The following is a 72,089-nucleotide window of genomic DNA, read 5'->3' as shown; positions in this document are numbered from 1 at the left end:
CATTCGGGATGCACATTGATACTCTGACAACCAAGACCTATGCCAAACTAGGGGTACTTTACAGGAACAAATCCTCCCTAAGTCTCCTGGTCAGAAAGCGTATCGCAAAGCAGATGCTAATGCCAATTATTGACTATGGAGACATAGTATATGGCACGGCACCTCAAACCCACCTTAGCAAACTTGACACCCTCTACAATTCAATTTGTCATTTTGTTCTCCAATGCAACTACAACACACATCACTGCGAAATGCTCAAAGAACTAGATTGGTCATCACTAGAGTCTAGTCGCAAAGTTCACCTTTCCTGTCTTGCCTTTAAATTCTTTATGGGCAAGCTACCCAGCTACCTGAACAAGCTCCTCACCCCTACCACATGCAGCACCTATCATCTGAGATCTGACTCCAAAAGACTATTCATGGTCCCAAGGCTCAACAAAGTATCCGGCCGTTCCTCCTTCTCTTACCGTGCACCCCAAAACTGGAACAACCTACCAGAGACTCTCACATCCACCACCAGTTTAAGTTCTTTCAAATCTAAGGCTGTCTCACATTTTAATCTGGTCTGTAACTGTTACATACGCCCATAACATATATTTTCTTTAACTGTGCATGCAATGTCTTGTATATAATGTATACCCTGTTCATTTATGTAACTGTATTTGTAACCATGTATTATTTGTCTTAACTCTGTGCCCAGGACATACTTGAAAACAAGAGGTAACTCTCAATGTATTACTTCCTGGTAAAATATTTTATAAATAAATATAATACTTACGTTCCTTTCCAGCGACACGGCATCCTGGTAACCTGGTGTCAAATGACGCGACGAGCAATGGGGGGGGGGGGGGCAAGGTGGGGCAGGGGTGCGCACAGGGGAAAAGAAAAGGCAGGGTTGCGCACAGGGGAAAAGTTTGCGCACCCATGCTTTACCATATTGTATGTCCCCATAGTCTATAATTGGCTGCTGTGCAATGCGTTTTCTGACTAGCTGACTTAGGGAGGATTTGTTCCAATAAAGTACACCTAGTTTGGCATAGGTTTTGGATATCAGGATATCAATGTACAACCCAAATGTTAAATGGGAATCAAGCCATATGCCCAGATATTTAAAACTAGTGACAGGGGTTAGGGTGGTGTTAGCAATGGTTCTGATCTGGAGCTCACTCGCTGGAAGCTTTAGAAATTTAGCCTTAGTCCCAAATACCATTGTTACAGTTTTGTCAGTGTTTAAAAACAGTTTGTTTTAGCAAATCCAGTTTTCAAGTCTTGAAAAATCAGATTTAAGTATGTGTCCAAGGAGAGACAGGCTATGGCTGTGTGCATATAAGATTGTCTCATCCGCATACAGATACATGTGCATTGAAGCTCCCTTACAAGTTGATAGATCATTAATCAAGATTGAAAAGAGTACGGGTCCCAGAACAGAGCCTTGCGAGATGCCGAAGGTAACATCCAAGGGGTTGGACCCCGAAAGACATATATTGGGATCTACCCGATAGGTATGAGTGACAAAAATAACAAAATGTGTTAGTAGAAAAAATGAATGTGCTGCAAGATTGGTCTGTGCTGCAAGATTGGTCTTCTGATAGCACTAAACTTTTTATTGAATGAGCAATTGCTGAAACCTTTCAGTACCAAAGTGGTAATTCAATGCACTGCTGAGCAGGTGCTACCAGTGAGGCCAGCAAAACAGTTAATGATGTGCAGAAATGACACCATGTGACCACTAGGGGGAGTAGACACAAATCAAAGAAGAAAAAAAATTACGCAATAGAGAATTAGGCAAATTGATAAGCCTGGCAGTGATCTATACAATAAGGTATACAATAAGGTATAATACTATTATTCCAGAGATAACTATAGTAGTATTGAACAAGCAATAAACAAAAATATGCAGAATGTGTGTAGCCAGGTCTCCCCAGCACTCCCGCACCCCCCTCACCTGACTGCCGATCGCTGGGGCCGCCGTGTCCAATGGCGGCTCCGTCCGGCGATGGCAGGGGAGAGGGCGGTCAGGTCCCGGCTCGGGGGTTGCCGGGGACGCGTGCGGCCGGTTGCCAAGGCCGCACGCGCGTCTCAGGGCTCCCGGCGCTCCCGGAGCCGGGCGGATAGGGCGCCGCCATTGCGCTTCAGTTCACGCATGCGCAGTAGGCCCCCGGCGGCCCGACAGAGTTGCGCATGCGCAGGGAGGCCGCGAGAGTTAGGGGGAAGTCGCGCGAGCGTGAGGAAGGCGTAGGAGAGGTTGAGGCGGCCATTAGGGGTTAGTGCAGGCACAGGAGAGGAGCGCACGCGGCCCCTATGTGTTTTTAGGCTCCATGGGACTACAACTCCCATGGGGCATAGCGAGGGAGACACCAGGTGCCTCATAGTAGCCAATAGGGCTGAAGGATTGCCCTGGAGGAAGGAGATACATTGTATGGACTGCAGCTACGCAGTTAGTTGGAGCCAGGGAGTGGTGAGGGAAGCAAGGGTGCGGGGAGTGAGTGCAGCTCCTGCATCCAGATAGGTACCCACACTCCAGGTAGGCCCCAACTCCCCACCAGGTTAGTGGGTAATTTATAAGGGACGGCCCTAGATAGGGAGGTCACCCTTAGGTGTGTAAGGTGCAGGTTTTGCAGTGCCACAGCTGGTAATGCTGTGCGCACTGGCAAATAGGACTGTGTGTGTGTTGTCACTGCATGTACTGGGCGCAATGTGTGCAGCGTATGTGGGAGTCTGCAGGCTAACTGCGAGAGCTGTGTGTCTGCTGCCGGCTGGTAGTACTAGCGAGTTAGGAGCTAGTGGTTAGTGAGGTTAATGGACTTGGGGTAGTAGGGGAGGGGGGATAGGTTATTAACCCCGCAGGCCTTAGGAGTTTCCCCCAAGTCATCTCAGGTTACGGTTTATCAGGGACAGGCCCTAGGTTAGGGTTCCTGTCACTTTAGGGTTAGTTAGGGATAGACAGGGATAGCGGCGGTTGCTGTTCCCGTGATGCGGTTGGTGTTGCCGTGATTCGGTTGTGTTCCCGTGAAGCGGTGGGACCCTCGTTGGGGTTCCTGGAGAAGTACCTGGATAGGATCAGACGGATGCATCGCACGTCTGACCCTTTGAGAAGAGTGTTGCAGGCCCGAGCATCGGAGTGCTCGGAAGGTACCTCTGTATTATATGTGCACCAACAGGCCTATTAGTTCATAGTGACTGCGCAGTCACCCACGACCTCCGTAGGAGTACGGGACATTGGGTGTGGGGGATTACCGGACACTGGGTGGGAACACCAGACATTGGGCAGAAGGTGATACGGTTATAGCATAAGGTTATGATGTTGTGTAATGTCTTATATGTGTGTGTTAGTAAAGTGTTTGTTCATTCAGTAAACCTGTTTTCCATAATACTGGTGTATGTGGTTTCTGAGTGGGTTCCTATGTTAGGGTCATTCTACATTTCCATAGAATCCTACATAGGTGGAGGCGCTGAAAGAAGAAACGTTCCAGAGGATTCACCCCAGGCTCTCACTAGCGGAGGCTCAGACTTCCTGTGAGCCTGCAGGTATACGCACCACACCGGTAACACCGCATGTTCTACTCACCCACACTATATATGCGATTGGGTGGGGTGGAATACCCGTTACATGTGTGTGCGTGTTTAAAAGTAAAACAAATTGTGTGTGTGTGTGTGTGTGTATATATCATGACTTAAGAGACTACATGTGCTGATTAACTGGTTGGTGTACAGGAGGTCTGATCCTCCACCACTAGGAACCTGGGGTGATCACGTTCGTTGGTATACAGCGCCTCCACCTGAAAGAGATCCTAATGCAGTAGGATAACCTCTTACAGGAACCCACCAGTAACAAATAAGAATACACTCACACAGTATGACTAATTTATGTTTACTGGCATATAACTTGATAACTTTGATAATAACAGGATCATACAAGGCCGCACCTATACAGTACCCCCACAAAGTAGCCCACCACCTTGTATACACCCCAATGAGGTTTCCCCAAAGTTATGAGGGTGCCTTGAGCACCTAACAACCCTGTGTCCAGGAAGACAGGCCCACCCCAAAGTGTGTGAGGAGTAGTGTTACCCCGGTGTATGGCTGTTGGTACACTTTGTGAAGATACCTGTCTGGTCTTAGTCCAGACCAGGCCGCCGTGGCTGAGGGTTCGCTGGACCACAACGTGTCCCATGCCGCACGGATCCTCGGGCGTCCGGATCACCTCTGAGGGAGCTCCCGTTGAAGTGTGTCCCTTTTAAGAGTCTCTGAAAATGTATATGTCTGGGTCTGGTCCCAGACCACAGGCCGCAGTCATCACGTGGAGTCTGTCACTTCCCTGCTCTGTCTCACTATAGCAGCTACTGGGGAAGTTTCCCTAGCTAAGGGCCTTCCCTGCATCAGCCACAACCTAATGGGAGTGAGGGTCTAGGGGGAGATCTGGCCTAGTCTCAGGGCCACTGGCACCTGAGACAAAATCTATCTCCTTGGCGTCCTGCTCCTGACTGGTGTGGTCTCGCAAGCGCGCCAAATGTAGCTATCTGGTGCTTCCGAGAATCCTAGAGCCCTTTCGGCTGTGCTGGCCCATGTGTTGTGCAACCCCTGGGGCTGCTGGGAATTGTAGTCCCTCGCAGAGCCTATTTCTATATATACACCAGCATAACATACGCAGATCTTAAAGGTTATTAATTAAATAATCATACATTTATTTTTATTTCTAACTTTAGTTTTCAATCAAAGATCTCTCTAAAGACACAATTGTCAATTTCTGGGTTGTTTTCTGACACTACACTAAGTGAATCAAACAACCTTACTCTTGATAGTGCAACATATAATTAATTGTCCAGGACTAAAAATGGGCTTAGGTAGGTAAAGGTACATTTTATCAAACATTTGGCCTTGTAACTTATTGATTGTCATTGAAAAAGCCAATTGTATGTGAAATTGTTTTTGTTTGAAACTGAATGGTAAATTTGTGCTTGAATGAGTGTGATATCCGAGTTTGCTGCACCGATCACTTTTGCTTCGATTATGTGTGTTTGTATTCTAGTAACAGTAAGTTTTGTACTATTACATAGTCCTTTCAATGGCATTAGGTTTCTAAAGGAGCATGATAACGACTCCTACTTTAAGTTTCAGTTCATGAGGAGGCATTCCAGTTGGAGTAAAACAGTTTAAGAATTCTTCTGGGAAAATAAGTTGATCAGCAGTATCATCACTCACAATAGTATCCACGCTTTGCTGTAGCGATCAGTATGATGATAATATAATATGTATTATTACTAAAAAACAAACACATAGGATTCCGTGCTCTACTTAAAGTCCCAGATATAAAATGTTGTAAGAGGGTCCAAGTGCTTTGTCCTCCAAGGCTGGGTTCCTCGGCTCTTCACGGTCTTACCAGGGGACCCCCAAAAATAAAAAAGACGAAAAAAGGACAAGCACGACCTTCTTAGTAAAATAGAAAAATATATTATGACCCACAAAAGCCCCCAATTTTCACTTACATCTAAAGTAAAATTAGTGTTGCATCAGAGAAAGACAGGAGAAGAGTCCATATTATAATCACTACTGGCCACATATGGCCACATAGGGTTGTAAATCAGATGTTCCGGGGAGTAGACACCTTGTAGAGTCCTGTTTTAGCCAATATATAGCAGGGCTCCAAGCAGTAGCATCGGTGTGTATTTCTCCGTTGACTTCTGGGTTCCCTCCGTTGGCTTCTGCCGTCACGCATGACTCACATCTCCTCACGTCTCCTCTGACAACACAGCGCCACCTAGCGACCCTACGCATTTCGCTATGCTTTGTCAGTGGAAGCTGATGAAGTTAAGCATAGCAAAAGCATATTGATTTTTCTTTCACCGCTTAGGTCCCACTGAAAAAATGGTATTGTTGGACTTGGAGAAGTATTACCATATGGACAATATATTCTTATTTGTCCATTTAGACATTTGCATATTAGGTTGGTGTACTATGTACTGTCTTTTCTTTCTGTGTGTACACACACGAGAAATAATCCACTCTACAAAGTATATGAAAGACTTGTTAATAATTAGTTCAACAAATAAAGGGTTGTTGCTATTAATAGGTACTAAACCCCATCTGCTGTCGGCAGGCAACCAGTTCCGGTATTAAGGCCCAGAACTCCAGCGGTCCATCACTGACTTAATGAGGCACTAACTGGGAAGGGAAAAGGAAAGAGGTTACACAGTAGATGGAGAAGAGAGGGGGAGGAGAAAAAATAAAAAGGAGAGAGTTCTATTTTTGTAAAGTACCAAGTGACTTATATACCTCCCCAAACCCTCCTTTATATAATACCTGCAGAGATATCCGTGAATAAAACTGAACACATCTGAGATACTTGCAAAATATGCCAACTGTGACATGAAAGGTATATTAAAATTATTTAAATGAGCATATTTCCAAAATATCTCAGTTGTGTTTATTTTTGTTCAGTTATCTCTCCATGTCTCTCTCACCCATATGTGTGTGTGCTGTGCGCACAAGCACCGCCTCCCAATCTATCTGGGTCAAGTACAAACGTCGGCACGCATTTAGCAGCCGCGCTGTACTTTAAGTTTTCTCACATACAAAAAAATTGTATGTAGAACTTGCAACGGAGGCGTGGCCACGGCCTCGCCCCCGCCGGCGGTTCAGCCAATGAGGGCGAACCAGCCGCGTGAGGTCATGGCCACGCCCCCAAAACACACACCACGCCCCTTCGCGTCGCAATCTCCCTCTCTCCCTGGAGATCGCGGTTAGCGCTGTGCACGCGTAGCCCCCCCCCCGCCGGGCGCGCGTGCCACAGTAATGACTGGGGCCGCAGCCTTAGGTAAGACATGCTTAACGCCATGTTATTTCAAGTTAACGCAATGTTGTGTCAACATAACATGGCGTTAAACCTATGCTGATGAGATATACAATGGCTGTTGTTTTGCATGTAATTAGCTTGGTGGATATGCTTTGTTCCTCAAGGAAAATAACATCCCCGTCACTGATTTTGGTAACGGGGCTGTTAACGTTGCTGTTAACAGAGCTCCATGGATCTGGGCCTAAATGGCGATTCTGAAGTATCAGTGTCACAATCAGCATTGTTAATACAGTGTCAACATATTCTGCAGTATGTTACCAGTTTAACTAAAAGGAGTTTCTGGCAGCTGCAGATCTGTGAGGCAAAAGGAGGAAGAGAACCTTACTAAAGACCGTTCACTTTAACTCATGTCAAACTCCATGTTATCATGACATTTGAGTGCAGTCACGTTTTTTAAGTCTCCATTCTCAATGGAAACACACTAACACCATTAAGTTGTTCACAAAATCTTTTTGTTTTCTACTATGTGGGCAGTTTCTTTAATATGGTCTCAACTGAGAATTGCAAATTGTTTTATGCTCCATTCTTGCTTCTAGTACAAGTAATGATGGGTCTGTGGATATTCAAACAACCTTAAAGCATCAGTCCAAGCCCCCTTTTAATATGTGCATCAATACAATTCACACAAGGATAAGTAATTAGCCAAGTTGCCAACCGATCTGTTCTCCTGTGATCAATCGGCGAAGATTTGGCTCGGGGGTTCACTAAATGGCTGTCAGTGCAGCAGGAGAGGACCAGAGATGCAAAGTTCTGTAGGGAAGATCATGTGACCAGGCAGTCACCAGATACAATTGGTGCACTGCTAGAGAGAGGGCAGGACTCAAAAATGGGTGTGCCAGAGCCTGTTACAGAAGAGGAAGAGGGTGTGAGTTTGTAAATGGTTGCTTTAGAAACAAAAGATGCTTGTTATATTATAATACATTAAAAATGTCATTAAGAGTTGTTTAAAAAAAATACAGGTATTTTGTCATACTACAGAACTGATTTTTTTTTTTTTTTTTTTTTTAAACATGCATAGGATACTGCTTGGTCTGCAGCTTTACTATCTGGCAGTAAATGAAATCACACTTGAGGAAACTCAAAGTGGTTTATAGGAGTTTCTGGGTGAGGATTTTGTGCTGGAGAAGGTGCACCTCTTGGTTTTATCATTGTGATTTCCGCTGCTGAATAAACGCACAGGCAGGTGTAGAGAATTATCAAAACCTTTTCGTTACTCATGATGCTGGAGGCATAAAAAAAAAAATAATCTCACAGCCCAATAAGATCAACATCTGCAGTGTTATTAGTGAAATAAACAACACATGACATATGCCAGATTAAGATGCATTTATTTGTAAAGGTGCTTCTTACAGTGGTAACTTTTCTACCATGGAAATACGGTGCAGTATATAAGGTGGAATATGTAGGAATGACATTATTGAACCCTGTTTGCTGCCTTCCGTAGCTCTGTCATGTTGCATAGACCTAGCTTTGCAGGGGTCAAAACAAAGTGTCTGTGAAGAGAGTTGTAGTGGAGTGAGGTAGGAGATGGGACTTTGGATGCACAATTCACAGTGAGATCAGGTCAGTCTCTTACACAGCATCTCATTAAGGTTTGTACCCCTTCACTGCCCGAGGGGACTGTTACAAGCACATAGCTCAGTGTTGCAGGTCCATCTGGCAGCAAAGAGGTTTAGCCACAATTTGGACCATAGAATAAGAACAGTAAAGCACCATTTAAATATAAAGAAGCCCCTCAACGTCTGGCATCCAATGTCCATAATCTTTCCCTAGACATAGATTTTAATAACATGGGAAGTTTTCTGAAGTAAAGGTAACCCCCCTCACTGCTGCCAAAGCAAGGAGAAGCGAGATGATTCTTGAACCTCATTAAACCCACCAGCCCTAAATACAATACAGCACACAACCTCTGGAGCTTCCACTGGGGTGTTTGGAAAACACTGGTAGCCACAACTAAAGAAACAGGCAACAGCAGCTTGAAGTGAATTCTGAAGAGCATCGGTGACCACTTGTGTTACAGGGACCACAGTTTGAGAACCCCTGTGCTACTGTAAAAACCAATACCGAGCCTGACAATATACAGTACTTACAACTGTTTTAAGCATCTTATGTTAACAAAAATGAACACAAGGACAAAAAACAGAACCCTATGTAGTGCACTGTTGAGAAGGACCGACAAAATGATTTACATGAAAATAAGAAAACTATATTATATATACACGACTTATTAAAACATTTTTTTTTAAGCAGAATAATTATAAAGCAGATATCTTCTAGATATATATTGCTGCATGTACAGTGTTTACCTGGGCTATTATGTTCAAAAACATCTAAACTCATTGTGATCCGTTTCAGACCAAACTAATTGGTAGAATTTTGGACGTCCCACTCAACAGTGCACTAAATAAGGTTCTGTCTTTTGTGGCTATGAGTTTAACTTCTCTCTCAGTTGCACCCCTTCTTCACCACAAAGAAACAAACAATTGATTAAGTGGAGCAGGACTCTTTTGTGTTGCCGTTAACAAAACGTACACATCATTGGCCTACACTTGTACCCTAAACCCATCTAATCTCCTGTAAACAGCAGAGAAGTGATGCAAAAGAATGTTCCCAATGGTTATCACATACAGAACCTCTGAACACATTCCTTATCTTCAGGTTGATGAAGTTCTGGTCTTTAACTTCTACACGCAAGCACGCAAGTGAATTGTACTCCTGTTTTGCTTGGAAATAGTCTGTGAGCTTGACCTTAGGCTAGTTAGTGCCTCCTTATCGTCTGTATGTAGCTTGTAAACACACAAGTCAAAGAGATCCTTGAAAATCTTCCTGTCCCATGACGGACACAGAACTTTGATGGTATAATTCTTGTTATGGAATAATGCATGGAACCCGTGGTCATTATAGGAGAAGGCTCTTCTGGTGAGCTGATTGCTAGTATCATTATATGCTACAGTTTGTTCATTTTAAGGGTGGGAAAATTAACTGTTCCGCAATTCTTATCCCCTCTGGCAGCAAAGGGGTTTAATGAAAAACTATGATTATATGTTCTTAAAAGTCTATGACCAAGAGCAAATCCTCCTCTAAGGCCTTTAAATTAATCAAGGAGCCCCAGGAGATGTTAAATAGTAGTATAAAAAAGTTGCATGAATTAAAAAAAAAAGTAACCACATCTATTTTTCTTCAAACCTCAGGTGATATGTATCATGCTTCAAGAACAGATGTAAATTGCCTTGCACCATTGGGTATTTTAAGTTGGTATTATAGAAGGAGATATTTGTACAAATAGCATAATAGGCTGTACGAAAATGTGCCCCTTGAGCTGGCAGTTTTCCTTTCTCTTTGTGCCAGGACCTCCAGATCTGAGGTGTCATTAATCTCGGTTTCTAAATTATATGCGCTAAAATGTAAGAAGTAAGATTTATAGATACGCATTTGACACAAATTGACATGACGAAAATATTGCTCTGTGTGGTGGAGCACGATGCACCATCCTGATACGTGTTTCCCCCTGATGTTATCTGCATAGAAAAAGGTAAAAACACTGTTTCCCTACTATATGCAGCCTGAGAGTTTAAAGTCTGTTTACTGATTGTCCCACAGCATGTCCCTGAGCCGTTTTGGTTTTATTAACTTCCTCACTGCTGGAAGAAACAAGTCCCCAGGTCAGCAAAAATGTTACACTTATTTGCCCATTTAGTGTAATGGTAAGACAGAAGTGTTTTTTTTTTAAATTTCATTAAACATGCAAATTGTTTGCACTTGTTAAATGAATAATGGCCATGTTTTGCTGAGCGCAGACAGTGTATATTCATTACATAGGTCATTCTAACAGTCATAGGCCTGTGTTCAACAGGCTGTGAAGTGGTCTTTCTCAGGCTGGAAACTATTTCAGCTTCCTTCCAATGAGTGGGATTAAAACCTTCTCCAGCATAAGGAAGGCTTCAAGTGATAATGAATAAGGGCCGTAGGGTTGATCAGACAAATCATATGTCAGTGCTAAATGGGTCTGAACGTGCCCTCTCTTTAAAACTAGTGTTATAGAATATTGTAGTTTAAAGAAACTAAACTAAAATAACAATTTCATCTATAAAAGTGCCAGTACAGGCAGTCCTCGTTTTACAACGCTTCGCTTTACAACGAATGGCTTATCCAACGCTATGCAATGCATACCTATGTTCACTTTTACAACGCCAAAATGACTTATCCAACGCTCTTACGACGCTTTGCAACATTGTGTATGTGTGTATATATATACACATTCACATAAACAACGTTGCAAAGCTTCGTTAGAGCGTATATATATATAATATTATACTATATAATATTATATTATACTATATAATATATTATTTATTATGCTATATTATATATATAATACAGTATATACACTATATAATTTATGTGTGTGCTGCATATCTTATTGCCTGCATAAAATATTTGGTGTATTTTAGTGTTCAAAATGCCTTCAGGAATGGAACCTTTCATTTAAACAGTGTTCCTATGGGAAAACGTGTTTCGCTTTACAACGCCATTTTGAGTAACGCATTGTGTCGGATAACCGAGGACTTCCTGTACAGTAACAGTCTTGCAGGCTCATCCAGCAGTGAAGAGGTAAATGAATAGTGCCTGTAAGTGATTATAAATTAGTAGGCATCACGAAAGTGTTCTCTTTGAAAATTAACTAATATTTTGGCTCTAACAAATGATTGCAGTTTCTATCTTTGGTTTCCACCCATGCATGTGCTAATTCTGTGTGTGCATAGGATGCCTGGATACTGCTAACACTATCGCCCCATTCTGATTTGTGTGTGCAATGTTTACCCTTCTACAGGACCCAGTCTGCTCAACACAATTAAAAGGGAGCTAATAAGCTTGCACTGTAAAAAGGGTTCTGGAAAAGTGGGTTGGATCCATTCACATTTAGGACTGATACTGGACATCTGGAACACTAGTGTTTTGATTGTAGTGGGCAGTTGTGGGCATCATACTGTATTCAAAATGCCTTCTTTCTATGTACAAAAAGAAAAAACAAGAGGTCAGTGCTGTCACCAAAGACAATGTACCATATACGGGTAGTTGGCAATACTGAATAGTCGCTTTTTTTCTTTTTTACAAACGTAAACTACTTTAAGTATCTAGAAAATAAAATTTGGACGTTCCAGAGCGCTCTGGAACATCCAAATGTTCTTTTCTACAGACTTTGAGGGGGATTTGGAAATCCCTCTTGTTTGGACTTTGGCTGCAAGACTACCATTTTTGTGTATCTTAGGTTACAAGATCTAATATTTATTTATTTTCATTTATTTTTATATTAACTCAAGGGTCGTTTACAGAACACCTAATATAATATATATTCACACCTGTGGGGTGTTTAGCGCTTTCAAATCTTTGTTCCTGCTTTAAGTATCTAGTAAAAAAAAGACATTCCTATCTGTTAATATAAGATAGGTCAGTGTGTTTCAACCTTCTACTCAGGGTCCTCAACCAAGTATGAGTTTTATTAACCTTATTTCTGCAATATCTCTCATTTATCTAATCTTCCTAATTGTTCATTTAAGAAAAAAACGATAAAACTTTCAAAAAGAATTTCTACTTATTCTTAAAAAAAAAATAGAAGTGTCCTTTTCTGTTGCAAATTACCGTAATTATTGTTTACAACTCAAACAGATTGGGAACCTATAAAATGTATTGCATAACAGTGCCCATTTATTACTCATCTATATTTATGAGCAGTGCTATTTTGTGTGGGAGTTCTATCACCTTTTTTTAAAGTGATTAACAAGTGATTATGAACGAGGATGGAATAGTGACAGAGTAAATACATGATTTTTCTATCATGTTTCTTTATTTAAATCACAATTGTTTATTATATAAATTAATGGGGCTTCTTGAGATGAAGATTCTGGCACCTTTTCTTTACAAGGATATCACTGCATGTAATGGAATCCAACTGGCGAAATGAGTACTGTAGGAACAAGTCTGATTACAGTTTACATGAAGAGAAGAGGGGGAAAAGTTCCTGTGATCATAAAGTCATAACTCAATGGCACAGGCATTTGATAAATTTTAGTAATATATCTGCTCAAATGCATTCATCATCCAATTCTGCTGCTTGATTGTTGTTGGCAATAACCATGGTCCTAAACAAGTGTCTATATCTATATATCTTTTTTTTTTTGTCTTCGTTCGATACAATACATTATTGCACCACGGTGTAATACCCATATGTACATGAAAGATCATCAAAAAGATAATTTTATGGAAAAAAAGCACCAAACAAAATCTTGATTACAAAAGCTATTTTACCTTTATAAGTTGTTCCCGCACTTCCCCAGATCTATGACTTAGCTCTCTGAAAAGAAAAAGAACAATTCCTTACTGATATACGAACCACGCCTTTATTAATGCAGATCTTATCCCTATGCCTTCATTTTACATACAGATTGAGTTTCATCTCTATATTCTTATACGCAAGAACAAGAGGGTTAAATTCCTAGCTCCCAGATCGGGAAACTGCAGCAAATATAAGGAACTTGTTTATCAAATCCTATAGTATCAAAGTCAAAGGCAGAACTCACAGCATGCTCTAATTTTCTGTGGTTTTCACCGATTTGGAACCAGTCTCACTGATTTTTTCCATCTGCCGTACAGACTTCACTGGAGCCTCACTATTGTAGGCGTCAGAACTTTTTCCATTAAAAATGAAATTGTTGAGGGGGGCCCTGAACTTCCAAATCTCATTGATTTTGATACTTGGAGCATCACATCTCTGGCAGAGAGATTTTATGTCACATATATGGAAAACTTAAGATGTAAGAGGGTTATGCTGATAAGGGCGCTAATGCATGGAAACGCCCATTGACTTGAATAGGAGTTTCTTTGTGTTATTGTGTGATCGGTATTAATGCCCATTAAAATCTGGTGAAATGCAATATTTTTGCCAGGTTACCACAACATTTTGCAACGTTCTTCAGAATTTAGCAAAAATAGCAGCATTATGAAGGGAAATGTGACCTGATGCCATTTAATTTGTAATTTGCATTGACTTTTAATGTGTGGTGAACGTTTTGCGAAGGTTGCCGTTTTCTCACGAAAAAATTAAAACAGGAAATTGTGTCTGGTTCACAGACATACGCATCTCTACTTCCTCCTCCCGAGACAGCCACAGCATCAGTTATAGGGCTAAAAGCATTTGCAACTGCTTATATGTGACCGTCATTACGTGTTAAACGTTTACTGCAATGCAGACTTGCATATCAAAGGCCAAATTGTCTTGTTTACATTAAATGGTTTAACATATTAACTGGTAAACAATGCTTTGGAGAGCCCACTAGTTGCTATGAGTCCAAAAAAACAACGTGACAGCATTGTACACACCTTCTGTGGCTTGTGAAGCCATCTCAGTAGCTTCCTCTAGATCAATAGCACAGTGTTCAGACAAGTCTTCTGCAGCCGAAGCCAGCTCCTCCTGGATGCTTTCTGAACTTGCCTCCAGCACAGGAGAAGGTGAAGCATCAGAGACCTCCTCTGCAGACTCAATGTTCTGTATCCCTGCATGAATAATAGAGAATACCTGTTATGTAATAGCTCCTGCGCATAGAAATCCCGCTACAGGCAGAGATCCACTAAATCCCACTTTTAATAATACATATATAAATTTGTGTGTGTGTTTTATAGGATGCATGAAGCAGTATTCCCACCGTTGTTACCCTCTTTACTTGATGGGATCCAGGGAGAGTGGGGCCTAATCACACTAGTTTCAACTCTGTTGACCACATGGTTTACAAGATATTTACGAATGAATTTACTGGTATTACTGCTAGATTTCTCCAAGGAGATTTAAATAGCCCAATAGGAAGCCCTATGTGTCTTCCTATTGGCCAATGGCAAATGTGAGATGTGAGAACAAATGCCTGTGATCATCACTGGTATGTATCTAGGGAGGTTGGGGCGTGGGGGGGGAAGGGTCAGATCCAGAGGATCCCCTGATTCTAGCCTTGTAAACAAAAACAACAACAAAAAAAGCGAAGAGCCAGGATTGATGCTTTAATGGATATGATCAAATAGGAACACAAGAGTAGCAGTATGCATGTCTTAAAACAGCAATCCCACCTTGGATTTATTGTATTTTTCACATGGAAAATTACAGGAATATGATACTTTTATCACTTATCTCATATGTTAATCTTAGGTTGTGGGTATTGGTGTTAAATACCTCTACAAATCTGAGGAACAGATCTCTGCTGCCCTTCCATAGGACGAGCACGACGTCTATGTAACGAATCCATAAAATTATACTGTCCGTGAATTCCTGTAACTGATCACTCAGGACCGTCTGTTTTTTCCACCACCCCAGGTACAGGTTCGCATATGTGGGGGCACATGTTGTGCCCATTGCGGTCCCCTGTACCTGGAGGTAGAGTTTTTTGGTTAAATAGTAAATAATTATGTGTCAGTACATAGATTAAAAGGCCACATATAAACTGGTTGTGATTAGAGTGTAGCATACTTCTTGTACGTAAAAAGTAGGATGCCGCTTGTATACCCAGCAGGTGTTGGATACTGGTATATAAAGACTCAACGTCAAGGATGCACAGCAGGGTGCCTTTATCTGCCGTTATCCCTTGTAGCTTCCGTAGGACGTCTTGAGTATCCTAATGTAGGATGGAAGTGTTAGGACAAATGGTCGTAAGACCCTGTCTAAATATACACTTGGACCCTCAGTCTGATTCCCTATCCCAGATACGATTGGTCGTCCTGGGGGATGTAATCTGTTTTTATGGACCTTGTGGAGTATATAGAATGTTGCTACTTGTGGTGTCTGATTAAGCATAAACTGACGCTCGTTTAGTTATCAATTGGTCATCTAGATCCTTATCCAGGAGGATTTTCAACTCCCTCTGGAAGATGATAGTCGGGTCTTTGTACAGCACCCTGTAGCAACTGGCATCACCCAAAAGTCTTAGCTTTTCTGTGATGTAATTTTCAGTTTTTAATAAGACAATATTGCCCCTTTGTCTGATCTGGCTTATTATTTTGTCACTATACAGAAATATATACGGTACACTGATTATCTTACAGCTTAAGTATACTCAATACCCATCAACAAACTAGTGATAGGATACGAAGTGGCTATACAACTACATATCCATTGTGTACATGGTGATACCTGTGCAGATCATGAGCTTTAAGTTGCAATTTATACTATAAAATGTAAGCATACAAAAAATAAGCTTGATCAGCAGCACATATACGCTCACACGCCCTCCGTCATTTTTATTGATTTTATTTGTATTGTTTTGTCCGCTTATAATCCTCATTTCTAATTAACACTAATAAAGTTTATTTTTTTAAATTAGGGGTGTTTCTTTAGTGCCACACAAAGGGATTATTTCTTTCCTAGTTAACACATGGTATTATAGGAGGAGATATTTGGAGAAATAGCATAATAGGCTGTACCAACATGTGCCCCTACAGCTGGCAGTTTTCCTTTCTCTTTGCGCCAGGACCTCCAGGTCTGAGGTGTCATTAACCTCGGTTTCTAAGTTATATGCGCTAAAATGTAAGAAGCAAGATTTATAGATACGCATTTGACACAAATTGACACGACGAAAATATTGCTCTGTGTGGTGGAGCACGATGCACCATCCTGATACGTGTTTCCCCCTGATGTTATCTGCATAGAAAAAGGTAAAAACACTGTTTCCCTACTATATGCAGCCTGAGACTTTAAAGTCTGTTTACTGATTGTCCCACAGCATGTCCCTGATCCGTTTTGGTTCTATTATATTCCTCACTGCTGGAAGAAACAAGTCCCCCGGTCAGCAAAAATTTTACACTTCTGTCTTTCCATTACAGCAAATGGGCAAATAAGTGTTTTGTGGGGTTTTTTTACATTTCATTAAACATGCAAATTGTTTGCACTTGTAAAATGAATAATGGCCATGTTTTGCTGAGCGCAGACAGTGTATATTGATTACATAGGTCATTCTAACAGTCATAGGCCTGTATTCAACAGGCTGATTAGTGGTCTTCCTCAGGCTGGAAACTATTTCAGCTTCCTTCCAATGAGTGGGATTAAAACCATCTCCAGCATACGGAAGGCTTCAAGTGATAATGAATAAGGGCCATAGGGTTGATTAGACAAATCATTTGTCAGTGCTAAATGGGTCTGTACTGCTCTATATCAGTGGTGAAATGTCACCATGGCTGGCAAAAGCGTCAGGAGCCACAGAAACTTGTTTTCACTCAAATATGACATCTGATAAAATAAAGAAAATTAAGAGAAAGGGTGTGAAAGGCAAGATTAAGTATCAAGACTGTATTGTACAATAAGAGATGCAATAAAACAAACTTCACATCTAAAACCAACATCTGCTGTGTATTAATCCCAAGATGCCAACAATTTAAGATGGAGGCAGTGTCACAAACCTCCTCCAAGGTCGATAATGTGCCCACTGTAGTCTCTCGGTGTCAACTCACTTCACCGGCACCTCCCCTCAGCATGTATCCACATGTACGCAGTTCGGTAAAAAATGCAGTATAAGACGTCATACGTACGGATGTCAGTCCGACCTTAAAGCATTTTGCAACAAGCTTCGTAAAGGTCCTGAGGATAACTCCTGACCTACAATCTGATTGCTTCCCTATCCATATACACTTTCTGATTTCACTCAATGCCCTTCCTCTGAAGCCAATGGCCTCCTGTTCTTTAGCTTTTCAATTCTAAATTCTGATCCCAGTTCCGTGTTTACAGCATAACCTCCTTTCGACCTTGCTTCCATCTGGCTATGATTACAGTTGCTCCATGAACCAGATGCGTTTGATGATTTGCTTGCACAGGCATAGGACAAGGTCACTCATAGAAATATCAGAAAATAATCATTTTTAATATTGATTGCCCAGAGTAGTTGCTTTATCCCTGGTACCTTTTGCCTTTGTTTATATAGCAAATAAATGAAGTGTGTTTATATTTGGTAATTATTTATTCACCACAACAGGCAGGAAATGCAGCTAGAGGAAGCCTCCATAGTGGGGACTATGAGATTACATTCCTGTTCTCCATGTAAGAATTCTCTTTCTCTGCCTTTATTTATATCTAATCTTTTTTAACGTTCATCCTTGTACTGTACCCATCACATTCCTCAGCCTTCTGCTGCATTTTTCTTTAATGTTCCCTGTAAACCATCTTCCCAACTCAACACACTGAGACTTGGATTTAAAGATCCATCTCTTACCACGAGTATCCTTTCCGTATTTTAAAAAAAAATGTCCTCTACCTGCAACCCCACGGAGCAGTATCCTCAATGCTTTTGCTCATTAACCAATTCACCTTTTCCTACCACTATTATGCTCACCGCTTCTCTGATTACTTCATAAGGGACTCACTAAATGTACTTGTAAGAATAAGAAGTCATCTGTGTTATTTCTTTATGTAGCTACTTTAATTTAACTACTCTTTCTCCCCCCCCCCCCCTTTCTCCTTCCAGCCGTAACAAGTCAAAGTGGCTTCAATGCTACTTTCTCATGACCTGTCACTGGTCTGCTTTATGTTTCATACTGTGACACATTGCCTTCTGACACAGAACTTTCTCCATGGAAGTAATAAAACCTTTTCCTCTCCTCTAGGTTCAGTATTGTACAAAAATAATAATAATTATATATATATAAATATAAATATTACTTGTAAATAAAGCAAGAGGAGACGAGACATTTCTCGGAACAGGCAACATAAAAGTAGGAAATACTGATCTATAAGCAACTGCTTTTATGTAGACCTATAACATGCAAAACAAGTGTTAGAATTTAATAAAAGATCAACATTTCGCTCTTACTCTGAACCTTTATCAAGACAGAACGAAGTGTCCATAATGGAACAAAGATCAACACATTAGAACACACACACACACACACACACACACACACACACACACACACACACACACACACACACACACACACACACACACACACACACACACACACACACACACACACGTATACCCTTAAATGAAATAACCTCTCCTCCCGCCCTTGCTGCAGTAAAGATTGGCACCAAAAGCAACTTGCAAATAGTTGTTTAGCAACAGGGAGAAGGAGCGGCTCAGGGTTCAATTCCCGGTGCCAGCTCCTTGTGACCTTGGGCAAGTCACTTTATCTCCCTGTGCCTCAGGCACCAAAAACATAGATTGTAAGCTCCACGGGGCAGGGACCTGTGCCTGCAAAATGTCTCTGTAAAGCGCTACGTAAAACTAGCAGCGCTATACAAGAACAAACAATTAGTATTATTAATTATTAACAAGGCCAAACATCGGGCTGCATATGTGTCGTTAAAACACATGGAATAAACATACCGCAATAATAAAGTGAATGTGTATTTAAATACATTGAATAATAAATGGTGGATTACAAATTAACAGTATGTCATTGTGTTATTCTTAAAATCTACTTGGAGGTCAATATGATTTTAAGAAAGCAGTGAAAAAAGTGTCATGGGCAAGAATAGGTGTGTGTGCACACACACGTACACACACACACGTACACACACACACACACACACACACACACACACACACACACACTTTTTAGATTAGAAAAAAGAACAGAAAATTCTGTGCGTGTCAGACAGTATATACCTACAGTATATTTTCAATGGCCAGATATGGATGTACCTTAAGTCGCGCAGCTAATATGTGGTCTCTTGCTCAAGAGCAACTATACATGGCGATTTGCTATATATCGGTGATAGCTAAAAGCGTACGTTACCCCAGGCGTTTATGGTAAACTGTGTCCTGCCTGGTACAGCAAAAGTCTAAGTCCGGTTGGGAAAAAAAGGCAAAAAAAAAAGTAATATTTGGTGTAGTCCAGTCACCCCATTTATCGCTTATATATCATCACCTTATAGCGTTGGGAGTATATATAGGAAAGACTCATAATTAAGCAATTAACGGACAGCACAACTTGTAATCTGCTAAAAAGGTGCTGGCGGACAGTACCACTGGTGTCCCTAAAGTGGAACAGACAAAAACGTCATATCAGAAGGAATAATTGTGGTGAGAGATGTAAGAATCTGACATACAAGAAAGACTTATTTACAAAGATTTGTCTGCATAACAAACGTGATATAGCCATTTTAAACAGTCTGGTTAGATGTACAGGTATAACAATGTGTCTATCAGATGTTGAATACAAGAATATAATCACACTCTGTATTAATAAAATCTCACTCATCTCTCCAGATTAAATTACAACAGATATAGACATTGGTAAACGGTTCACATTCAGTGCTACAAAGTTACACAGGATAATACTTGTGGAATATATCCAGAGTGAAATATGTGATATGTTGGTCTCAATATTAAGTACTGATGAATACAGAACGGGTCTGAAATTATTTTCAATTTGGAATGTTACTGAAGTTAATTTCTCACGATCCCAAATGTGGTAGATCTGTGGAACTGCTCATAGATCACGACACTTGAATTTATGATAAACTGATGAGGTAATGAGGGGGGAGGACACCCCTCAGATCGGAACACGTATGAAGTAATCTCCTTGGGCATCCACTCTACCAACCCTCCATTGTAAACCTTCCCTTTTTAGTTTGTACGTGACCATAAGATAGCAGTGTCCTTGATACCACATAAATAAGTATCATAGACCAGAGTCCCTGAGTATGTCAAGGGACTGATTCTACTCACGACACCAGTCACATCCAAACTCTGTGGGTGTGCTTCCAACGATGAGAAGATAGAAGGTCCGGCTGGTAACTTGGCAATGCGCTTCAGGCCCCTTTGGTGGAGATGTAATGTTTAACCCCGTGCCTCATACTAAATATGCTTTCTCACAGCAGAAAAGTCAGTGTACAGTAACTTCCTGTACAAAGTAGGAGGTTATTGCAAGAAGTAGCACGGTTAATAGGTGTCCTTAATGGAACTGCTGCTACGCTCGATTTTGGTCTTTGGAGAAATAATGTCGATTTTAGAATTTTATAGCCTTTGAATTCAGTTTTGCTTTATAACGCACTTTTTTCAAAAGCGGCTTGTTAACCTTTATTACTTACCCATGGTCACATAAATGTGGTGCACAGACCCATCAAGTGAACAACATTGGCTTAAAATCCCTTGGCAAATAAGTAATGACCACTATATTCGTTCCTAAGGTTACGGAAACCAAAGAACACGGAATACATTAAGCAATTTATCCAACATCAATAAGATTGTTTTCCAACTACAGGCTTACATTTAAAGAAAAGGAAATTACATTGAAAAAATTGGGATACTGGTTCTGAAGGCTGAATATTTGAGATCTGCTCCGTCCTGAAGTAATCCTCCCTTTATTACTTTCTCTTCATCCAGGATACATTTTGAGCATACATAGTGTAAACATGACTTACTGCACAATGACAAAACTGCTGAATAAATGCTATAACTAAAGCGAAGTTGGATGAAACATACCGAGCTTCTGCAATTTTCTTAAACAGAGATAAAGCATACAGTCTGATTGTATAATGACTGTCAATTGGTATCACTGCATGTGTATAAATGCACAAGTAACGCAGAATCACACTTAGAACATGCAGGATGGCATCTGGGCAGACACCAATTCCCACGGAAAATAAGCTACGTAGAACCGTGCCCTGTTTGTCATGCAGCCAACAATATATACTCTTCTAATGCAGACTGTCACATTCAGATATTCACAAAGGCTGACAACCAAGCCATATCAAGCTAAACTAATATAACATGGCCTATATAATCCCAATGGAATTTGCCTGAAGCAACTCAAACACATATGAACAAGTAAGTCTTGGATACAGAATTCTGCTTCCCACTCAGATATATGATGGTGTTATAAATAGGAAGAAGAAAAAAAAAATACTGGTGGTCAGCAAATGCATTCTAAGATAATAGAAATTTTTCCATCATTGTAAAGTTTTCGACAGAAACGTTTTATCAAAAATGTTCTATAAAATCTTGTCTTTTAATTCTTCACTGTGATTTGCAACATGTTATTTATAATAAATCATGATGTACATGCTGAATGGGGAAATGTTTCAACTGTTCTCCAACTTCGCATTAAATTGGGAGTGTGCTGTGGGAATGCTTTTTAAACAGGCATATTGACAGATCATGTGACTGCGTAATGCTAAAGACCCCAACAGTAGTATAAATGAATGAATGAATGAATGAATGAATAACCAGATACTTGTAGGGGGGACCCCTAAACATAAACTTGATAGAAGACAGGTACTGGGTTGCAATCCCGGATGGTAAGCTCACTAATAAGTGACGCTGTAGTTAACAATAACACCAGGAAGATTGAGCATAATAACACCCTATAACGTTCCAATTGTCTAAATAAAGTCCTGAACAGGAAAACATGTAGCAAGCGATTGACTCACTCTGAGTGCTGCACAGTCCATGCGATCCAAAGGTGAGGGGTCCCCAGGTGTGCTTCCGTCCAAGGGGTAGGCTAGTAGAGAAGGAGAAAAACTGGAAGAGCACTACTGTACAGTAGGTATCAAAAAAGTAGAAAGGAGGGTGCGTATCCCATAAAAAGATTATTTATTGGTCATGGAAAAACAGGGCAATGGAGAGCCCTACCAACGTTTCACGCTTCACAGAGCGTTTTCTCATGGTATAATACCTATACCTTGAGAAAGCGCTCTGTGAAGCGTGAAACGTTGGTAGGGCTCTCCATTGCCCTGTTTTTCCATGACCAATAAGTAATCTTTTTATGGGATACGCACCCTCCTTTCTACTTTTTTGATACCTACAGTAGTGCTCTTCCAGGTTTTCTCCTTCTCTATTAAACAGGCATATTGCAGAATTCAATGTAGAAACTATCAGCAAATGTGAATAATCTGGGACAAATGCATACAGCTTATTAAAATGCCAAATGATTAAGCTAAAGTGACACCAGTTTAGCAAACGTCATGTGTAACATGGGCCGTATTGCATAATGAAAAGACTTGACCTTGGTAAACTTTGTGGGGAAAAAAATACAATTGGGGAATACAATACAGGGAACAAAACCAAAATGTGTTTCCAACACAATCTAGTACTTGAAATTTGAAAAAGCTACCTGGTGAAAGGTCCTGTGTTGGACCTGAAATGTTGTGGGCTACGATGTTTCCAAAATATTTATGAAACCGTAAGCAGATACATTTTTTTTATTTATTTTTTACACGATTTTTCTACTTTTTCACTTTTGGAAACAGAAACAACTGCTTTTCTCTAACAGATCTTCTGACGGTCTGACATAGAAATGGCAGCTTTTCCTGTCTTGCCTTCAAATACTTTCTGAACAAGCTCCTCACCCCAACCACATGCAGCACTTATCTTCTGAGATCTGACTCCAAAAGACTGTTCATGGTCCCAAGGTTCAGAAAGTATCCGGCCGCTTCTCCTTCTCTTACTCTGCACCCCAAAACTGGAACAATCTACCGGAGACTCTCATATCCACCACCAGTCTAAGTTCTTTCAAAACTAAAGCTGTCCCACATTTTAATCTGGTCTGTAACTGTTACTGTACATATGCCCATAATATATATTATCTTTAACTGTGCATGCAATGTCTTGTATATAATGTATACTGTTCACTTACGTAACTGTATTTGTAACCATGTATTACTTGTCATCATAATTCTATTCCCAGGACATACAGTACTTGAAAACGAGAGGTAACTCTCAATGTATTACTCCTGGTAAAACATTTTATAAATAAATAAATAAATAAAATAATACATTTGAGTACTAGACGTTTAGGATACATTCCATTCACAGGGAAAATCCCCTGGGGAGGTTGGGGGGGTGGGAACGACACATCAACGTCACATTCTCAGTAACCACCACACCTCCCCTCACCTCTTCTGTTGCTATCTGTGCCTTTTTTGTTTCTTTATTCCTTTACTCCCATTCCTTCTCTCCCCTTATAGCCCAATATGCTGTGTAGCCGCTTCCCAGTACATGAGAAGATATCAGCTCCACTCATATGAATGAAGCTAACATATTCCCAGCACGGAGATCTTTTTATAGTTGTAGTATATATTTACGCTGTTATCTCCATCTTAATAGCTCCTTTTTAATTTCTCTCTGTCCCATTTTCTCCCCCTACATGTTACTTCTCCCCCACTCATGTACTTCTGTCTGAACATGTAGTGCCAACCCCACCTTCATGGCATTAAAGAGGGTGCTGTGCCCAATGAAAAGAGTTGAACGCAGCTTTAATTCCTGCATTGGGTTTCAGCTCCAAGGAGCCCAACAGGGTTGATTTTTGAGGGTGAAGGAGGGTGGGAAGTGACCTTGACAATTAACACCTCATCTCCCATTAGTGAGGATACCTAGAAGTGTCACAAAAAGTCGTCACTCAATTATCATTCAAGTAAATGGCTGCTAGTGAGTGACAATCACACTTTACCCTAGAGAGCCCAGAAGCCCCTCTAAAATGATATTCCATGATGCATTATTAAGATGCATCAGTGATAATGTAACAATCACAATCGCATTGATGAATGGAATGGGGGATAATCAGTTTCTGGTTTCACATTGCTTCCAAATTCAGCACGCTGACTTTTTTTCCCTGTGTTTGTCTTTTGCTGATAACAAATCTGGTGAGTTTGCTCTCTGCATTGTTTGCTTTACAATGTTACCATTTGTGGAAACAAAGAAGAATGACAATCAGAGCAAGAGGGGTAATGCTAGACTCATCTGAAAAGTATAATCAGACAGAGACGAGAGAGAGAGAGAGAGGAGGAGAGAGAGAGAGAGAGAGAGAGAGAGAGAGAGAGAGAGACGAGAGAAGAGAGAGAGAGAGAGAGAGAGAGAGAGAGAGAGAGAGAGAGAGAGAGAGAGAGAGAGTAGGGAGAGAGAGAGAGAGATAGGGGAGAGAGAGGAGAGAGAAGAGAGGAGAGAGGAGAGAGAGAGGGGAGAGAGAGAGAGGAGAGAGGGGAGAGAGAGAGGAGAGAGGAGAGAGAAGAAAAGACTTATGCACCTATTAACCCTTCAAGATACGTATTGCTTTTTGGCAGTGAAGGAACTATGGCATTGTATTAACCCTGTTAATATCAGAAACGCAATGCTTGCCGTCATGGCACTGAAAGGGGTTCAAAGAAAACAGCAACACACAAAATACAACATGAAAAGACGGTGTATGATCAGGAAAGAGTTAACAAATGTACAGTCTCACAACCTAATTCAAGTTAGACTTGTTTTTTTTAGCCTCACTGTATATTTTCAGGAACACCACTTTTGCATTGTCTAATAAAATTCGTAATTCAGCCCTGACAGGAATTAATGTTGAATGTAGTCCTTCAGTAAATACAGTATGTCTTGTATGTCTCTTGGTGACAGTCGTACATTTCATATCTAAGTCTACATTTGAAAAGTTTTTAAAGCTATATTAAATTATTGGTAAAACATGTTAGATGTGACATTATTAAACGCTATTGCAAGTCCAATGTACTGTATGAAGCGGTCATTGCCGAGATTATACCTAGAGTACATTTGGCGGTGTAGGCATGTTTAGGAGATTAGTGGGGATATCCTAACAGCTAAATTGTAGGAGAATACAATGGGTACATGTAATCAATCACACTTCAATGGCTTTTTATTTTAACATTAAAATGGAAGGCAGTGGTTAGATGGAATTAACTGGTATTTTAAGGATTATGGCAATCTGTCTGCAGCACAATACTGCCAACTCATGGATCATTCAGTGGGATTGACACATGAAAAGATGAAATAAATCATGTTGTTCAAATTTACCTCCAGTCTATTGGAGGCAGGATTTGAGTTTGTGGGAAGGCTGTGATGTGTGTCTAGGATGAGGGTGCTTTGTGGGGTGTTTAAACAAAAACAATTTGCTCTCTGTGTACGGGCATTCGAGTTGTAAAATAAATCTAGCTGTAGCCATGCCACCTGTGCTACTAGTCTGCCCTTGTACTGGCAAGTAAGCCCTGGTAAAAGCAGGCCTGCCAGTAGTCAACATGGAGTTTTCCCCCTTCTGGGTGCTGCACTTAAGTGACAGCGGGAGGCAGGACATCCTGTCTTGGCATGACCAATCATGAGCCAGACCTGGTGCCCACCTCCCTGCAGTACTTAAAGGCAGGACCCGCCCTAAATTCAGTAGTGTCCTTCCCCCCCACTGTGGAAGGCAGGTCACACAACTGGGAGCCTGAGATTGGGGCCTCCCTTGTGCTCTTCCCTCCAGTTAAACAATTACTGGAACTCTTGGCAGGAAAAATTAGTATCTGGCGTGAGAGGAAAATGAATGACTCAAAATAATGTGTTTACACGCAAGACACCGATTTCTACCACACCTGTGGGCTGCTCTGGATACCTTAGGTGCTCTCAGCCTATTGGGGGCCAGAACATTTTTAATGATGTAGTTCACCCATCTTTCAAACCAAAATTACAATTTTATCCCTACCAATCCAATGGGAACTATATAGACACATTTTATTCACTTATCCATTATTGAGAAACTAGGTGCGGGTTTCTATTTTAAAAATCTGTCCTTGGAGAGAAAAAGGCACTTAAGGAACTAACCGGCATGGATGATATCATCAGAAAGGCTACAAGGGCAGAAGCATATTGCTCCAAAATAAATCTCTGAGGCCCTCAGACTGCTTTCTGATTCTGATCTCTACTCCAAACTCTCCCATCATCCAGTGTTGCTTATCAATCCCTCCTCTCCCCTCAATGAGGCGCTTGTCAATAAAATTATAACTAAAGATGAATTTAGGTTCCCTTATCAATCCAATCCCCGAAACACTATTTTCTATCTCCTGCCTAAGGGGCACAAGAGCTTCATCAACCAACCAGGTAGACCCACAATATCAGAGGTGGAGTCGATGTCAGGCATGTCAAAGTATGTGTATCACTTCCTTCAACCCTATGTTGTTCGATTGCGGTTCTACATCGGAGACAAGCTTCATGTCATCTGTTAAACGGACTCAGGAATGTTTTTTTAGCCGCTTTCTATGGTGTTGCTGTCAGCCTGAAGGCAACATCCTTGAAGTGAATTGAAAGGATGATAAAAATGTTATCCACCGAAAGGGCAAGATCTAAAAAAAATATTGTCACACAAGTATGCAAGGAAGAGGTAAATTTTAATCCCAAATTTTTATTGAACTCTACTAATGCCAAATTAAGCTCCTCCTCAGCCGCATCCCAAATTATAAGTATATCGATATAGTGGCCATAGAATACAAGGTCCAACCCTAGCTGTGAGTTGTTCCAAATATCCTCAATATAGATTGGCATAGCTAGGAGCGAACCTGTAACCCATGGCTGTGCCACAGGTTGAGGTAAAACACAATAAAAAAATAATTATGTTTGAGTATGAAGCTAACCATAGATAGCAAAAAAATTGTTGTTGTGCCGGGAGTAGCTTATAATCACCTTCCAAAAAATATCTAATGTCTCTAGGTTCCTTGGTGTGTTCTATACAAGTGTGTAGGGACTGGACGTCACATGTGGCCCATCTATAGGTTGATTTCCATTCAATGGAGGAGATGGAGTCGATGACATCAAACGTGTCACATAGACAGGATCGAAGCTGGATCACATAAGACTGTAAAAAGTGATCCACATACCTGGACACGCTTGACATCATCAACTTCACCCCCCCCCCTCCCTCCCCAAATGATGGGCCTGCAAGGTGGATTAGACAAAAACTGGAGTACCTTCGGAAGGTGATAAAAGATGGGAATGCGAGGATTAGACAAACAGAAATCTAAAATCATCCTTAGTAATATTACTTGTGAGAGCCTCATTGAGAAGAGAACGTAAATTAGACTGGTATGTAGAAGTGGGGTCAGTGGAGAGAATGGAACAGAAGTCAGTATCAGATAGCAATCTATGGGCCCCAGACATGTTGATAGCTCTCTCTTGCAATACAATACTTTGCCCTTGTCCAATAGTGACGCACGTAATTCTTTGTGTGCTAAATTATTCATTAGAGAGCTAGAATTCCTACATAAAGCTTCAAAAGTCATGAAGAACTAAAGTGTACAACGTATCTATAGAGCTCCACCTCGATTGGTACGGCAAAAAGAGGGATTTGGGTTTGAAAGATGTACAATACCAGTGGAGCTAGATAGATTAGCTACCTCATTGGACCCTATATTTCCAAAGGAACCATCAGTTGTGAAATAAAATTGTGATAAATCTGTAAAAAAATAAAAACTTACAAAATGTCTGAACTTAATTTGGTATATTTATTTTTCCTAATTACCTCAGTCTAATATCTATATTTCATTGTGTATGTGTATACATATATATACAGACACATACACGTTCTCACTTTTGTTCGTTCTTGGGATGTGCACATCTAGTTAACTGTTCTAATCTTCAATAAAATGAAGAACTAGAATTATTTCTCTAACTTTGTTTTCGCTTTGATTACTTTTAACTTTGGCATTTTTGTCATTTTCTATCTGCAATTAATTTCAGAGGGTATGTTACCAGGCAAAAGTGGACTCATTTAATTTTTACCCAATACAGAGTTGCTACTTAAATTTCTAAACTCGAAACTCTTGGCCCTTGTTTCTACCTTATTGAAAGTTACGTTGTGCAACACATTAACAGCTGATTAACAGCTGCAACGTACTACAAACTGACCTACTATATAATGCCGATTGCACCGTGTCCAAATAAATGACTAACAGTAACCCTGTCATCCTTTGTTTGCCATTGCATGAAAGGGGGTCCGGAGCATGGATTGGGGAGATTTTGTCAGATCCTCTTTCCAAACAATTGTGGATAGTAAAGAAACTCCAACTTAGTGAGTTTGCAAATGTAAAGATATTTGCTTGTTGGTACACGCCGGAGCATGCAATATAAGCAACACCACAAACACATTTCACTACAAGCATGCTAACCCAAGAACATACAAAACAAGGGCAAATCTGCGGACAATTGTACAAATGCTTCACTGTGTGCTTGTCTGTAATAAACACCCGTTGACTTGCTCAGCTGAGCATTACAAGATAAACACTTCTGCCAGAGCTGCAAGAGCAAAATATATTAGACTCTCGGTAATAGCTTCCTTCAACTAATTAAGGCATGTTAATGAATGCAGCAACACTGTAGAATGTCAGGTTGATTGCCTGCATACTTCTAGGGTCTGAGGTATGTTACCACTTAATACAAATTACTCGCATTGTAGCCTAACATTTAGGACTTTGTACAGTATTTTTTTTTAAAAAAAGCAACCAAATCAATTACCAATTGAAATGCCTAAAATTACATTTATGCTGTACAGAACTTTGGCTTTTACATATATAGTGACGGTTTATACTATGATAGTCCAAGCCACAATAACAGAAGTTGATTTTGGCTCTCCGATAATAGGGTGTAGAGCACAAAACTCCTACAGGTGAGAAGTAGAGATGGAACAGTCAAAATCTGGTCCGCGGACTTCTGGACCTGATTGTGTCAAAATCCAATTACCAGAATCCGAAGGTGGATTGGGCACTAAAAAAACCCCAGTACGGATACCTCGGAATCCACCACTGGATCCGCTCCTGTCCGGAAATTCAAGAGACACCAAAATAGCTGGGAAGGAATTCCACAAATAACTTCAAAAAGGTGGTAGTCGCCCTTAATGCAGACATTTCCCCTAAAATCAACTAATGTTTATATGATCTAAATTGTTAATTTCAATGAGGTTTGTAAGAAACTGGTTTAAAAGTTTAAATGACCTAAACTTCATAAACAATACATTTCAGATTGCAATATTATAAAAAAAGTTATAGAAATGTAAATCTAATGCTAAATCTTTCTACAATATACTAATACGCCATTATAGTTTGTTTTTCCCTGTGGCATCAATAGTTTCCATAGTAACCTATTAACCGAGTGAAACAAAATTAATGCTGTGTAATCTTTTAATAATGTGACATTATTTAAAAGTCTTGGAGCAGTCAGATCCTGAAATAGGGCTTTTGGGAGGAGGCAGAGAGATATACTGTATAGGAGAGGGCACATTAAAAAAGAGCAATACAAGACAGCAATTAAAAAAAAAAAAAAAAAATGATATGTCACTGTTGTATTACCCTTCCAATTTCTTCAAACATCCCTTTTTAACCCGCCCTTATCTAAATCTCTATTTTTTTCCTGCTTTCCAAACCTCTGTTTTAGCCATAGATTCCTTTGTAAACAAGTATTGCTGACCTGAGGAAGAGAGGAGAGCACTCAAAAGCATGTCCTATGACAAACTGATAGTCCAAATAAAAAAGGTACAGGTAAACCCCGTTATAGCGCGACCCGTTATAACGCGAATCGGTTATAACGCGGTTTTCACGTGGCTCCCGTTTTTTTTCTTTTTTTGCACACTGCACACACTCCTCACTGCACACACTGCTCACACTCTCCCAGCACACACTGCTCACAGCACATTCTCCCACTGCACACACTGCTCACAGCACACTCTCACAGCACTCAGCTCTCAGCACAGCACACTCCTCTCACAGCACACAGCTCTCACAGCACATTCTCACAGCACTCACAACACACTCTCACAGAACACTACACCACACCTCCCACTCCCCCTCCCTACCTTTGGTGTCGGCTGCTGAGATCGGAGCGGAGCTGGCATCAGGAGGAGGGTGGGGTGTCGGGAGGAGGGAGGGTGTCGGGAGGGTGAGTGAGGAGCAGACTAGGACTCGGAGGGCCGCTTGGGCTATGCCGAGGAGGAGGGGTGAGTTAGGAGCAGGCTGAGACTCGGAGGGCCGCGTGGGCTATGCCGAGGAGGGGGGGGTGAGTTAGGAGCAGGCTGGGACTCGGAGGGCCGCGTGGGCTATGCCGAGGAGGGGGGTGAGTTAGGAGCTGGCTGGGACTCGGAGGGCCGCGTGGGCTATGCCGAGGAGGGGGGGGTGAGTTAGGAGCAGGCTGGGACTCGGAGGGCCACATGGGCTATGCCGAGGAGGGGGGGGTGAGTAAGGAGCAGGCTGGGACTCGGAGGGCCGCGTGGGCTATGCCGAGGAGGGGGTGTAGGTGTGGGGGCATGGGGGGAGGAAATGGATGCCGGTGGTGGGAGGTAAGGAGCAGGTTGCGGCTGGACATGCCGTTGCTAGGGGACGTGTAGGGCTTCCGGCCACCTCTTCCTTCCTTCCTTCCCTCCTCACTCCCTCCCTCCTGATCAGGTGCGCGGCGGCCATTTTTTTTAAAATTAGCGCGACCCCGGGTCAGGCGCGGTCGGATCGGGTGGCCCCCGAGGACCGTGCTATAACGGGGTTTACCTGTATCACCTAATACTGAAGAACTCCTTTATTCTGCACGATCATGGGATATATATATATACACACACATACATACACACACAGCCAGCAGTACAACAAACGTCACACTGATGATACCCATTAAGGTTGAAACATGTCTGTGAATGGTTTCTCTGGCTTTGCATCTGATTCCCATGCTGTGCTTTAAAAGCTGTGTTAACAGCGTGCATTAGCTTATATGGGCTCCATGTAACAATGGTTTTTCAGACAAAAGGTGACACATTGTGAGCTCATTTGCATGTCAGTTCCCAGAATACCTTGCTGCAGTGGAAGCACTGTATGCTGGGGATAATGGTGAAAGGGAGGGTTGCAGACCTGCCTAAGACATGTGAATGTGCTCATAAGTGATCTTTTTATTAGTGTAATGGGGTTCCCTTGGCCCCCCCCTCGTTTCCTCCGCTGCGTTGGTGATCGCGGGTGCCGCCGGAGCCAAGCGGCAGACCCGCTGACAAGTCTAGAAGGTGGGGGCCAAGGAGGGAGCGCTCCGGTGCTCTGCGGCGGCCCGGCAAGTACAGGGCGCCGCCATTTTGTATCCTTGCGCATGCACAGTATAGATGTGCGGCGGGAGGCTCCTGGTAGGTCGCGCATGCGCAATATAAGTGCGCGAACGGCTGGCCAATAGAGAAGAGGCTCTGAGCTGGGACTATTCCCATGAGCCTCAGCAGGGTCACAGGGTACCAGGCAGCCAATAGGGCGCGGAGCTTTGGGCTGACAGGAGAGAGAAGTGGCAGTTGACGACAGTTGGTGTTAGTGTGTCCTGGGAGAGCAAGGGGAGAGGAGGTTCACTGCATAGGTCAGGAATTCCCCCTAGGTCCCAGTGCAGGCCCTGAGTCACCACCAGCTTGTGTACAGCAGGGAACAGCCCTAGATAGGGACAGCATACCCTTTACTGATAGTAGCAGACAGGGACACAGTATCTTCCTGCGCTGCCTGGTGATCAGTAGTTTGGGATCAAGCTACTGGATGCAAGTAATGACTTGTGAGAGATTCCCTGTCCGTGAGAAATCAACTGAGAGATACAACGCTGGATCGGCGGATCCTTTTCGAAGTACAGTTACCGGGTGCTGGAGCGCCCGGAAGGTATTATTATAAGTGCACCAACACCGGTACCTACAGGCGCTGATCCCGCCTTGGGGTGGGTTCTTGGGGACACTAAGGGTAAAGTGACCAACGGACTGGTCCAGTACATTGGACACGGTGTGGGGTGCACGCGGTGGTGGAAAAGGGACACTACTCCAGGGTGTAGCGTGGCCAGAGCCACTGGTACAAAGGTTACCTAGTCAGGGACAATCATATATTGTATGTGCGCATTATATTACTACAAGGTTATCAATACATTCTACAGGTATATGCTGTTCATTGTTATATCCATATCTGCTTATGTATATTTATGCTCCATATAGTAAAAGGTTACAGAGTTGTGGATTGTCATTGTTATTCTTGTCCAGGGGCATCTCACTTATTGGGGATCCTGGGCGAGTGGAGGCGCTATCAGATTACTTATTGTTGCCCCAGGCTCCCAGTTAGCGGAGTCTCAAATCTCGCTGAGCCAGCAGGTATATACAGCATTAAGGAACAAAAGAACAGCGCAAAACGCAAGCTGCAGCTTGTCTGCAGCTGAAACAAATCGAGTGGCTCAGACTCTAAGCACTAGGGAAACAAGGAACAAAAGAACAGCGCAAAACACACATGGTGAAGTATATAAAGATACATTTTATCATTAAAAAGTAAGTAATCTGCGTACATCAGATAAGTGGGATAAAAACATGTGGAATACAGTGGAATTTTTGGACCTTAGACTCAGAGCGTCACCTAATGGTGGCGTTGTAACCGAGACCTATTTCAAGGAGGTTGATATGAATAATCTATTAATGGCGACAAGCAACCATAAACCTTCTTGGATTTGGAATATTCCAGGAGGACAATATATGAGAAGAAGAAACTGTAGCGACATAGAAACTTTTGGAAAACAGGCAGATAGATTAACACATAGGTTTACCGAAAGAGGTTACCCTAAGGGCTTATTAGCTAAGGAACTAACAAGAGTGAGACTCATAGATCGTGATACATTACTTGTTCCTAGTAATAAGAAGAAGCAAACAACGAAAAATCAAATGATTGATGTAGCATTTATTACAATTTCAATTCAGCAAATAAAAATATAGAAAATATTATTTCCAAACATTGGAGTATCCTTTGTAATGACCCGATTTTAGGGACTAAGCTTGCCGAAAGACCTCGCTTTATCTATAGGAAAGCCAAAAACGTAAAAAATATTTTGGCTCCTAGTGATATTGGACAAGAGCTAGATTGTACTGCAAATAAAGGATGGCTAACCTCTAAACCAGTAGGTAATCATGCCTGTGGCAGATGTTCGATATGTAGATTCCTTCATCCCGATAAAAAAAAACACATTATTTCCAAAACCACTTAGGAAGTCTTTGTAGTTGAAGACTTCATTTTATGTACCTCTTCTCATATAGTTTATCTCCTTGAATGCTCTTGCGGCTTCCAATATGTTGGTAGGACCAAACGCTTATTGAAAGTACGCATACAAGAGCATATCCGCAACATCAGAGGTGGTTTTACCAAACATAGTGTGTCTCTTCATTTTTTCCCAATATCACAATCAAGATCCCTCTTTCCTCACCTTTAAAGGTATCCAACATATCCCATGTAGCAGACGTGGGGGTGATAGGGTTAAAACACTTTCTACCCAAGAATTCTTTTGGATACACAGATTAGATACTATGTCACCCAAGGGGTTGAATGAGGATATTGACGTGTGGGCTCTTTATTAAATCGTGTTATGTATTGTTTTAATTATGATCTCTTTATCGTTTCAGACATACTCTAATAACTCTCTGTTACGTGGCAATGTGTATTTTATTGTTTATGTATAAACTGTATGTATTCGATTTCATTTGCTTCTGTGTCACTTATATATTTTTAAATTGATGTTTATGTAACACCTGATGTCATTGCTCTGGTTGCTCGTGTGATTGGTCATTTATGTTTCTCTTTTTGACCAATGCACGAGCATCGTGGGGTATTTAACATCCGGTGAACTATAGTGTGATTATCCCTGAAGAAGTAGCCGTATTGCTATGAAACGCGTAGGACTGTCACTATTATCGATCCTTTCTAGCCTGTGATCTTCCGGTGCGGACTCTGTGTGCATTGACACTGGTTTCAAGCTCTGGGTGCACGACGCTCCGTAGAAGAGATTGTGCGACTACCATTGACGTCATCAACTGGTGCCGTGTATGCCAGATCACCACCGGAGTCCTGCATTGTGCTGCAATATTATTTACGGCCATTTCGTACTAGTCATCACGAGTTTGTGATTATATCATCACAAGGACTTTCATCCCTGACTGAGGCGGCGCCAATCTAAAGACGGATCTTCGGTGCCAGGGTTGAGAGAAGTTACCACCAGATGAGCTCTGTCGATTCTTCGTTACCATCACCTCTACTTGCCGATTGGTAACCTCTGTGTTAGTCACAGTACATGTTTTTATCCCACTTATCTGATGTACGCAGATTACTTACTTTTTAATGATAAAATGTATCTTTATATACTTCACCATGTACGCTTTGCGCTATTCTTTTGTTTCTTGTTTCCCTAGTGCTTAGAGTGTGAGCCACTCTATTTGTTTCAGCTGCAGACACCTGCTCAATTGTTCAATACTGTTTTGTATTCAATATCTTAAACTCGCTGTTTGTTTAATATTTGGTATCTGGGTATAAATCCTTGGTTGACAGTCACTTTTATGTGTTTCATCACCATTTATTTACATTAGTTGCGCACTTATAATCACTTATCCTTGTTCTATATACAGCATTAGTAGACTTTCTATGCTAGTAGGAAAGAGGGTTACATTTGATAAAACGTATATACGTACGTATATATATACACACGATCACTTGTGAGCACATTCACATGTCTTGGCAGGTCTGCAACCCTGCCTTTCACCATTATCCCCAGCATACAGTGCTTCCACTGCAGCAAGGGATTCTGTGAAATGACATGCCAATGAGCACACAGTGCCACCTTTTGCTTCAAAACCATACATACATACATATTAGAAAAACAAGAAGAGGGAAAGCGCCCGATCCTTGTGTAAAATCCAATGACAAAGTTTTAATGATACGAACCAAGACAAATGCACACTCACAATTTGCCAATAAATAAAGAGCGTTGTATGGGCAAGCCCATGCGCCAACATGTAACCAGACCGCCATCCGTTTGCTCTGTCCCGCTGTGTGTATCTATAAGACCTCACTGCTGCTGGTGTCACCGTATCAGATGTAACCGTGTCTCCTGGCTGGGGAGGGGGACGGCTGCAGCGTTGCTTGGGTGCTGCCGGAGCCACGGGCAGACCCGGCTGAGTGCAGTGCGTCGCCATCTTGTCACTTGCGTATGCGCCGTTCAATGCTTCGCGCATGTGCAGTAGATACTAGTTGCGACGGTCATTTTGTTTTCTTGTTCATGTACAGTACGTGTCACGCATGCGCAGTCAGTGTGGCACCCTCCAGAGGCGTCATCACCTGTGAGGAGAGAGGATTTCGCAGACCCCGCGTCGTGGGGTCACGTTGCGGCCCTGCGGATGCAGCAGCTCTAAAATACCCTGGTCTGGCCCGAGACCAGGAGAGGTACCAACATGCACCAACAACCTTACACAGTGGATAGCGCTACTCCACACACTTTGGGTGGGCTTGGATCTGTGGACACTGGGTGGTTAGGTTCCCAGGGCACCTCAGTACTTTGGGGGTTCTCACCGGGGTGTGTACATTGTGTGGGTCATCGAATGGTGGGTATTGTGTTGGGGCACTGCGTATAGTGTTATCTGTGTGTCAGTAAATTTAAGTTAGTTATACCTGTGTGCGTATCCATATTTAGTGACTGTATTGTTTCCTGTGAGGGGTTATCCTGCAGCGCTAGTATCCCTCCCAGGTGGAGGCGCTGTATCCTGATAGACGAGCTCACCCTAGGCTCCCTGTGGCGGTGGTCTTTTATGAGCCACAGGTAACAACAGCATGCGTAGTTCCCTTTGTTACGGGGAAAGGGGGCCACATTTGGAGGCGCTGCTGAGATTCAGACCTGGGGTGCTCGAGAGAGTAGTGCAAATTAGCGAAACCATGTTTATACCATCCAAACAAGAGGTCCGACTGGTGACTGGGCCTTGGAGTTCCACGAATCTCCCCGCCATGTGGTCGCAGTAGGGAATGTTCCCAGCAATACGCCCAAGCGTGAAGACTGCACCCACATAAGATAATTCCCCGGTCTAGCCAACGGACGGCTCATAGACCGAAACTACGACCCTACACAACATTGGAGTATCGTAATAGTGGCTGCAGGCCACAAAATATGTGAAGAGGATGCTCCAGAGACCCTGTATCTACTGGAAGCCCTGCCCACGGGTGGCCCATAGGTATAATCCGATATACCAACCACAATGGTAACTTCCAGTCTGGGACCCTAATCTGATGTAGCCTATCGAGCTGAAGCTTCACGCCGCTCCTACACCCCATTGAGGAATGAAACCCCGGCTACGAGTTCATTAATCTACCCAGACTTACCCATACCCATGGTAACCTTTAGTACGTGAACCACCCACAAGGTGCCTTACTGGGCTGAAGCCCAACTCCCTTCATATACCCCCAAAAGGTACGGGACTAGCCCAGAGCAAGTCCATAGTCGGTGGTCTGAAAACTCAGTTGCCTGTCAACCGAATGTTCAGACTTGGGGGTAATACTACCACAACTGGTGGAAGCCCTAGCACAGTCCTCGCAGTTCCACAACTACAGCAAAATCAAAGCTTTCTCCGGGATATCACCCACTCCCGGAGAAGAAAGGGATAGCAGCATGGAAAGAACATGCTCTAAGAGTGTTGGAGGAGTGGTCATGCACCAAAGCGGTAAAGAGGCAGCGGATTATGGAATGCCTACGACCCCCCACCTCTATAATGGTGATCATGCATCGGTAACAGAATGTGGACGTAACGGCCTGGATGTTAGTGGATTTCCTAACTGAGGCCTATGGTCTGGAGGATGATGAGAGAGAGCTCTGGGCTAAGTACTATGCCCTTCGCCAGAAAGGAGAGGAGCCGTGTGCGTTCATTCACCGCATACAATTAGTATTGTGGCCACTACTCACCTGCAAAACTCATTCCCATCTCTGAGATGGATGAATATCGACGCAGACAGTTCCTGCGAGGATCGAGCCCCACCCATCCTATAGCCAACATGCTCTTATGCAAGGCAGTCTTCCTACATTTACGAGACTATTGAACCAAGTGAAAGTGCACAAGGTGCATACCCAGTTGAACACCCCCAGGAAACATGAGTCCTGCAAAGGAGACCAAAGGGGTGTCAGCCCAGAAGTCAAAGGAGACAAAGTGCAGAGGATACCCCTCGTTCAGTGGCACCTGTCTCCACACCCAAGATATCCCGGAGATCAGCTCCTACATCTAGTGCCGGTGCGAGCCGAAGTAACCGCTGTTACACCTGTGATAACTTTGCAAAAGACTGCCCAAAGTCAAGGACCCCCACTCCCAGAGCCATGGCTTTCACAGTGCAGACGACGGAACTGCCCTCCACGTCCTTGAGGCTACACCCGAAGAGGCACCCAAACCAGACTCCTACAGTCCAGTAAGGCCTGTGATGAGGAATATACCCCTGCGCCTTGCTGGATACTGGATCGAAAGTGCCCATTATCTACCGGGCATCTGAAACATCTGCCTATGCAGTCGGCGGAGACGATGAAACTATGGGGCCTTAGTAGCAAAGATTACCCCATCGATGGTGTGATTCAAATGCAGTTGAACATCCCACAAATGAACACCAATAAGACTCACACCATGGAGGTGGAGGCTCTGATATGTCCCGAGCCCCGGGAACACCCAAATCCCCCAATCATATTGGGGACCAACGCAGATGTGGTGCGGGCACTGATCCGGGTCTATCTATAAGAGGCCGGCGAACTACCTCTATTCTCTCTACGGATCCACCCAGTACTCAAAGAAGAGTGCTACAGGATCTAGGCCCAGGAAGGATTCGGCCAATTCTTCAATCTAGAGAAGGGGTTGACGATGTTCCACCAGGGGGAGTGAAGCACATGGCTGCGGTGCCTAACTACCCAGTACGTGACATAGCAGACTGGTATTTCTCCTTAGAGATCACACCCGAAGAACACGCCAAGAGAGGGTTCAGGGTGGTACCAGAAATGAAGGAATGGAAGACGGCCCTTCCTAAATCACTTCAATGTGGCGATACATATAATATTTTGCCTCATCCCACCCAGTTTGACGTTGGTCAAGCACTGAGTCGGATATACCCGGTAATGCCTGTGCAATAAGTTTCTGCCGTGTTGCATTTTGACTTGGGGGAATTGACCCTGCTCACGGACTGGAAGGAACAGCTAAGTGACAAATTAGAGGAGCGCAGGGAGGTGTTCTCCACCAGCGAGATGGATGTGGGCTGCAGCAAGAGTGCCCAGCACACGATCCGGTTGAATGACGCCACGCCCTTCCAGGAGCATTCCACACGCATCGCTCCTAGAGATGTGGAGGATGTGAGACGTTCTGAAGGAGATGGAGGGCATCATAACGGAGTCCCGCAGCCCTTGCGCTTCCCCTATCGTGGTAGTGCGCAAGAAGAATGGGTCAATCCGCCTATGCATAGACTACCGCACCCTGAACAGCTACACAGTACCCAATCAATATACCCTGCCGCGTAGAGGAAATTCTCAGTACCCCATCAGGAAGTCAGTGGTTCAGCGTGATGGACCTGAGATCTGGGTACTTACCAGGTACCCATGAGCTCTGAAGACCAGGAGAAGACTGCGTTTGTCTGCCCCCTTGGGTTCTATCAGTTCACCCGAATGCCCCAAGGCACTTGCTGTGCCCCCGTGACCTTCCAGAGGTTGATGAAGACCATCGGAGATATGAATCCACGGGAATACCTAGTCTATCTGGACGACATCATCGTCTTCGGAAGAACTCTCGAAGACTACGAGGAATACCTCCTGAAGGTACTAGATAGACTGGGCAAATAAGGCCTGAAGTTGTCCCTTGATAAATGTCAGTTCTGTAGCACGTCGGTCACCTACGTGGGCCACATAGTGTTGGCAGAAGGTGTGGCTACCGACCCCGCTAAGGTCTAAGCTGTAGTGAACTGGCCCAGACCCGACAACGTGATGGAGTTGTGATCCTTCCTGGGGTTCTCCGGGTACTACCGCCGCTTCGCAGAAGGTTTACTCCAGTAAAGCCAAGGTCCTCAATAACCTCATAAAAATCTACCCAGAGGAACCTCGGCAGAAGGCCGCATCCCCACGGACACCCTTCGGAGACAAGTGGATGGCCACCTGCGAAAAGGCGTTCATTGGGCTCAAGAAAAAAAAAGTCTCACGGAAGCACTGGTCTTAGCCTATGCTGACCCAGGGCATCCGTATATCCTGCATGTAGATGCCAGCTTCAACGGGCTGGGAGCTGTACTACACCAAAAGTACCCTGCTGGCCTCTGCCCAGTGGCGTATGCGAGCTGAAACTTGACGCAGAGTGAGCAAAAACTATCCGGTTCACAAACTGGAGTTCCTTGCACTCAAGTGGGCAGTAGTCAAACTCCACGACTACTTGTATGGAGTCTCTTTCGAGGTACGGACAGAAAACAAATCCACTGACCTACATACTGATTTCCACCAAATTGGACGCCACCGGCAACAGGTGGCTGGCGGCACTGTCAAATTACCAATTTACACTCAAGTACAAGCAGGGGCCCTTAAACATTGGAGCCGATGCTCTGACCAGAAGACCTGGACTGAGTGCAACTCCAGACGACGGCCCGTGGGAAGAAATCCCTCGACCTGGGATTCGGGCAATGTGCTCAACTGCCGCAATAGTGAAGGACAAGGTGGTGTTCTCTGAAATAAGAGTAGCAAATTCGCTGGGATGTCAGTCCAAGGCACTCCCTGCCACCTACTGCCATCCCAAAGGCATGTCCATCAAGCAGGATACCATCATAAGATGGAAAGAATTGGTGGAGTACCAGATGAGAGACCCGGTGGCTAGAGCTATAAAGCAGGCCATTCAACAGAACAACACCTCCTTGGTTAAGCGTGCTCCTAATGACATAGTCGCTGTCGTCATGAGAGAATGGGACACATTCCGCATGGAGCGTGGACTCATCCACAGGATCGTCCCTTATCACAACCATCCTGATAGGAGACAACTGGTACTGCCCGATGCCTGCAGTACCATGTTCTTAGAACCCTGCATGACGATCATGGACATCTGGGCATAGATAAGACTTTCTGCCTAATGAGAGACCGGTTCTTCTGGCCCAAAATGCGGGAGTCAGTAGAACGCTATTGTTGAAAATGCCTGCGGTGTATACAGCGCAAAACACTGCCCACACGCGCAGCCCAAATGGGCCACTTAAAGAGCTCCGGTCCCATGGACCTAGTCTGCATGGACTCTCTCTGTATTGAGGCAGACTCAAAGGGCATCGGGAACGTCCCGGTAGTGACCGATCACTACACCCGATACGCCCAAGTGTTCCCAACCAAGGATCAGAAAGCTTTCACAGTAGCCAAAGTGCTGTGGAAGAAGTATTTCATCCACTACGGGTTGCCGAATGGGATGCACTCCGATCAAGGGAGAGACTATGAAAGCAAATTGATTAAACAACTCCTCAATATCAAGAAATCTCGTATTACTCCATACCATCCTGAAGGAGACGCCCTGCTGGAAAGGTTAAACCGAACCCTACTGCATACTGTATGTTCGGCACCCTAAAGGGCTCCCAGAAAGCCGAATGGAGCAAACATGTTAAATAGCTAGTGCATGCGTACAACAACCGCACCAGGCATGAATCCACAGGGTTCATACCATACTTCATGATGTTCGGGCGAGAAGCGTGACTGCCTGTGGACATCCGTCTTCGGGTATCTACCAATGGGGTACCCAATATGACGCATTACAAATATGTGAAATAGCTCCAGGACAGTCTTCACAGAGCCTATCGGTTGGCAGAGAAAGCCACCGCCCAACTGAATGCGAGCAACAAACGGAGATACAACCATAAGGTCCGCTATTGGGAACTTTGGCCTGGAGACGCCGTTCACCTGCGAAATCTAGGAGTCCCCAGCAAACACAAGCTTATGGACCGCTGGCGCTAAGGCCCCTTTGAGGTTGAGTCCCAGGTGCCAGGACTCCCTGTCTACAGAATCCAAGATGCAGATGAAAGGGTAAAGGTCTGGCACCGCAATCACTTGCTGCCCATTCCTCAAGTGGGGGACAGTGACTCCGAACCAGAGTCAACATCTGTGGCCAGTGGGCCAGAAGAGTCCGCAGAGAATCCAGCTTCAGTAGCCGAACTGAGCCAAGAACAGTTGGAAGGAACCTCCACCAACCCCAATGGAGACTGGTGGGCACCACCCGAGGAAGCATCGGGTAATGGGCCAATGCCCCACGTACCCTTCCCAGTGGCTTCAACAAGCCGTTCACTTGACCCAAGAAGCCTGAGCTTTGTCCCTCAAAGAGACTTTGTAGAGACTGAGTCACACCTTAGAAGAGGGCCAGGGCCTCAAGCCAACGGTAGCCTCTCCCACGAGGAAGAAGCTGAAGAAGAGACATGCAGGAGTCAGCGAGTGAGACACCCTCCCACTAGAGTAGAATACGATTCATTAGGGGAACCTCACTAGGAGTCTCAGCACCTGTCACGGGAGTAGGTTAGCATCTGTAATAACCATGCTCACAGAGTTGTTTAATATTGTTTAGAGTCAATGCACCAGTTAAGTTGTATATAATATTATGCATTATTATTAGTATATAAACTTTGTTTATATACGTTGTTCCCAAGCGGGGATGTTGTATTCTCCACCAGGGGGAGAATATAGCTGTGGCCCGTCTTACCTCCTGGCTGGGGAGGGGGACGGCTGCAGAGGTGCTCGGGTGCCACCGAAGCCACGGGCTGGCCCGGCTGAGTACAGGGCACCGCCATCTTGAGCCTCGCGCATGCGCCGTACAATGCTTCACGCATGCGCAGTAGGTACTAGTTTTAGCGGACATCTTGTTTTCTTGCGCATGCGCAGTACAACGTGTAGCGCATGCGCAGTCAGTGCGGTGGCCATCTTAACGGCTCTGCAAGACAGAGCAAGAGAGACTACATGTCCCAGGGTCCTCAGGGGGAGGGCTGATCATGAGGGGCTAGCCAGCCAATAGGGCTGACTGAAGCAGGAGTGTAGGGAAGTAGGTCCTTGGCGCGAAGAGAGACCACGCCAGTCGGAAGGAGGCAACAAGAGGGGTAGTGTCCAGGGAGCAGTGCTTCTCTGGACTGGGTTGGCCCCTTAGGCCCCGAGTCACAACCAGCTTGTGTGTGCTTCAGGGAAGGCCCCCAGATGGGGACGCTTCCCATTAGCTCACAGCATCAGTACTATAGTGACAGAGTGATTCACCGTCGGACTGATGCCATGCGGTGATCTGCGGTCTGGGACCAGACCACACTATTGCCATTTAGGGAAATACTCCTGCTGGAGCTCCCTCGAGAGGCGGACAGCACCGGTGAGGAGAGGATTTCAGATCCCGCATCGTGGGATCACGTTGCGGCCCTGCGGATCAAGCAGCTCTAAAATACCCTTGTCTGGCAAAAGACCAGGAGGAGAGGTACCAACGTGCACCAACGGCCTTACACAGTGGGTAGTGCTACTCCACACACTTTGGGTGGTTAGGTTCCCATGGCACCTTAGTACTTTGGGGAATCTCACCGGGGTGTGAACATTCTGGGGGTCATTGTATTGTGGGTATTGTGTTGGGGCACCATGTATAGTGTTATCAAGTTGTGTGTGTCAGTAAATATATGTTAGTTGTACCCGTGTGCGTAACCTTATTTACCGACTGTATTGGTTCCTGTGAGGGGTTATCCTGCGGCAATAGGATCCCCCCAGGTGGAGGCGCTGTATCCTGATAGATGAGCTCACCCCAGGCTCCTAGCGGTGGAGGCTTAGGCGTTCTGTGAGCCACAGGTAAAGACAGCACACGTACTTCCCTTAGTTACAGGGAAAGGGGGTCGGAGACACACACACACACACACACACACACCTACCTACATTGGACTTCCTCTAAATAACATTGTGCTATTCCCTGGAGTTAACATTAATGGTTATGGGATGAATTTGCATGTAATTTATAATAAGGGTTGTTACAAGTCTCACACTGCTTCTTACATGAGCAAAAGCCGGTTAGTGTTACATTATTTGCTTTATTGAATGCTAAATTACGATTAACAAGCAGTAACTTATGTGATTGTCACATTAAGAATGGAGTTTAGGGAATCTAGCCCTAACTTTTGCATTTTGTAATATTAAGATGCACCAATATATGGCTACTAACTGCAATTTCTACAGACGTGTGAGATTTTAACAGTTAAAACCATTTCCAATACTATTACAAGGTGACATAAATTTAAATTAATTATCATCCTAAAGTTGGCTTTGAACACCTGTTAACCCCTTTATTACCAAAGGGGACTGCAGTGCAGGAGATTAAGTAGGACAATCTAATTATTTAAACTTGGTTCAAATTATGCAATAATGTACCAATACAGAGCTAATTGGGAACATGAAAATAGAAGCATCTAAAGTGTCTAGAACAGAAAATTATTTTATGTTGAGTATTAGCTAAAAAGGGTGGCAAATAAACTCCAAATCCAGTATTGGAGATCCAGTCTGTCAAATGAAATCTGCATTAAGACCACACAACAAGCTAGACCCAAAGTACTCATCTTTTTTTTTTTTATCATTGGATTGAAGCAGTGGGTCTCCGGCGCTGGAATTAATGGGCTTCAGCGCCAGAGACCCCCTGCTTCAATCCTATGTCAAGGAAAAAAAAAAAAAAAAAAAACACGGCTTCAATTGCTCCGCTCAAAGATGATATGAAGGTTGGTGCAAGAAAGTGAAAATACAAGACTGAAAACAAAAATTAAATGTTAACATTTACTTAAGATAAATTCCATGATGCAAGGAAAATACTGTAGGTGTTGCATTAACAATTCTAGCCACATGAATATCAACTATAGATCAGTTTGCACCCATCAGCTACACACCCAATCAATGTCAAAACATGTTAACCTTGCACAGCGGCAGCCTCGAGGCTTGATGTTTGGTCCAGCTCTGTGGGAACAGACTCTTCTTCCACTGCAGCCACTGCGTCCTCCTCAACCACTGCAGCTATTTCCTCCAACTCAGTAATCTCTTTGTCATCCGCTACTTCAACCTCGACTGCAACAACCTCAGGGGCCTCCTCACTGGCCTCTGAGATATCGCTGGTTTCAGCCTCCTCACCTTTCAAAGGATTTGATAAAACATGAAGCAGCTCCAGTAGCAAAACGAGACATCAAACCATCACTTTTGCAAGTTTTCCAAGAGTGCACCCAAAGACTCATGCAAAATTGAAAGCTCTGCATGTTTTGCATAGCCCAAAACATTTTTTCTCTCTTTAAAGGATAAGCCAGTAACACCGTTTTGGCCATAAGCCTAAAAGTATGACGTTCTCTCTTAACGTTCATCAAGAGCTATGTTTGTGTAGATATGTCCTCAGTACCATCCAGCTAACAGTGGTAACGTTAACTCATCCAGTTCCTGAAGGGGTTACAACACCCACACGAATTGCTTGTAGTGCTACCTGCAGTGAGATTGATTTCCCAACCTGAGCTTATAATTAGGCTATCAATATATGAATGGTCAATGTTTGGGTAAAAAATAAATTAAAAAAACCCTCTCCTAAGGCTCATCTCCTTCACTTCCATCTGTATGCACTACAGTTAAAATAGCCCCATTACAACTGCTGTGCAATCAGTGAGAAATCTTTTGTAATACATTATGCTTTTTCTTTGCACATCATTTTCTTTTTCAATTTGTATAATTTTATATATTTGTATCAATTTCAAACATATCCTTATTGGTGGCAAATCCTGCCCCAGAAGTTAATATTGGATTCCCCCTAAGGTCAAGGACCCATTTAGCAGGACCATCAAGATTCCACGTCCAGGTGGTGACGGTAGAATGTGGCCATCGTGTGGATAGTGTTTCGCTATTCGCGTACACACACACATTTCTTTACAGTTTCAGGAGCACAGAATGTGTTCTTTTCAGAACTGATGGAATACTCTATCATACACTGCTGCCTCTGGAATGTATAAACCTTAAAAACGTCATAATATGCATATTACTAGACGATAGACATTTTTAAAATAAAATTGGGTTTATACTTATGGCCAATGTGTTTTCATTTTTACAAGTCAACTTAACACCGTTTTAGCTTAAAGTGTTTGCATGAGTACTTTGTGTACGGTTAATAAATTGCAGTGGATGAACAGCAAGGAGCAGAGACAAAAGGTGCTAAACAGAGGGCTGACAAAGGGTAAGGCAGTATTCTGGTTGTACCCATGGATGAAAGGATATTCGCTTACAGCACACTGTAGTTTTCAGAGTTTGTTTCCTAGACCCTTGCAAAGTGGCAAATGTGAACATATGCAGCCAGTAAAGACGATCGTCAATTTGAAAATTATCAGCATGCAATCGATGTGTAAAAACATTGACCAAGTGTATCAGTGTTCCGCATGCACAGACGCTTATTTTAAATGGCCACATGATTAACACAAAGCTGTTATGGCCTGCAAAAAGGACGCAAGAGTGAGCTACAGTAAGGCGACTCGCTTTCATGCTCCTTTTCCAGCCACATGCGTCTTTATGTGCAGTCATTGCAGACACACTTAAATACGGTAATCTGACCAACAGGTGAACATTTGTTTAATGAATAGCTTGCTTCCCCCACAGCACTGTAACCCATTTGAAAACTTTTAGATAAATGATTAACTAGGCTGTGTTATGCATGGAGCATTTGACAGCACTTAGAAATCTGCTGCTCAAAATGTCTTTAGATATTGAAAATTCACCATGGCAAACATCTTGTCTGCACTCAGCCCAACAACCACATAGGTTTCTGCAACATTAACAAATGAAAATATCACTTGTGAGCACAGTCTCATGTCTTAGACAGGTCTGCAACCCCGCTTTTCACATTATCTCCAAGCATACAGTGCTTCCACTGCAGCAAGGGATTCTGGGAAATGATATACAAGTGAGCCCACTGTCACATTTTGCTTCAAATCTATTTTGACATTAGCATTTACTGGTAGCCAAGGCTGCAGCCCACGTGATATCAAGCATTTGAGACACAGAGCCTGATACTTGTAAAGTAGGGAGGAGGTGTGGTATTTAGGTTGAGGCATTGTTCTTGCATATACACAAGTACAGTATGTGGGCTGGATTTGATTGTGACAAATCTAATACAGAGTGCTTTTCCTGGTAATGTACAGATTAATAAAAGCTTCAGACTTAGAACTACGCAACTAATTTTGACAGATTTATTATAAATCATTCTTCCTGGTAATGCTCAGGTTATTAAGAATTTATATTAGTGTTAGGGACCCTCGAGTTGTGGTCGGCCTTTCAGTGGCTCAAGGGCTTACAACACTTTGGCCAAAATGTTAAACTAAAAGACCATTTTATTTAATAGATATCTATACATATATATTTAGGCACTGTACCGTGTATAAGTTTCACTGGATGTGCACTGAGCTCTGTCTGTGTTTCATGTTCTGTCTCTGGTTTTAAATATATATTGCCATGCTCAGTAGCATTCCTCTGTGACACTTATATGCTTATATATGTTGTGGTTATTTTGGGGGTTCAATATGAGCTTGTGGGTGTCCTGTATGTTTTGAGAACTACAATTCACCAGAGTCAACCAGCCTATACTGAAAAGCAACAGCTAAACAAGATAAAGCCTTGTGTGTTAAGGGAAGCAAGCATAGGGAAAGGTGTTACGGTAGTTGCATGTTATTACAGTTGTTATTACACACAAAAACCACACGTTCCATGTTAGTTTCATGTTAAGACAACCTAAATCAGCTAACCAACAGGAAAAAAACCACCTCCAAAAGATAAAAGGAAAAAATATTTCTCCAACAACACAACCTTAATTGAAAAATCACAAAAAAGAAGAAGGACAGACAGCCAAAACAAAACATTCAGAGAGTTTATTTATTGGACAGTCATATACACACACATTTAAATCAGAGCAATCAGCCATAACCACTTCATTTTTTTCTTTACAGATTTCACAAAGTTGTCTTAAACAGAATCGCCTGTGAACTTAACCCCTTCTGTGCTAGAGGTATTTAAGAGCACAATAAATATAGTAAGATAGCTTTAAAAAAACAAAAACAAAAAACTTCCAATTGATTTTTTGCTGCGGTTTTAAAGCCGGAAGTGAGAACAAAAATCATCGCTAGTTAGGCTGCACGGCAAGATGGACTGTCCCTTTTTTTGCTCCTATACCTTCAAGTTGAGATAGATTTGTCCCTTGACTTTACTCTGGAAATTGTAAAAAGCAAAGTTACAATTAGAAGAAAAAAAAATAATTAAAAAATGTTTTAAATGTCTCATCTGAGCCTCAAGTTCAAAATCCTTATGCAAGAGACTGACTAATATAATGTTTTATGTAAGGGCAAACCAGAATTCTATAGAAGGGCAAACCAGAATGAATAAGACTTTTAACCAGTCAGCAAACACAAAAACATTACAAACTGTTGGGACATCCTCTGTTATGAGCAACTCGTGTGAGACGTCACATACTAATAATTATGCTTTGTGTAGCAAAAAATTATATCTAATAAGAGCTAACTGTAAAATATACAAGGAGAAATGCATGCACATGTATTGCTCATAGGATACTGCACATGACAAAAGCTCCTTCGATGGCGACAACTTGATGCAGATTTTGACTGGAGGTTACCATGGTGACAGTGGCAGTTTGTGGGCCTTTGCTTCAGGTTTGTAATTGCTTACAAATCGTCAGAAAAACAAGGGGGAGGGGGGAATAAAATAAAAGCAAACCTTTGTGGCAAGTTTCACAATTTTTATGCTATGTTACATATTTACACCAATAAGCCACCACACTAAATATTAAAATCAACTTTCTTCCCCCAACACAGCTAATTGTTCAGAACAGAGGAGTGTTATATCAAAATATGCTGCTTAGGCTGGAATTTCACACTCTTAATATATACACACACAGTGTTAGACAGGGTAGAACGCGCCACACCATGTCAATTTGCCTGGGTGCTGTAGGAAATGCAAATATGTCGTTCAAACTAGGAAGACACTCGTGCTTCTTAGATAAAATGCAAAACGGGTTTTATTTTAAATATATCAACGTTTTGGTTCTCTCTAGAAAGGTCCATAAAAAAGAACCAAAAACATTGAACATATTATATACAAATATACATACACACACTTTTTTTTCTTCAAAGAAGCCAGAGATCACCTTCCTGTTTTGAATGCTATACATACATGCATACACTACGCACAAGTCTGAGCAGTGTAACCACTGCAAATTTTTTGCTCAATATTGCACACAACGGTCTGCAATTAAAATTACTACTTCAATTTCATTTGAAAGCTAAAAAAATCAGTGCGGTTTCAGAGTAACCAACAGGGCCAAGGCAGCATATTATGTAACCACAACAATAAACAAGGACAAATATATTTATACACATATAACACAGAAGAGAACACACTACTTACCATTACCTCCTGATGAAAAGACAAGAAGTGGGTATTAAAGTTTTGTCATTAAAAAGCTTTGCGCAAAATGTTAAATTTATTTGAATTGTTACATATTTAAAATAGGGGAGGCCTGTAATACATGGCAAGGCAATGCATTAAGGATCCCTGTGGCAGAACAGGAATTCATTGTGCCGTTTAAACCAAGTGAAAAAACGTTGAGCATCCCCTTAAAACGACTTTGTACGGTCTACAAAATAATATTTGTATGTGTGTATTATTTATGATCTAGCACTGTAGAGCCCCAACCGCTTGAATGCATTTGTTTTTTGTGTAGTGTAAAATTGGCACAATCTTGGGAAACAATTTCTTGGTTCCATAGAATATTTTGAGGTTGTTGGTTTCTGGTGTTTATCTGTCTGGGAATTACTTCTAATGCAGCAACTCACACTGCTCAAATGTGTATGATTAATACACCCCCCCACCCCTCTTCTTTTTTTTTTAAATAAATAGACACCAATAGGAAAATAAGGAAATAAGTAATATACATGTATATATAAAACACACTTGTCAAACTGTGTACTGCACATATACAATCCCAATGTTGAAAGGATTACGTACATAAAATAGCATATAATGTACTCTAACAAAGTTCTTAGCTACAGTATGAGGGAGCAAAACAGAATGACATTTGTAATTCCACTTGATATTTACACTTAACGCTGCAGTTCAGTCAATATCCTGCATGTGTGTTTTTTTTTAATAAATCAGTTCTGTAGTAAGAAAAAATACTTTTAGCATTTTCTGTTTTTAAAAACAACAACTTTGAAAGACCAATTTTCTTGTATTCTATTTTAACAGCCATTTGCTAAGGCACTGCCCCTTCATGTCCTGTCACAAGCCCTGGCACACCCCTTTGTCAGCCCTGCCCTCCCTCTAGCACATGTCAGTGCTGGAGTGCTCATGAATATTCATGAGCTTCCACTGAGTGACAGAGGCAGAATATAAACATATGCCAGCTCTAATTATGTCACCAAATTTCGCCTATCAATACATGGAGAACGAATTGACCTGCAGCTATACAGTTCTTTAGGTAATTAGAGATTGCCCACATGAAACTATTGAAGTAAAAAAGTAAATTAAAAAAAAAAAAAAAAAAGACTGAACTGCAGCTTTAACCTGCAGAAGCACAGCTACCTTTTTAAAGATTAAGGGAAGTATCACAACACTTACTAAATTAATACTTCCCAAAACACCAGCAATGTTTTCATCAAGAACAAAGTGCAGTAACAGAGAAATGTAGAGACTTGTGAGCCAAGTGCGTCTATGTTAAAAGATGCAAACAAAGACACATACTGCAGCTAGATTGGCAAAAAAAAAATTTTTTTTTTAAAAAAAACACACAATTGGACTCCAAACCTCGAACTCCGATATCTACCAGTGTGTCTTGTTTTGAAATGGCAGACAGTGTTCGAGAGGACTCATTTCAAGATCAAAAAACCTGTTCCTTCTAATTTTTAATAAGTTGTATGCAATGTTTTTTTCATGAGCAGAACAATGAATGAGTAAACAAAATGGTAACACTGCTGGATCCAATTATGAATACAGTAGGGTTACTGAGCTGTGATCTTACCCTTGGGAGGCCATGCTTTTGCCGTCCATTCTTGTTTTGGTCGGTTGTCAATCTCTGTGTGACGATCCTGAAAACGGGATCTGTCGGAGGCAAGTGTTCTGTACACCTACAATTGCAGGAAGACGTCAGCAAGAGACATTCCAATGGAACAGTCAAAATACAATGCTCATGTGCATCAACACTAGAGATTTACCAATGGAACCGAATTATACAGTCATACTGAGGGGGGTGGGGTAAGACAGGTAAGCTTTAGAATAGTATTTATGCTATTTTATGTTTATATTATTGCTAGAAATAAAATAGATCTGCAAATGTTGTATTTACTATTTTGCAAACCCATGCAGCATTACATTTGCAGCTCAACCCTGTTATAGCGTGATCTGCTACAACACGGATCCGCTTATAACGCAGTCTAAACGTGGCTCCCGATTTAAAAACAGTTTTTTCCCCCCAAAACATTCAATGCTTTATTGCTAATGGACACACACACACACGGAGATGAACAAGAATACATTTTAAATAATACACATGCAGGAATCGAACACAGGACCTTTGCTAGACCAATTCTTTACCTGCTACACCACATGGGACTGCACTGTGTACAATATGTTATGTTTGCTTTTAGAGTGAAGTGAATTGGAAATAGCATGGTTACAAATACATACAGCTTAATCCCGTTACATCGCGGTCTGAGCGTGACTTATAAATTATACCATATCATACAGGAATCAAACCCAGGACCTTTCATATACTAGTACCAATTCTCTACCTAAACACCACAGGCTTAGTGTGACAAAACAGACTCTATAAATATACTTAACCTCTCAGCACATTGCAATGGACTGCACTGTGTATTATGTATATCTTAAGTTTGTTTTTAGAGTCTGTGACATCACACAATTTCTGTGGCGTAGAGGTAGAGAATTGGTACTAGCATATGAAAGGTCCTGGGTTCCATTACTATATGATACTTTATCATTTATAAATTACACCGTAATAAAAATAAAATAATTTATAAATGATAATTTGTACCATATAATACTGGAATCGAATCCAGGACCTTTCACATGCTAGTACCAATTCTCTACCTCTACACCACAAGGATAGAGTGATGTCACAGACTAAAAAACAGACTTAAGTACAGTACACAGTTATCTAAGTGAACAGAGTATACATTATATACAAGACATTGCATGCACAGTTAAAGATAATATATATTATAGACGTATGTAACAGTTACAGACCAAATGAAAATGTTGGACAGCTTTAGTTTTGAAAGAACTTCAACTTGTGGTGGCTGAGAGAGTCTCCGGTAGATACACTTTCTGAGTAGCAGACTTAGGGAGGATTTGTTCCCATAAAGTACACCCAGTTTGGCATAGGATTTGGATGTCAGGTTATCATTGTGCATCCCAAATGTTAAATGGGAGTCAAACCATATGCCCAGGTATTTAAAACTAGTAACAGGCGTTAGGGTGGCATTAGCGTTGTTTCTGATCTGGAGCTCAGTCATTGGAAGCTTTCAAAATGTAGCCTTGGTCCCAAATACCATTGTTGCAGTCTTATCATTATTTAAAAACAGTTTGTTTTGGGAAAACCAATTTTCAAGTCTCAAAAAGTCAGATTGAAGTATATGTTCAAGGTCAGAGAGGCTAGGGCTGTGTGCATATAAGGTTGTGTCATCTGCATACATGTGTATTGAAGCTCCCTTACAAGTTGTAGGAAAATCATTGATGAACACCGAGAAGATTAGGGGCCCCAGAACAGAGCCTTGTGGGGCACCACAGGTGATATCCAAGGGGTTGGAGTTAGAGCCTGAGAAGACATAATGGGTTCTACCCAATAGGTAGGAATGAAACCAGTTTAAAGCATGCTTTCCTATTCCAGAACACTGGAGTTTAAGCAAGATAACATGAACAGGAAGGACCCATGAAAATAAGCACCCCATATTGTAAGAGCAACAATTGCCTCCAGCGACCAAAACAATCCATTATGATAAGAAAATAATATGGAAAGACTTTGTGGGGGAAAAAAAAACCCTTATAATGGTTCTCATTGACATACAAGGTGGCAAAAATGTGTACATATACAATTATGCAATGCACAAAAATGTAACATGAGATTTACAGAAGAAAAGAAAAAACACCATATAGGAATATAAACTGTCAAATTTTCAATGCTTAGAGCTGCCCCTCACAATCGTGGACTATTAAGCATCATATAACTAGTCTGATGGCAAATGTTACAATTTGTCATGGAACCAGAACTACCTTTCTGACTCACCTCCCTCTCTCCTCTGCAGCTTCTGCCAGTCAGAACTTATTCCCAGCTGCATGGAGCCTGCACACACATACTGTGCCTGTGTAACTCGCAACAATGTTGCATTTCTTGCCTCTGGCCATGGAATCAATGAGCTGCTACTGCAGTCTCTGAGATCCTCACCAGAATGGGCTAGTCCGCCCCCCCCTCCTGTCTATTCAGAGATAGCCTGCCCCTAGACTATTCCTTTACCCACACAGCCCCTCACTTCCTTTGCAACCCTGGAGACAGTGAGTACAAGATCCTTCCCTGTTCATTCCCCATGGTGAGGCCATCTCTTTTTACCGGTTCCTAACTAATAATCACCACTACATACCATCCACAAGTATCTGTGTTCTGCTGCTTTTCCCAATAAAGTGGAGGAAATATTACAGGGCTTGGAGTGATTTAAAAGGGAACTGTGTTAATGCTATCGGGAGCCATTCACACATCAAACGTGACCCTGGCTTCAGAAAACAATTACATATTTGCAATTCTCATGAATCAGTCAGAACCATGATATTTACCATTTAGTAAATTCAGTCAGGTGGAAAATCTTCCTGGCCACACCCTCTGGCATTTCTAGAACATCAGAGTAATCCCTTTGAAGTCACTTTAAAAATGGGGTTTTGTTAAATCCCCTGTTATAAAAGGAGTTGACTCCATTTCTTAAACTAGGTTTTGGCCCTGGATAACCACACTCTTAGACAAACACAGAACAAACAGGCCAGGGCACTGGCTTGACCTGCCATAAAAACCTATGCCTTATAATGTTTAAGATATAACTTGCAACTCTATCCACCTTTAAAACACACCTCAAAACACAACTGCTTAAGGAAGCATATGAGTAGCTCCATGGCTGATAATTTACACCTCATACATTAATCTTGGCCCCTTGCAGACGCACTTCCAGAACGCCCTCCTACTGTGTCTGTGCGTTCTTCCTACCAACCAATTTGATTTTAAGCTCTTCGGAGCAGGGACTCCTTTACCTAAATGTTACATTTGTCTGAAGCACTTCTCCCCTTCATATTTTATATTATTTGTTGTTATTTATGATTGTCATGTGTATTACTGCTGTGAAGCGCCATGTACATTAATGGCACTATATAAATAAAGACATACATACAACTCACATTAACCTCTGGTGTGCCAGATTATTAAAATTCTGGATATTGTCTGGCCATATTACAGAAGTTAATATTCTAATTGGAAGACGGTCCTGCGGATTCCACCAGCAACACGAAAAACAAACACTGTGAAGGTCTGGCTCACCGTTACTACCAAGGATGGACATCCACAATAAAGTGTATACACACACACAACTCAAAAACCCCTTCAAGAAGTTGGCAAATTACAGATCCAAGTCATTATTTTGAAAAACATTTTTGTTAATGTCACATTTCAATCAAACAGTGAGGCAAATCCTTTATTCTGTAGCACCCAGATACAACCGCTTGTTTTGTTTCTTTTTTTTGGTGGGTGATAGAACATGTGGTGCCCATTTCTTCCATATAAAAATATGGCTCAATATGATGTACTTCGCTTTCCCGTCTCTCTCAAAAACCAAAGTCCTACATCTAGGTACACACACAGTAGTACTCTACTACTATATTCACAATTATTTTTTCTGGTACATAAGCCAAATACAGTTAAGGTTATAGAATAAAGTGAATTTTGCACAAAATATTGTAAATGTCCTTCCATATCGGAGAGCTGCAAACTAATCAAGAACAAAGCAGAATAGAGCACGTCTGTCCACCATCTGCATAGAACAAAATCCTCTTTAGCACGCCTAATCTCTGTGCGGTTCTCTCAATCCTATTTAAAAATTAGACCATGATAAATATCCCTACACACAAAATTAGCTTCCCAGTCAATTTCAAGTATGTATATGCAAATATATATCTTTAGTTGAATAGTGCCATCAATGTACATAGCGCTTCACAGCAGCAATACACGCGACAATAGGAATCAATGGGAATAAGCACTTCAGCCATAAAAAAACTATACATAAAAGGAAAAGGAGTCCATGCCCAAAGACTTTACAATTTAAGTGGTAAGTAGAATCCCTTACATAGACCGGAGGATTTTTTACTGGTACGGGCATATGCAAAGAGTAATGGTAAATGCATACGAGATGCATAGTACTAGCCAAGGCAGCTACCCAAATGCTTCATTAAAGAGGTGTATTGAAAGATAGGCCTTAAAAAGGAAGTGGAGAGAGGGTGCTTGTCAGATATAGGAAGGGCATTCCAGAAGTGTGGGGCAGCAAGAGAAAGGTTTTATATACAAAAAAGGCACAGGCAGAAAACATCCTGATGTTTGCAATAAATTATATGCCCAGCCATAATTTCGCAAATCAGCATTTTCATCTCTTGCCCCCTTTCTTTTTTTACTAAGTTTTGGGAACACAGGTTACTAAAACTATACTATGCTTGCATAAACTTGGGTAGGATAAATACTGGATGCTTGCGTTCTTTTTCCACAATGTTGACATGTTCTGTACTAATGCACACACGCAAACAAGGAAGTTAACCAGGGAGACACTCACCACCAAAGCTTTTTACAGGAACACTTGAATTGTTCAAGACAAAAATTGGTAAGAAAAAAGTTAATAAAAAAATAAATTAAAAAAAAAAAAAAAAAATAGATGGATAGTGAATACTTGAGTGACCTAAGATTTGCAGATCTCATCATAATTTTTGCCACAATTCCCAAAGACCTTCAGCAACAAAATCAGAGAACTCGCCGAACAAAGCAAGGGTACGTTTAAAGTCCTTGCTACAGCGACGTCACTCGTCGCTGTAGCAAAAGTTGCACTCTGGTGTGCGATGCAGCTGGCTGCAAGGGGCGGTGACGTCAGGTAGGGGGAAGGCAGAGGGGCGGAGTCAGCAAGGGGGGAATGCAGAAATGGAGAGTTCCAGCTCCAAAAACAACTGATCAGAAATGTGCGTGGAAGCAAAGCAAACACGTAGTGTGGAAACACATTTAAAGGCTGCAGTCCCAGTGACTGCCACAGCGCATGCCAAGCACAGGCCCCCCAGTCACTCAGGGCCGAGTACATGCGTCGGCGCACATTCAGCAGCCGCACTGTACTGCAAGATTCCACAGACAAAAAAAATAAAAATTGTGTGGAACTTGCGACGGAGCCGTGGCCACGTCCCGCCGGCGGTTCAGTCAATGAGGGCGAACCAGCCGTGTGAGGTCATGGCTACGTCACCGCCCCGACACCGCCCCGCCCTCTCCCGTCGCAACCTCTCCCTCCCAGGACCGCGTGTGCAGCGCTGTGCACGCGCCGCTCCCCCCCCCCCGCTGGGCGCGAGTGCACTGGGACCGCAGTCAAAGGCAGCAAAAACTAGCTCCAAAGACTTGATATTAAGATCGATATATTTGTCAAAGGGCTGATACCTCAAACAAGTAAACAGAGCCATAGAATGGCTTTATACAATGACAGAGAGGAATGAGAGATTAATGTTTATGATGGATAATACCTACCTCAGGGATGACTTGTTTTTTGGAAGACAAACAAATGTTCACCACATGCTATGTGACTGGCTTGCTGCAACTCATATGTAGCTTCCATAGCTGCAAATATCAAAATCTTTCAGCTACAGAGATTTTGTTAGCTTTGTCGCTGCTCGTCGCCATCGTTCCGACTATACGCTGTCGCTACGGACTACATTGGGTTGCTTTGTGGCTGCAAGCTGTCGCTAGAACTATAAAACTAAGCCTAAGAATGTGGGCCTTCATATGAATCTCAGCAAGACCAACGTGATGTGTAAATGTTGCAAGTCTACAAGTTATCAAAATGAAATTGACATCTACGGTAGTTCTAAGACTATGTTTACCTTGGCCAGTAAGTATCAACGGTTGGGAACATTTCAAATGAAAATCAATAGAAGAATGGAGATGGGATGTTATTTATATGGATTTGTCATGTATATTACTGCTGTGAAGCACTATGTATTAATATTAATTATGCATTAATAGCGCTATATAAAGACATACATACATGGAATAAATCCTTGATTAAGTGGCAGAGGGATACGAAACACGTTGGTTTGTTGGAGACAATTGCTCCATAAACTAGGATCGGTTTGATCCGACCTAGTTGTCTGGATATACTTTGCCCTATTCAACCTGAGACGCGCCCTGGGATTGAGACAAGAACCAAGCAAAATTCTGTGACATCACAAAAAGGTAATGAAAACGTGTTTCTGAATTAACGACCATCGTTGGACAGAGATAGTACTGTACTGGATTCCAAGGGATATCAAAATTCCAATATGACTGTGGTGGTGAAAGGGTTAACCAGGCCAATAATGTTCTTATACAATACACTTACTGGTGAAGCACCATCTACCAAATCACCAATAATAAAGGTATTATGCCCGGCTGGTTAACGCTAAACCTTGTTGGGACTGAGGGGGTTAAATTGGATGGTCACCATAATGCCATGTTTTCCCCTACCCTATCTTTGTTGTCCCTATTTTGCATCCCAGAAGCTAGCTGCAGTTATATGAATGTATGAACTGTGCAAATTGTAGTCGCAACACAAGGGGGAGCTTCTAGCGCTGTGCCAAGCATTGCTTGAATAAGCGTGCCTGCGAGTAAGTGGCTGCCTTGAAGATGGGTATCACTTTCTAAGCCGCAGACATCTAAACCGCAAAGTCAATTGAATAAGTGTTCTGCGGTCTAGCTGAAGTACCTTCTTGCTACATTGTATCCAGCCTCCTCGTTATCCACTTGATGTGAATTGATGGCGCGCGTCTGCGGTTACCGATCAAAGCCAGCACAGATATGTTGTATGCCGGCTTGTAACCCAGACCGATTGTAGGTCAAACCGCAACCCACATAACAGTGCCCCTTCAAAAAGTGGATAACTTGCGCTAGGAAAGAGCTAGCACTCTAATTTTTGGAGTGCAGCTAGTTAAAAATGTACCATGAACATACATATTGGTTTTATATGTGTTGCACATACAGAACCTACATATAAAAATAAACTGTATTCCAATGGTGTTTAAAATGTAAAGGCATGAACCATTTCCTGTCAGCCCGGCAATGAATCCATTAACATGCCCATATGTGATGAATGATCTGAGGGATTTTTCATCTCCGTACTTCAAAGGGCACCCTGCTAAATTGGTGCCCCAGTGTCAAGAGAAGTCCGGAGTTGAAAAGCCTCAGAGACCCTAGGTGTTAGGGTGGCCGGACTATTGCCAAGTATCAGATACCAAGTATGGGCGCTTCACACTTGGTAGCCAAACCCCAGACTTGTTGTCGCCAGGTAAGAGGTTGGGCCCGGTATGCTAAGCAGCTTATGTGAGTTTAGCGCATGCTCTTAGCAGACCGGGAAGTAACTTTTGCCCGTTCTCTGAACTCCTGGCAAGTCTGGGATAGATGGGAAAAGTTGTTCCCACGGGAGGATTGGCTGTGTATGTTAGGGCTCTTAACCCTATAAAAAGGCCTGCAGCCCAGTCCTAGGGAGATTCACCCAAGAAACGTCCTAGTTCCAGCATCAGCGGTTCCGGTGTGTGAGGGGTTAACCATATTGTAACAAAGATTTGCACCCCTCTTCCAGAATTAGTTTGAGCTGGGGATTCCTGAACCAATCCTGTAAGGACTTTACAAAACTATTCCTTTCGGCGGAGATATAGGGGTGGCAAGTTGCACCCCTAGCCAAGGACTGTCGCACGGCTCAAATCGCGCACCCACTTGCATGCATGCAGGGTTGCCCAGAGACTTTGTTTGCAAGTCATTCGTTCTGTGGACATTTTATTTCGTTTCCCCATCCCAGTAAATGTTTTATCCAGTGTAATTGTGAAGAAGATTTGCACGTTTGTCTGAAAATAAATTACAATTTATTTTGCCCACATTGTGCTCAATCCAAAAGTTAAAAAAAACCTGTAGGTATGTGAATCTGGTAGAGGAATAAAAAAATAAAAATAAAAATTCTTGCAAAACCATTGACATGTTGCTTGTAGAACAGAAAATTCCAGAGCAAAGAATTCCACTCATGATGGAATAATGCCATAGTTCCTCTCATCCATAAGGAGACAATGACGACCTCAAGAACTAGAGACCAATCAGTCTATTTCCAATTACTTACAAGATTTTTATAAAGATATTCACTAATAATCTACAGACCCTTGACTTTGCCAAGCCTAAGGCTTCGTAGCACGCGCTACAAACAAACGTGTGTATTCCAAAGAGCATGGGTTGGTTCTATGCTAGAGCTGCTGCCCTGAATGGTAGAAGTTGTGGGTTCTAATCCTCTTGGGTCCGGCATGGTTACACCCTTCATCACAGGGGTCTTTAAACTGATTGCTTTGAAGGATATATTTTAAAGGTGTGACTCATGCTAATATCTATTCAGAGTATATTTAAATATCTCCCATGGTACCTCGTGTATGTTCATTTTTCAGCACAGGCATGTTTCCTTAATTTATTTGAAGGGAGGTTTGAGAGGACACACACACACACACACACACACACACTCTAGGTTAGGAAGTTGTAGTCCTCCTCCTCCCCCGCCCCATTAGTTGGCGAGAACAAAACCTGCGTGTTGCAGCTGTGATGTTAGATAGATAGAGATACACACACACACACACACACACACACACACACACGAGTTTGGACAGTTTTTTTGAGCTACAGCTCGCTGTATCATAGCGAGAGTGCTACCGATCGGGAAGAAGCAGTTTAAGAGAGTTTGCCATGTTATCGGAGCTCTCTGAATGGCTACACATGCAAACTTGCTCGAAAAGGGCTCAAAGCGGTCGAGAAGTCACTTATCGGAGCTACCTGAATAGGACCCTTATAGTTTTTCTGTAAACTGTTCTAACATGTTCATCTTTTCTCCAACTGAAAAAAGGTGTAGGATAATAATAAATAATAAACTTAGATCCTTAAGGCCCAATACACATCAGCATGTAAGGGAGAGAGAAACCTAAATGATGAAGGAATACTCACACACACCCCTCCAGCAGTCACTGAGACGCCCACTAGCAGGTAGTAAGGCAGAGCACTTCCCGAGGAGCCAGGAACACTGCTGGAAGACATCCGATGGAGCGGAGCTAAGGAAACAGAGACAGAGTCAAACCACTCACCCCTGAGCACTCTAGAATTTACATTTTTACAGGGGAAAAGATAAAATAAAAGACATAAGAACAATAAAGTACGCAAAAACACACACAAAGATTTACTCTGAGTTAATAAGCAACACCAAATGTGACTGACAGCTAGGCAAGGATAAACCTATCAGATCGGTGGTTCATGGTCAGGCCTATTTTATTTATTTATTTCCACCGCAGAAGCCAAAAAAAAAAAAAAGTTTACTAAAACCGGACATACTTGAAAAAGTTGCCAGGACAGCCTGCAATGCATTGCTCTGTACGCCTCCCTGAGGCCTCGTTCAGGGTGCCAGAGGCAGGAGTTGGAGGGAGGGAGGGAGGGCGTGAGGGAGGGAGGGCGTGAGGGAGTGTGTGGGGGAGGGCGTGAGGGAGGGTGTGAGGGAGGGAGGGCGGCAGTCTGCTGGGCGATGTGTGTTCATCCTCCCAGCAGACTTTTTCAGGAGTTGAGGAGGGGGCGGGGCTACAGACCTGAGGTTAGGGATCCAAGTTGCAGTCTTGAAATCATTCTCAAGAATGATTTCATTGGCTGCCGAGGTCCCAGTGACGCTGCTGCAGCTTCAAAAAACGAATTTTTTGTTTATTGAAACTGTAGCCAGCGTCAACTCCGGGCTTCGGAGACAGGGCAGCACGCCCTCCCTCCGAAGCCTGCACCCTGAACGAGGCCTGACACTGGAGGGTTTTTAAAAAGTGTGCAATTTCCCCGATTTTAAAAACCCCCAAAAACAAAAATTGCAAAGTCAAGTGAAAAACATCAGGAAATGATCACTCACTTGACATTTCAATATACAGTATGCGCTTTAAATGTGGCCCAATTAACAAGTGAGATGTAGTCCTGTTCAGCAACCTGCCAAACGATGTTGGAAAGAGTCCCACAATTAAGATTAGGAACTTTCTTAGCAAGAAAGAAAGCACAGTTTTTACGTACATAAAAAGGTGGTGGGGGGAGGGGGGGTGGAGATGAGAAGTTTATTTATTGCAGATGTTTTCATTCATTATGGAATGGTGTTGTTGGAATCAAAACCCTACCACCAGCCTTTGAATGGAAAATGTTATGCTTCTCCATATTCAGTTCACACAATGACTGTGTGGCATCTGCCATGGTATGTTTTACACCTGAATGCCTAACACGTTCTAATTTTATTAGACACTTTGAGCAACACATTCCAAAGCAGGCTTTTTGGGGCAACTCAGTGATGTGACCAACCAGCACATAATGACTTATTCAATGCCAACAATGCATTGCAGAGCAGTTCACTGAACAGTACAACGCTAATGCAATCGATCTAGCAAACAAAATAAATGTGGACAGCTTTTTAGACATTTAAATACATTTTTTTTCCCCAGCAACCTCCCCAAGGACATGTAGAGAAACCACATTCTCCAAGAGGCTCCTCCTTCAGGGAGAGATATAGATATTCAGAATTTGCCTCCTGTGTTAAACCATCTTTAAAATGCACATTGGATGTAGCGGTTGTAAGCTTCTAAAGGATCATTTTGGGTCGACAGGAGGAACCCTTGGATAATTTGTTATGGAACAATACCGGTTAATTCAAAATACAAACACAGTCCTTTATATATAATAAAAAAAAAAAAAAAAAAAACACAGAGCGTCTAAAACTCTGGTTAATTAGCCAGTTCACCAATTCATCGACTATTGAATAAACAAGACAAGGATCACAGGCACCCGAATCCAGTTAGAACATTCCCTTAAGCAGAATGACTAAGTGCAAATTAAATCAGTGCATGATAGGAGCTTTATTTGACTTGTTCAAGTGAATCTGCACACAGTGTACCGATTACCAAGACAGGAATGTGTCAGATTTGTATCAATTGTTTATCTAGGAATAGAGCCCTGCAAAATAAAAATCTGTACGCAACAGATAAATGATTCTGCACACACGAACCAGCTTTACAAATGATAGATTAAACAATTACATCTTATATTGTACACCGTCCTTTTGAAAAATATTTATTTCAGATTAAAAAATAAAAAAAAAGACTACTGTCTACCCTTACAGTTTTAGCATTTGCTGAGCAACTGAAAGGTGAATCAATCAAGGAGTATTGTATAATCACATTGCTGACGACAGAAAAAAAAAAACACTCCTCCAACCCTTCCTGGCTGCTAGACTCCGTGCCAGCATAAATCTATAGCAAAGTAGAGCGATTTCACAATGAGGAGGAGAAGTCTGACAGCCGGCCATGATCACCGTGCTGCTCCCAATCTCCATTTCCTAACATGTGTGACCTTCACTTCTCCTAGGCCGTAACTTCCCTGCCTCCTGCAAAGCTTTCTTTTGCCTTATCGAGCAACGACACATACGTGACTGACACACCGTGGAAGAAAAACACAGGCTGCCAGGATATAGCTTTCTCCAGTTTTATTAGGCCAGATAAACAAGTAGGTCTTGGGGGGCTTTAGCTTTGTGTGCACCATGTACATTAGTATATTATGCATACACACAACAAAAACAAAACAATAATGGAGGAGGTGATTGCAACACACTGTACTGCAAGGGTGGCCAACTCCAGTCTTCAAGGGCTACTGACAGGTCAGGTTTTCTGGATACCCTTGCATCAGCACAGGTGGCTTAATTTAAGACCGCACCACCTGTGCTGAAGCAGGGCTATCTTTAAAACCTGGCCATTCAGAACAGAGTTGGCCACCCCTGGTGTACTGTATACTTCTGTGGCAGCGAAGATGTCAAACCGCTCACTGTATTCCCAGATTATACATCAGAACACCTGGGCTATGGCGTGCTGAAAAAGGGACAGACATGGCTGTACACATGTTGGGATTGTGCAAGATATACAAAAAGCTTTGACTAAAAGCAGATTACCACAAGCTAATATCAGTAAAGATAGCCACAAATTCTCTTTCCAAAATATGCCTTTTCCAAGATTAAATAAAACACACATTAACGGGTGCCAATAAAAGGTCTGTTACTTGAATCAAGTCCTGCTCGTCGATGTCCTTTCCATCAAAGGCCTTACAATTTATCCTAAGCAGCCAACCTTATATACCCACAGCATACATAGGGGGCACCAACATACATAGTCTATGCAGACCTCTTTTCCATACATGGCAGATTCCCCTACAGGGATGAACACATTTAAAGCAAAAACAGCTGCATCCTACCAAAGGAGAAGGCTGGACATGGTTTCTCAGCCTCGCCTACAATCATATTCCCAGTTACATAAACAGCAATCACACCTACAGGGGAAAAAAGGTGCTGTAAACACCAGCACAATAAACTCCCCGCCCTGAATGTACAGTATGCAGGAGAGACAAGCCATGTATTGTATAATAGGACTACAATGAGAGCTACAAAGATCGAATATAGTTAAAGTAAATGCTACATAACTATCCCAAGTATAAATCGACATACCACTTAGATGGTAAGCTCTTTGAGGAAGGGTTTCCGTTTGAATTAGTGTGTAATTTACAGGTCACTTATCTCCATTGTTTGTAATTTATTTGTCTTGTAATGTTAAAGCACTGCGTACATTGCTGCCACTATATAAATACATCAAAATATATAATTAGAGCAGTATAAACTGCTGCACATTGAGTCTATTTCTGACATTTACTACAGCTGTCTGTCTACACATTGCAGAAACTAGACTCGTTTTTGCCTCTGTGCTCTTAAAGAAGAAGATCATTTCAAACTGGTGTCACAAATGTAAAAATTGCATTTCAATTAGAAAAATACAAGACGTGTAACAATTTTACATGCATGACACACAGACTACAAGATATAGTTTATATGTAAAAATAAATAAACTGTGTGTACTCTTACACGAATAGTAGAGTTACTGCTCTAAAATTTTATAATGTTGCACCTAAAATGCAGTTCTGCACTTCTACCATTACAGCAAATACAGGCAAATGGGTATTTGTGTCTCATTCGCCTCAGAACATATGGTTACATTGCCCCCTTCACAGGAGGAAATACAGCCTACATTGTTTCTATCCGTTAACCTACATTCTGTATTGTCCTGTTATCTTCAAGGGTTCTGGGGAGAATGAGACACAAATGCCCATTTGCTGTAATGGTAGAAGTGCAGCACTACATTTTGCGTGCAACATTATAACCTTTAAGAGCATTCATTCTAAAAAAAAAAAAATATATATATATATATATCTCTATCTCACACACACACACGAGTAGGAACTCATTTTTGGGTGGAGTGCTGCACATTCATAACGTCAAGATTTATAACCCCAGAGGGTGCGGGGGGGGTGAAACAAGGTCACCCTCCTTCTCGTGTGGCTCACCATTTCGGAGCAGGGCTGCGGTGCCCCTGCTGCTTGTGGCTAAAGGTGCCAGCTTCTGCCAGGCTGCCCTGCACAGGTGCATCGTCTTGTCCGGGCGCGCGGGGTGTCCGGCGATAAGTGCACGCGGTGTCCGGGGAGCTGCGATCACAGGCGCTCGTGTCCTGGAGATGACAGCGCGTGCTGCAGATATTCGGACTGTGCAGCCTGGGCGGGGCTTTGACAGATCGCCCGCGTGCTGTTGGTGGCTATGACGTCACAGAGGGGAAGGTAACTGTTCACCGTCTAACGCCACACCTCCCGCCACGCCTTCCCCGGGTGAACGTTCCATCGCTGGTCGCGCGCTCGGTGCAGGGAGTGCGCTTGTTAATGCGGGGCTTATTATGGAGAAGAGAGAGGAGCTAACCCTAAGTGGCCCATTGCTTTGCTGCCAGTTAGCAGGCCCTTTTGGCAGCGAATGGGTCAAATAGTGCAGTGAGTTGCAGGCCCCTCTGGCAGTGAAGGGGACAAAGAACACAATTCCATGACAAGGTGACCCAAGTCAAGGTCATAAGGGTCGGAACAGGAGAGGCGACAAAACGCTGCGTGCATAATCATGTCTTCCTTCATTATAGGCACGCCGGTCACAGTTTTTATACACACAGTAACTCTAATGTCACCATGCCAGGGTTTTCTACCTCAACAAATGCTGTTGTTAAGTAGGCTGAGTCCATGGTGTGGGAGACTGCGTGGAGGTGTCCACACGGGGCGCGATCAGATTGCCTTAAGGCATTGATCGCACCCATAGACCGCACGGGCGCACACGGGCAGAGGCAGGAGGGGGCGCGCGTTGCCAAGAAATCAGTTGAAACTGATTTCTTGGTGTGACACGCAGGTCACGTGAGCGGTTCACCAGCTCAGTGACGCCCCTAGGAATGCCGCCCATGGCCCGTCCACCATGGAAAGCGCCCGCTTCACGCAGGTGACTTCACAGCCTCCGCGCAGGCGAAGGCACTATGACCCGGGCCTAAGGCTGGGATTATGGTGCCGGCGTCTGCGCGTGCCCGGCAACCCCTCTGCTGTATTTTCTTATGGGAGCTATCCCCCATGCCTGCGTGTCTACAGCGGAGAGGCGTGTTGACGTGGTAGCGTTTTGAAAATACAACAAATTTTGTAATTTCAGGAGGCTGCCGCGTGACGTCAGCGCACGTGAGCTGGTTCAGCAAATGAGGTCGATCCAGCTTCATAATGTGTCCGCCACCCCCTGCAACGCGTCAACGATCTCCTGCAGCCAAATTCACAAACCGCTTGGGCTGCAGGAGTGCGTGCGGCGGCGCTCTCGTTTGCACGCGGCCGCGAAGGTACCATAATCCCAGCCTAAGGCTGCGGCCAGGCTGGAAGCTGGCGCTCGAGTGCCATGACGTCATGCGCTCTGCTCCGCCGGGCGATTTCTGGCCAGCAAGTTGCGTGCGCTGGGGAGTATGTTTAGGGGCGCTACCATGACGTCACAGACCTGGTTCGCCCTCATTGGGCGAACCGCTCACGTGACGCATCAGCGAGCAGCTTGTCTCGCCAAGCTGCAAGCGCACAGCATATGCACGCACCCTCACCATGGACGAGGGCATTCAGAGTTATCACTCTGATCGCGCCGAGCGTGCGGTTAGTTCCACCCTGGCCGCAGCCAGAGAACATTGAAAGGCCATTCGAATTGCTTATTGAAATGAAAAAGAAATCGCATCTGTTATGTTTAGATATTTAGCCAGTCGGCTTCAATAGACATGTTTCAAATAACATGCTTTTCCTTTTAATGTTTTGTTAATGGTTTTATCGTTTTCCTCCAGAATTTACCTGTGGATACTACTGATTAAAAAAAAAAAAATCACAATAATCTAATCAGCTCCCATGTGGCAATGACATATGCTCTAACTGAATGATTTTCTGCTAAGAATGTTACAATTCGTCTGTACAAAAATTGTAATTTGGGGTGCACCCCAATTGCATGATCTATAGGACTTGAGCTTCGTTTTATATGCAATTCCCTGTTCAAATTTGTTTCACGTGAGCGGTTCACCAGCTCAGTGACGCCCCTAGGAATGCCGCCCATGGCCCGTCCACCATGGAAAGCGCCCGCTTCACGCAGGTGACTTCGCAGCCTCCGCGCAGGCGAAGGTTAATAATTAATATGTTAATAGGTTAATAATGGTTATTGAGGCAAAAAGTGACACTGTGTGCTCATTTGCATGTCATTTCCCAGAATCCCTTGCTGCAGTGGAAGTGCTGTATGCTGGGTGATAATGGGGAAAGGACATGCAGATGAGCATACAGATAGATAGATATATATATATATATATATATATACAGTGTTCGACAAACCTATACATTTGCTCGCCCCGGGCGAGTGGATTTAACCCCCGGGCGAGTAAATATTGGCCCAAGCAGCACACGTTTGGTACTAGGTGGCGAGTAGATTTTTTTGTGTGGCGAGTAGATTTTTTGGTGATTTGTCAACCACTATATATATATATATATATATATATATATATATATATATATATATATATTTAAAAGCCTTTATTTATTTATTTTTACTTGGAAATGCGTATCCTGCATCACCGCTCTAGCATTTGTGTCCTGACTATAAACCTGTTTGTAACTATAACTAATGTCAACTTTTTATTTTGTATCTATTCTAGGACATACTGTGAAATGAGAAATAATTCTCAATATATTTTTGTCCTGGTAAAATATTTTTATAAAAACAAAAAAGAAAAACTATAGGCAATATCTATACATTTTTATTTTAAGCTATAAGATGTATTAGAGTCAATACATTTATTGAAGAATAATGATCTCTTCTCTCGCCAACACAGCATCTTTTGGAGGACAGACTTAATGTGAACCATATGCTGGTATATAGCATTAAGATAATTTATTTACTTGAAATATCTTGTAGACATGCTCAGTCACTCAGAAGAGGCAGATCTTTAATAAGCTATATTAATATAACTTTTCAGACCACGTCTAACTGTCTCATCTCACATCATTATGTGCATGTTTACTACTTGGTTAACTTCTCTAATTACTATGTTAAGGAAAGTTTAAAACATTATTATACTAATTGGCAAAAACAAAATGACTAAAATCAGCGCTAGACCTATATATAAACAGTGCTGTGCACAAAAAATATAAAATGCAAATGCAGCCTAGTGTTCTATAAGGGGAATTATCTCTGAAATTCCCCAAATCAATAGTGAAAATACAAATATAGAAAGAAAAAAAAAAACTTTCCGCAAAGTGTACAAAGATATTAGTGAAAGATTAATTATAAAACAATACAATAGCAATAAAAAAAGGATATAAGTGATGAGAGTGGAGTCCTTTCTTTCAGATGTTTGAATGATAAGTGAACTCAGTTCCCAAAACTTGTGAAGAAAGCAGGGGGGGGGGGGGTTCTTTCTGCTGCTGGATGTTATCCTGTGATGTGTGATAAAAACCATGGACAAAACATGGAGCTTTGCCCCATCATACGCCAACCTCTTCATGGGGTGGTGGGAGTCGTTCCATGTCTTTGGAGATAAAAATAGATTTAGAGAGCACATTATATTTTATAGACGCTACATAGATGATCTCCTGTTTATTTGGGAAGGAGACATCACCACACTTTTGGAGTTTATTTCGTCACTTAATGACAATGAGTTTAATCTCTCTTTCACTTTTTGTTATCACCATCAGCACATTTATTACTTAGATTTATGTTTATACATTGATACTGCACTCTCCATTCAGACTACACTTTATCGTAAGCCGAATTCACGGAACACGTTCTTAAAACCAGACAGTTGTCACCCTCAAGCCACGTTCATGGGGATACCGAAAAGCCAATTTATCAGAACCCGCCGCAATTGTTCTAATGATGATGAGTTTAAAATTAAATCAGAAGAGTTATATGTTCGTTTTTTACAGAGAGGCTACAAAAAATCTGATTTAGACAGATTGCTTGATGGGGTGTGGAAGATGGACAGAAACAGTCTTCTTAGACACAAAACCATGAAAAGATCAAGATCTGATCTTAGTCCGTCTTTCATAACACCATTCAGCAAACAAGCACAATCCATTAAGGCCATCTTCAAGAAACATTGGAGTGTTTTGTCGCTTGATTCTGTATTGAAACCATATGTGTCGCTAGGCCCAAATATTATATTTAAAAGGGCCAAAACGATAGCTAATACACTATCACCCAGTCTTTTCACTACAGCAGACGAGAACAAATCCCCATTACCAAAAGGAATGTTCACATGCACTAATTGTAAAGCGTGTGCTTCAATAAATCAGGGCAAAACGTTCACTTCTACAATCACGAGATTCACGTATAACGTCCCATGCTTTATTAACTGCAATTCCACGTTTATTATATATTTACTCAAATGTGGATGTGGACGCCAATACGTGGGGAGGACCACTAGAAAACTAAAGATTAGAATCCTAGAGCATCTCCGATTGATTAAGAATAAAGATCAGAATCACCCTGTACCAAAACATTTCTCTAATTGTCCGCATGGTAATGCCAATCGTTGTACAGTTCAAGGCATTGAACACATTCCCGCCTCTCCCAGAGGAGGAGATAGAGTTAAGATGCTAGATAGACGGGAATCCTACTGGATTTTTACTCTGAGGACTAGGGAACCTTTTGGCATGAACATTGATTGGGATATAAGTCATTTTCTCAACTAAATAAGTATTTTGGGCTTATTCATATAGATAGGTCCATTATTCTTATGCATTGATGCACTTTGTATTATTTTTTATGCACTGATGCACTCTTTTTTATCTCTTTAACAATAGAATTATGGATATAGATTAATTAGTTAAATTTGTCATTAACCCTCAATATTGATAATTTTTTCTAATTCTTTTTAATTTATTCTTTTTTCTGCTTTGCTTTCCCAATCTCTGTTCATGCTGCTCTATATAATTGCATAATCATGTACTATTAGGTCTAGGGTCAATTCATAAATAAGTGACTTATATAAGAAGCATCTTATGTTGTCCACCAAAGTGATTAGCTAGGACTACATTCTTATGTATATGCATCTGATTATAATAATTATTCTACAAATCTGCACTTGTATTGTGATCATGTTCAGTTCACGATCCACAAACTACCAAGTATCACCTACACAGGCATAGTTCATTATGAACCTAGTGGGGGCCATTTATAGCACTTAGCTGTAAATTTATTACAATAATATTATGCCCCTTACATATTATATACATTCATTGTCTATGCCCATGTAGATCTACTGCTATTATAGTATTGAAATGCGTTTTTAATCCTGTTTTTACCTTATTGTATATTCATGTGTTGTTAATAAAGTTTATTTTAGAAAAAAAAAAAGAGAAAAAAAGACAGTCAGATAGCTTTACCATACCACCTGACTGACCTGGCCAATGGCTGTGCACGCCGCGTCACCGCGACCCGTTGCGACGCGTGACGATGACGTCACACCCGGTTGCGCGAGGCACAGTACAGGTGAGTATAAATCATGCAGTTTTACACTTGTTAGTCACCTTGATAAAGTGCCTCGTGCACGAAACGCGTAGGTGCGTTCGTGTGGCTTTGTTGTCCCTTTGCTGCACCACCCTGCAATAAACCTGACCTGTTGTTTAGCTGAGTGCTCACTTTGTATTTTTTCCGGTCTCAATGGGAGTTGGAAATTGAGGCAGTGCAACACATCTTCACCTATCTTCCTGTTTTGAGGTTTGTGACTGTTTTCTGCCCGAGTGCATTGAGGTATTTTCCAGGCAGGGATTGAAGCATTTTATTCCCGCTGGCTGCAATACTGCACAGTATATATATATACTGCATTACAATTCATGAATTTATGCCATCTGGTAGACACACGAAGCATTGCAGCCTATTAAATCCTAATCATTATCATTTAACAGATCAGCCGCCCGTCAGCCAGGCATGAACCCAGGCTGGGAAGGCAAACGCAACGGGGCTTGTCAGAGGTGAGGAGCGGCGCATTCCAGGTATCTGCCAGGTACATACTGGGTATTTGCTCGAATAAAGTGTGTCGGTGCAGTAGGTTATTTCAGTGTTGTATAGGGCAGTTAAGATATCCAGATCCAGAGTGTGAGAGAGTGTGGGGGAGAGAGAGAGAGGGGGGGTGAGAGAGAGAGAGAGGGGGTGAGAGAGAGAGAGAGAGGGTTAGAGAGGGGGAGAGTGAGAGGGGGCGAGAGACAGAGAGCTTGATTGGGTGGGGTGATTAGGGGGTGGGGGGGTGATTGGGTGCGGTTATTGGGGTGATGGGCGGGTGATTGGGGGGGGGGGGTGATGGGACACTTCTGGTATCCTACACACATACTCTCCCATGCACACACTCTCCCATGCACACACACACACATACACACACACACTCTCTCTCCCCCCCTACATACACACACACTCACACACTCCCATGCACACTCACACACACACACTCCCATGCACACACACACACTCTCTCTCTCCCCCCCTACACACACACACACACACACCCCACCCCTCTACACACCTTGGGATCGCTGTGGTCTCCGTGACACCCGAGGAAGCGGCGGGGGCCCTGCCGCACCGGGAAACCGGTAGTGCACGTCTCCCCCGGATGCGCCATATCCCACGGAGAGAGGGAGAAGAGGCGGGGGGCAGGCCGAGTGTCGCCCTCGGCGGCTGTCGCTGCGGGTCACCGGGTGTCAGACACACCGGGACATGGGGGCAGCGGCAGCCTCAGCTCAGTGGCTGTCGGTGGAGGAGACCTTCCGGGTCACCGACCTGGCGGAGCTGCCACGCGAGATCAGGAGTGAGTGGGGAGATTTGGGGTGTTGGGGGAGATTGTGGTGAGGGGGGGTCACGGAGGCCGGGAGAGATTGTGGTGAGGGGGGGTCACGGAGGCCGGGAGAGATTGGGGTGAGGGGGGGGGTCACGGAGGCTGGGAGAGAATGGGGTGAGGGGGGTCACGGAGGCCAGGAGAGATGGGGGGGAGGGGTGGATGGCCCGATGGGAGGGGGGGCGGATGGCCCGATGGGAAGGGGGGGTATGACAGATGGCCCTGCAGGGGCCTGTGGCATACAGAGGCGCGGAAGGGGGAGGAGTGAAAGCGCTGAGGAGGGAAAGTATTGAGGAGAGGCGGGGGAGGAGCGAAGGCACTGCTCAGAGAGCCGGAGGCGGGGTAATCTTCCCCAACAACATGACCCCGCGTCCGGCTTTTTTTTTTTTTTTTTTTCAGCGCGAGCGGGGGAAAAACAGCAGCGCGAGCGGGGGAAATTTAAAAAAAACACACGTGCTGCTTGAGCCAATATTTACTCGCCCGGAGGTTAAATCCACTCGCCCCGGGAGTGTAAATATTAAATCCGCCCCCCCCTCGCATCGGGCCATCTGCCCCCCGTCGCATCGGGCCATCCGCCCCCCCTCGCATCGGGCCATCCGCCACCCCCTCCCTCATACCAATCTCTCTCGGCCTCCGTGATCCCCCTCATCCCAATCTCTCCCGGCCTCCGTGTCCCCCCCTCACCCCAATCTCTCCCGGCCTCCGTGGCCCCCCCCTCACCCCAAACTCTCCCGGCCTCCGTGACCCCCCCCCTCACCCCAATCTCTCCCGGCCACTGAGCTGAGGCTGCTGCCGCTGCTCCCATGTCCCGGCGGTGACCCGCAGCGACAGCCGCCGAGGGCGACACCCAGCCTGCCCCCCGCCTCTTCTTCCTCTCTCCGTGGGATATGGCGCTCTCCGGGGGAGACCACAGCAATCCCAAGGTGTGTAGAGGGGGGGAAGAGAGTGTGTGTGTGTGTGTGTGTGTGTGTGTAGGGGGAGAGAGAGAGTGCATGGGAGAGTGTGTGTGTGTGTGTAGGGGGGGGAGAGAGAGAGTGCATGGGAGTGTGTGTGTGTGTGATACCAGAAGTGTCACATCACCCTCCCAATCACTCCAATCACCCCCCCATCATACCAATCACCCCACCCCATCA

General features: G+C 42.9%; 1 protein-coding gene across 1 annotated transcript; it reads right to left on the bottom strand.

Annotated features, from left to right (window-relative positions):
• Positions 1-13,159: 13,159 nt before the first annotated feature.
• On the bottom strand, positions 13,160-64,346 carry MGARP (mitochondria localized glutamic acid rich protein). Its single transcript, XM_075615176.1, has 6 exons — positions 64,115-64,346; positions 59,675-59,778; positions 50,402-50,507; positions 44,269-44,481; positions 14,231-14,404; positions 13,160-13,205 (listed from the first exon to the last, which is right to left on the bottom strand). Exons 1-6 carry the CDS (start codon positions 64,194-64,196, stop codon positions 13,198-13,200), a joined length of 687 nt encoding a protein of 228 aa, XP_075471291.1. The 5' UTR covers positions 64,197-64,346; the 3' UTR covers positions 13,160-13,197.
• Positions 64,347-72,089: the final 7,743 nt, after the last annotated feature.

This window comes from Ascaphus truei, chromosome 1 (assembly GCF_040206685.1).
Source record: "Ascaphus truei isolate aAscTru1 chromosome 1, aAscTru1.hap1, whole genome shotgun sequence".
NCBI classification, from domain to species: domain Eukaryota; kingdom Metazoa; phylum Chordata; class Amphibia; order Anura; family Ascaphidae; genus Ascaphus; species Ascaphus truei.
The sequence above is the reverse complement of the archived record's forward strand: the minus strand, read 5'-3'. Positions and strand labels throughout refer to the sequence as shown.

Excerpts from the sequence above, each read along its gene's own strand:
- MGARP (XM_075615176.1), bottom strand. The coding sequence starts at position 64,196 with ATGCACCTGTGCAGGGCAGCCTGGCAGAAGCTGGCACCTTTAGCCACA. Across the intron at positions 59,779-64,114 it reads CGCAGCCCTGCTCCGAAATG|CTCCGCTCCATCGGATGTCT; the intron begins GTGAGCCACACG and ends CTGTTTCCTTAG. Across the intron at positions 50,508-59,674 it reads TGACTGCTGGAGGGGTGTGT|GTGTACAGAACACTTGCCTC; the intron begins GTGAGTATTCCT and ends CTGCAATTGTAG.